Consider the following 70,512-nt stretch of genomic DNA (forward strand, 5'->3'; position numbering starts at 1 on the left):
CAAAAGGGACCACAGTCAGAGAAGAGTGGCTGCAACAGTGTTAGAACTCTCAGTCTTATTCCGGCAAAGACCAGCCGACGTCCTTCCAGATTCTCCCTCCTCACAACTTCAGCCAGCACCACCCCCTGCAGCCCATTCTGCCAGCTGGTCAGTCCTCAACCCATCTGGCTCCAGGGTGGGACACTGCTGCCACCCTGTCCTGTCCAGCCCAGGCTCCAGCTCCTCCTGTGGCCACGTCACTACATTTACCCACCTCTGGACACTGGGTCCCCCACATGGGCCTATTTCAGAATGCCTTGGCACTAGGTTCTTTTCACCACCTTTACCCACCTCTGCCCTGTGCCCAAGACACCCACCTGGACTTTGCTCCTGTCTGCTAGTTCACTTCCAGGAGGCCTCCACTCTCTGCCTTCTGGCCCGGACTCACACCTGGGTCAAGAGCCCTGGTATTGTACCTGCTCCCTTTCCGGTGCCAACTCCAGCAGACCATGCCACCCTCTGGAAAGGTCATGCTTCTTCCAGATGGAATTCCTCCCAGAGCTTCCACTAGCTCTGCTGGTTCCAACAGCACCTGCAGCTCAGTCTCAGCACACAATGTCCTAAAAGCTATGAAGTGAGCTCCTCTCACAAAATGCATCATGCTAGCAATCAAGAAACGAATGCCAAAGCCATGGAGTGCATCATTTTTTAAAGTTTATTCTAAAAGTCTTTTATGATATGCCCATGTTGTTATGACTTCTCCATCCTGCAGAGGAGAGACTGGGGCATCCTTGCCATCCAGGGAGTGCCCAGCAGGTCCAGAGTGCCTCATGAATATTAATAAAGATATGTAAATGAGCACCACTCTTACTGAGGGGCCCAATGGAATACAATTAATAACCACTGGAAAGAATCCATTCATTTGAAATTATTCTAGCAAAACGCTGTATTCCACTTTCATTTGACTGCATTTTCTTGAAATTGGTCATTTGCCATGGCTCCTCTCTAGAGGGAAGTTAGGAATATTTTCCAGTATTTAATAAGGAATCATCCCCTACTTAAGAACATCCTGGGTTTTGAAATCTGGTGCCTCGCCTCAGTTGAGCAGATGGGATTTTCCATTAGATCATCTTGGAGGAAATGTGGACTCTGTGTGTCTGTAATCATCCCTGAAATCCCGCCTCCTGATTACACTGCTATGCGGTTCGTTCATTAGCAAACTCATTTACAGCACGTACGATGTGCCGGGCACGTTTCTAACACTCCAGATATTAGCTCATGTGAGGGACGTTTGCACAAGACACCTGAGGTGCAGAAATCTACCCGGGTCAGAGCCAACTCTGGGAAGCTGGAGGTTCATATACAATTTAAAAGTTCCTCGAAGTAAAAAAAAATTTAATGTTATGCTAACTCCAGCTAAAATAAGATGTGTAAACGTGGTAACTAGAACGTAATAGAGGAGGACTGGGAACAAGAGAAAAAGAGTACAGACACCGAGAGTGGTCACAGAAAAGCACCGCTCCAGGAAGCACTGCAGATGGGTCAGGGGAGGGCTCCCTAAGATGACTCTGAGGGATGCTTCTGAGTGAGACCATAGAGGTGGCTCCGGAGGAGAGGGCCATTCTGCTAAGCGCTCATGGCAACAAAGAAGCTGCTTACAGACCACATTCTGCCCCAGAATCTTCTCCAAACGCATCGAAAAGGCTTCCTGGAGGTGTCTTTTAAGTGTAGGATTTCCTGAAGCTGATAGGGTTTGTGGAGAAAGAATGAACCATGATATGGATGATGTAACCATCACACACACTTACGCACACACACATGCACACATATGCACACATGCGTGCACACACACACCAAAAAAAATACTTTACAATACAATGGTAAAATAATTAAGAATTGAAAATAGTTTTCCCCACCCTAGTGCAAAGGGTCTGCTACCCGTAAACATTACTGAGAGCTGAGCCAGCAAGGTACCCCCAGTAAATGCTGGACAGGGATCTCTAGCCTGTTTCTTGGGGCTCCTCTCCATAAAGCTCAGGCAGGGGGGCAAAGCACTAATTTGGTAGCAGAGTGGAACAAATATAAAGAATCATAATACCAGTCTGGTCCAGGCTCTGAGCTGGATGGGTTGTCTCATTTATCTTCATGCCTTCCCCATGGAGACAGGACAGTGAGCATTAGTGTCCTGTAGCTGCTGTAACAAAGTACCACAAATTAGATGGGTCAAAACAACAGTGATTGTGTTTTCTCCCAGTTTTGGAGGCCAGAAGCCCGAAATCAAGGTGTGATAGGGCCATGCTATTGCTAGAGGCTCTAGGGAGGTCCTGCCTGTGTCTTCCCGGCTTCTGGAGGCAGCCTGTGGCTTGTAGCTGAATCCCTCCAGTCTCTGCCTCGGTCTCCCTATTGCCTTCTCTCTGTGTGTCCTCTCCTCTTTTATGAGGACACTAGTCATTGGATTTAGGGCCCATCCTAATTCAATATAATCTCTCCTCAAGATCCTCAACTAGTTACACACTGCAAAGACTCAACTTCCAGATCAGGCCACACTCACAGGTGTGGGGGTTGGGGTATGGAAATATTTGGGAGGGTCACTGTCCAGTGACTGGTAAGGGACCCAACTGGCAAAAAGCAGAGCACAGAGCTGTGGTGTGAGTGTGAGTGTGGGTTCTAGAGAGAGATGGACAGCTGAGATTTCTGATGATAGCACAGAGCAACGCTGAGCACCCGAAATGGCGCGGCTTCCCACCTCCCAGAAGCAGTGTGCTCGAGTGATTCTGTCTCTCCATAGAACACAGGGCACCACCCGCAGTGTGACCTCCAGCAGGGAGCCACTGGCACAGCAGTGTCTGTGGCACTGACACCAGCAACAGTGACCACAGAACGGGAAGGTGCGCCTCTAACAACACACTCACTGCCTTTCATCCCCAAATAAGCAAGAACACCTCCCGTGTGATGAATAAAGAAGTGCAGGCAACGGCCTCACCTGGCGCTCACGAGGCGGCCCTAATTGATGAGGACCGATCATAAATCCTCATTTAACGTGAGTCATTGATCCACATTTGGGGAATATGTCAGCTGTCACCAGCACCTGGGGCTCCACTTCGCTGCCTCTGGGGAGTTGAGCCTGATGGTTGGAGAGAAGGCCCACCAATCAGCCTCTGGAAAAATTACAGAAACTTGGGAAGAGACGCCTGAGATCTCCAGCCCACTGATCCACAACCAGAGGAATTACAGCAGGAAATGTGACGAGAGCAGGACAGGCACCTCACAGCCACTTAGAAGGAGAGGGAAGACGAAGAGATGAGAAATTCATAAAGTTAATTAACCTGCCAAGCTTATAACCCTTCACCTGCACTTAGGGCTGAGAAGAGAATGCTAGAGAAACAAAGGAGAGCCATTTCTGGGGTGCAGACAGCATGAAGAAGCCATCCCTCTGATCCTAATACCGACATGAGGACGCAAGGCCAGAGACAAGAGAGCAGAAAGCCACCCTGCTCCTCAGCCCAGGCTGCCATTAGATGTGGGTGCTCCTGATCAGCTCCCCCCTTGCCCACACCGCCCCCCAAAAGCCAACTCCCCTCCTGACTTCACTCAACATCAGCCAAGGTCTTTGCTTCTTCTGCAACCAGCAGGAGGTCACTGAGTGTGTTGGTGCGAATCTTGGCATGGTGCGGGGTTAGAGAAGACCGGGCTGAGTGGTGTCCAACAGATCTTAGGGTTCTGTTAAAGTGGTACAGCTTCTTCTGCAAAGACAAGCATGAAAGAGCAAAGAGCGCAGAAAGTGGTTTCAAAGGACTGGAGTCACGTGGCTCACTGGCCTTCTCAGTCCCATCTCCAGACTGTGTCTGATCTTAATAGAGGGCCTCCGAAAGTTGCTTGTCCCCCTAAAACTGCCCAGCGCCCCTCCCTGCCCTTGGGAAGGAATCCTGAGTGCTCACCTGGTCTACAACCCCCTGCAAGCTGGTGCTGCCCATCTTCAGCTGTCTTTTGCTCCTCCCTGTTCTCACAGACCCCTTATCCCCAAACTCTACCTCTGTTGTCTACCCATCCCCCACCCACACACACCAGCTCCTTCTGCCCCATCACATCCCTCTCACGGTCCCTCCTCAGAGCCAATGCATGGCCACTGGGGCTAGCGGATGCCCTTGGTGTGGATTCTGTCGCAGCCCTGACCACAGTCACTTGCAATTTTTTGCTCTGATCACCCCCGACCTGTGAGCCTGTGCGAGCAGGATCACACATGCACTGTGCACAGCAGTAGGTCCGGGCTCAGGATCACGCACTGGACAGATGAAAGTGGCACAGGCGGAGTTACAATCAGGGAAAAACTGGACAGACTGGTGCCTGAGAGACAGGATCCCAATGAACTTTCAGAAAGTGCTAGACGTCCCTGGAAACTGCAGATAAAGGCCCCATGTCATCGGGCCTCGGGATTAAATGAGATAGCGTGTTTGAAGGGCCAAGCGCCGCGTCTGGCACGGAGCAGATGCTCATTATCCCCTGGTGCTTCGCAGATAGGGTTAAGCCAACAATGCAGGCCATTTAAACCCAAACCAACTCGCAGCTATCACTCCTGTGTGCATGCAAAAACATGGCCTGTTTTATCTCGGCCATACGTCAAACAGAACAGCCCATTTACAAAAATGTTAACTTTTTACCTTTCCCACATATCTTAAGTTCCAAAAAGATTATCAGAATGTGCTTTGAAGCAAAATTCCCTTTGGGGGTGGTAAAGCCTAAAAGGTGACTTTTTAAAACTCCACTCAGAGGTGAAAGACCCCAAACCCATTGCATTTGCCTATATACGCTGTGATCCAGAGAGAACTCCAAAGAGAAGAAGAATTTGAACAGAAAACTACAGGAAGAAAAATAAGTCAATGGCACTCAGCCCTCAGTTCAGACTGTGCTTATAAATTCTCCCTGGCTACACTTTAAAAAGAAAAGAAAACCTTTTCTTGGTGACAATTGCAACACTTAGCAAACAAAGAAATAAAATAATGGGAAAAGCGTAATTTATTGTGGTCAAGACCAATGTCTGTCAATGGAAACAATACACAAAAAGGGGAAGAGAGACAAAACCCGGGAGACAATGGGGTGCAGGGAGGGCTTGAATGGGGACGCAGCCTGTCCAGTAAAGCAAGTGGAGTCACATAGCTATTTGCCCCCAAAAGGAGCACATGACAGTGGTGAGACCGTGGCCCACACTGAAGAGCAGCGTCTCGGCTGATGTTGGGGTGCTGGGAGTCCGTGATGGATCGTTGCCATGTCAAGGGCCATTGTGCACAGAATAAAGGGACATCTGGTGGACTCCCTCTGCCTCCCAGTAACACGCCCACAGGCCTGTCCACGGAGGCCCTGTGAGGCAGCTGGTCCATCGCCCTGGCCGGCCACTTTCTATGTAAGTCCTGAGCCGTGTTTTCTGAGCAGAGTCTGGGTGCAGACTGCGGGAACAAAAGAAACATTGGGGTCCTTACTCCTAACCCTTCAAGCTGCTGGTGAACACTGAGAGCTCCTCACTGAAGCCTGGGACATGCTAGGCTGCCTGACCTCTGACCTCAGAGGTTCAAAGACTCGTTCCCCTCGCCCAGCAATGCTGGCGAGGAAAGTACCTAAGATAATGCTATCTCCAGACAACCCACCCCAGATCTCAGCAAAACAGCCTCTCTGTGTTGGCCTCTGAGTCACCAGAAAATGCACCCTTGCTAGGCCGAGGTCCATCGGAGGTGGGGGAACCCAGCAGGCTGGACTCAGGGGCAGGCAGGCAGGTCCCCGCCAGGCATGGGCTGCAGCCACTCCCCTGGGAGGGGAGGGCAGGTTGTAAGTCAGGCAGGCTCAGTAGAGCAGGCCACAGTTCTAGCCAAAAGCATCCAACTTCTGCTAGGCTGAGTGTTGTGGAGTGAATGGTGGCTCCACAACCTGGAGCATGGGAATGGGACCTGATTTCGAAAGTCTTTGGGAGATAATCAAGTTAGATCACACTGGATTATCTGGGTGGGCCCGAAGTCCAATGACAAGTGTTCTTGCAAGAGGGAAGGCACGGGGGAAGGAGGCGAAGGCCGTGTGGAGACAGAGGAGAGACTGGAGTGATGTGGCCACAAGCCAAGGTTCACCTGATCCACCAGACGCTGGAGGGTGAGGAACAGGATCTCCCCTAGGACCTCAGGAGGGAGCACAGCCCTGCTGAGACCTGGGTTTCGGACTTCTGCCTCCAGAGGTGTGGGAGAACACATTTCTGTTGTTGTAAGCTGCCCCATTTGTGGAATTTATTGTGGCCTTCTCCAGGAAATAACACACTCAGTGTCTTTAAGTCAAACCAGACTCAAAAAGGTATCAATTGCTGGGAGTTGGTACACTGGGCACCCAGCCCCTCCTGCAGCTCCTCCACAGCAGCAGCCAGGGACCCTCTCCTAGAGCTGAGCGAGCTTGTGCACAGGCCAGGGAAGTACACACCGGCCTGCACAGAGATCAGAGTGAGACAGAGGCAGAGGCTGGTGAGATATCCAAATGCTGTCTCCCCGCCCCACCCACCCATGTCTATCAGCATGCATAGGTCAGAAGGGGACCCAGGAGGAGGACCTCAGGATCTGATCTTATCTGGAAATAGGTATTTCTGGATGTAATTAGCTAAATTAAGATGTGGTCATATTAGGTTATGGTGGAGACAGACACACAGGAAGAGGCCCCACGACCACAGAGACAGAGATTAGGATTATGCAGGCTTTCTCTTCTGAACCTGCCATCTGGGATGAGACCAGCTCCACCCTGTGCAGCCCTGCCCCCACCCCACACAGGGAAGGGGAAGATCGCCATGCACATGGACAGGTGCACGCCCGCCTGAAGGAGGTACAGCTTTTGGGCGGGGGGGAGGTGATGGCCATACCTGGAAGGAGCAGAGGCCACTGAACGTCCCTGCCACCCCTCCCAGCATTGTGATATGGTCCTGGGGCAGCTCCTCCAGGGCCCACCGCACCCCCCAGCTGTCATAGAAATGGGGAAGCCCGATGGAGATGGAGGCAATGTGTCCAGGGACAGACTTGAGCTCAGCAAATAGGAAAGAACATAAAAACCAAAGAGGAAAGTTCACACCAAATGGTCCAATCTTCTTGCAAACGTGCCACCCCGTGGAGGGCCATCCTAAGATCCAAGGAGTTTGTGAATCCCAAAGTCAAGTTCCAACTAGTCTACACAGGAGGAGTTTTCTACCCATTCGCTGAATTGCCCACCCGACCTCAGAGGGGGAGCTGGTGGCCGAGGGCTGGCTCGGCTGGCAGCTGAACTGACCTCCAGGGCTGTGGCCCCTGCACGGCATAGCTCCCGCCCAGCTCACCAGGCAGTGACCTGCAGGGACAGGCTTGCTTTTTGGAAACATGGGGACCGGGAGACACTTACCGGCCTCTCTCCTGGGCCTCTGCTGGGTTGATTAACCAGCTAAATGGCTTCTTATCTATGACTTCAGACTAAACACCAGAGAGAAAACCCACAGCAGGGCATTTGGGGATTCCATTACACCTGGTCACAAGATGGGGCCAGCTTCACACCTGGGTCTCCTGGGTCCTGATATATCAGTCAGTCATCTAACACATATTCATCAGAGGCCTACGTGAGCCAGGCACAGCTTTCCATGGGGGACCCCACAGTGTGCGGAGGACACCTTGTGAGGGGCCGGCACGGAGGACACAGGTATGAGGTTACAGGCACAAGGTCACATGGAGGTGAGGAGGCGTGGCAGGGGCGGGGCATCCAGGACAGCCTTCAAGCTCTGTCAGCCACACGGAGGGTCTCAAACACTTGTTAAGCTGTAGGAAACCTTTCTCTGACCCCCAAAAAGCCCACATCAAATTTCAATAAATAAAGCTGAGCCAAGGACAGGTCTCTGGTTGAGTTGGGAAAAGGGAGGGTCCGCCCAGTGGCCTGTCCTTGTACCCCTGCCCATCCCTCCCCCTGCCCTTGAGGCTCATTGTGAAACATGGGAGCTTCATGGGCCCCTGAGGGAAATCAGTCTGTTGGCCGGGACCCTGGGCCCAAGGACATCAGGACACTTGCCTCTGATGGGCCGTCTTGCCTCCATGGCCCGCCCTGAGATCAACTGCCCATGGAGAGCCCAGCCAAGCTGCGTTGGAGGCTAGCGGTGCCCAGGACCTGCCACCTTGCAGCTTCCGCCCTTGGGAGCCGGCCAGGTTCCCTAAGTGACCCCACGGGGCTGCCCCCCATTTCCGCCCATTTCTGAGGTGCTTTCTTTTTGAAAGGGAGGCGCTGGGAACCTGGCACCTCGAAGGCGCTCTCCTGGAAACCGATGACGGAGACAAATGGCCCTCTTGTCTCAAAGGCTCAGCCGTCCCCAGCAGCGAGCACCCAGGCCATGGCACATTAGTGGGGTCCTGAGAAAAGGGGGCTACTGGGGCACCCCTCCAACAGGCCTTTATTCACCCGTCCACACTCTGTCCTCTGAGGAGACGGATCCAGTCAAGTGCCAACGAGATGGTTTCTGAGCCGTGGACAGGGTTCCCTTGGAACTTAAGAGAAGTTTTGATTCAGTGCATGCTGGGGCTGAGCGTGGGGTGGAATGCTACAATGAGGGGTGCCAGCTAAGGGCCCCCCCAGGAACTGACAGTACCTCCCTAGACCTGCCGTCTCCAGGGAGAGGCCCACACTCTCCAAGGCTCCTCCACCTGCTCTGCTCCCTCGTGGTGTTTAACCGCTCTAATCCTCGCTCTGCCTTCGCTGCTTTCTTCCCGCTCTCCTCCCTCCGACTTTGATTATGGTCAGCAGCTCCCTTCCTGACGGCCCTAAGTACTCATTCCAGAATGCTGGGGAATTGGATTAAAAACCTGGAAATTATTAAAGGGAAATCAGAGTCAGGAAGCCTGTCTGCGATCGGTTCCCTGAGTATTAACAAATGGTCAGGATGCTGTTGACAGCCCCAGTCACAGACTCAGCAACACAGAGGAAAGGTGTCTGTCCCACTGCCAGCACAGTGGACACTTGTACTGAGCCCCGGCCACCTGGACAGCCTTGTCCCCACCTGAAGGACACAGGTGTCCCTTCTCGCTGTGATCCCCCCTCACTCACTGCCCCTCATCTGGACCCCTAGCTCTTTGAGCCACACCCCTGATCCTGACCACCGGGACTCTGTGTGGCACAGTTCTGGTCCCGCCTCACATCCGGTGTGAGTGGCTCCTGGTGTGGCACCTCTTGGTTCCCTGATTATGCACTGGCCTCCCTCAGTGCCACAGCCGCTCCACCTGGGCTCCTTAAGCATAGGAATACCTACCTGCGTGTGGCACACAGCGAGCTTGTCTCGGACCCCTGCCCCACCCAACATTTCTAGTGAGGAACTCCTCATCACTATGTTCCCCCATCCCAGGCTGCCTCCCCTGGGCCCTGGGACCTCCCTGCAGACAGGGGGCTCTGACTGCCTTAGCTTTGCACTCTGGCAGCTGCACTGACCTCTGACGCTGATCCTGGAATGTCCCCGTGACATCCTGGGAGGCATAGCAAGCTTCAGAGTCCCACTCCGGACATCAGCACCATAAATCCACCACGTCCCTCCCACCTCCTAAACACAAGAAGGCCAGGCACTGGAATAGGGCAGGACATTGTCAGCGTAAGAACCTGTCCGAGGCCAAAACCACCCAGAGACATTCAGAGTAAAGCTGGAGAGCCACCCAGGTCCTATATCCAGCAGGCTCACCTGCCACGGATCGGAAAGGCTCAACCTGAGAGACGAGAAGCTGACCAGCTCCCCTTGTCCGCACACCTCCTCCCCCCAAACATCTCCCATCTCCCAGGAAGGTTTCTGGGTCTTGAATGCCCTATTCCTCCCCAGAACCAGCTCCCACCTGCACCAATCAGAGGGACAGTGGTCTATGAAGTGAAGTGAAATGGTAAATCCCAAAAATGGAGAACAGGGCCCATGCTCAGGTGCCAGGAAGGTCCACGTGGGGCAGGAACCTCTGTGGGTCAGGGCTGACCTGTGGAGTTTGAAATAACTGAGTCTCAGAGCTAGTTGCTGAGCACCCCTCTACGTATAAAACTCCTCCACGCTACTCTCTTGGGTGCCTCTGTGGGGACCTCATCACCACTGACTCACATTATGTGCTGTGACCTCTGGCTCCTTGCCGGGGACCTCTGGTCTGGAAGCCACAGAACCTGTCCGGCCCACGTCATATGGACCACTGCCAGTCAGTCCTCATTCCCTAACACTGCCCGTCAGCTTGAACACTCCCAGCCTGTCCCCACTCCTCTCCAATCCAGCCTGGGGCCCAGGGCCACACTGCTGACGTCATCTGACCAGGGCACCGCTCCAAGGAGCCAGAACCTTCTCTAGCCTTGATGTGATGGGTTATTTCCGCCTCAGAGCCCCAGGCGTCTGTGCAAACACTGGTGTCCTGACTCACTTTGTATTCACAGCCGCTGACTGTCGAAGGTCATTTCCAGATGAACTGTTGCTTCACCAATCCCTTCCCAACTGTCCTTCACCATTGGGCTTCTCTGTACGTTAGTGCAAGACTTTAAAATAACCACTGTCATCAGTCTATGAAGATATTTGAGCATCTTATAATAAACAGACATAGGAGAAACAACACACAGTACAGGCAAAATGGAGAAGCCGAAAGTTTATTGAAGGAAGGCAGAGATCATTCCTCCAGGCCCCTGAGATGTGGTGGTGGTTCTTTTTGAACAAGCTTTGCACAGAGCTTCCTGGAAGGCAATGCAAAAAGGGGAACATGATGTATTTCCCCTATGAGACATTCAGAATAAAGCTGGATGGGTGAAAGGAAGCGCACTGGGCCTTGAGTCAAGACCAGCGTTTTTCCCAGCAGCAATTCAAACAGGTATTCCTGTCAGTGTTTTCTCAGGTGAGTGCCATTAGATAGTGCAATAGGAAAAACTGGCCCCGCGGAGCTCTTCAGGTTGGCATGACCAGGCACTGAGAGAAGCCGCCCGGCACTCACTCTGGGAGGCAGAAGCAGCCGCGTCTCAACCACATGTCAGCACCTTCGGTTCGGCACACAATCCAGCCCATGGGGTCTTTCTGGATCCGAAGTTGGTTCTGGCAAAGTACTTGTCTCACACACAGCCAGGGAGCGTTTAATCCACGGGTCACCCAGTGACTGATGCCAGGGTGGAGCAGAGGGGAATAAGGTGGGTTCAGAAGGCATCACCCTGCATGACTTTGAGCAGAAGACGTGGCCTCTGTGTCCAGCCAGAGCAGTCTCACACTGGCCAGCATGTCTGCAGTCAAGAATAAAGCAGGCCCAGACAGGAACAGCCACCAGGGAGAAGGAGGGGCAACGGGGGGCCGAGAACAGAGGCCATGGCACAAGTGACCCCTCCACCCTCAGCGCCAAGAAGTGGCTGATCACGTGACAGGCTGAGCTCCCAGCAAGCCTGGGCACTCGGCTGAGGCCTCAGGCTCGAGTCCCCCACCCAAGGCTGCCCTCGGATCTTCTTGGATCCTTGAAGGTTATCCTTTTTAATTATTTCTTTCTAACTTTCACTCAGCCTCAATAAGAATGAGGCGAGAGGCCCTTTGCCCAAGGCCTCTCTTGTCCAGGTGGCCCCTGGACAGCCCTCCCACCCCCACGGCCCAGCATAAAGCTGCCGGTAGCTTCAGGGGTGACTCCCTGGAGAGGAACGGCCCTTCTAGACAAATGATGGCCCTGCTGGGACAGGGGTGCCTCCCCCATCCTGAGCCCTTCGGACTCTAAGTAGGAACCTGCTTTCTGCTGAGGAGCTCAGGGACAGCAGGCGCCCCTGCCAGCCCCCTTGTGTGCTGCTGGCAGCTCCCACTTGTCCCTGTCCTCCAGTCTTGTCCATGTCTGAGCACCTACTGGATGCTGGGTATCAGAGTCCCTGAGGCTGCCCAATGTGGCAGAAAGAGCACGGGTTCTGATCTGGGTTCCCATCACATGTGCCCCCTATCCAACCTGTGCCTTGTGCCCACCCCCAGCCCTCTACACTCCGCTCACGTTTGCAGGATGGGGTGTTGTGCTTCCCCCTCACGGCAACTGTGTGGTGAGGTCCCACTGGGACTGTCCTGCCACAATCCTATCATGCATTCGATGCAAGAGGTGGCCGCTAGCGTTTCAGTTATGGATATAAATCGGGCTGCTTCCAGAGGAGAAGCACTCCACTCACTAATCTCTTCAACATGTGGATTATGGGGGTCACAACTCCAGAGCATACCCCTATAAATAAGGGCCTCAAAGGTCATTCTCTTCTTCTGTGCCCTCTGCTTGGCAATGGTCCCTGCAATACTGCGGCGCAACTGGACACACACACCCCGTGTCCTCCCAGCCTCCAGCCTCTCACAGTCACCCACCTGTCACCCTGCCCCATGCTGCTCTTTGTTCAAATGTCCTTGCTGTCATCCTGTGAATTGCAGCAGGAGAAAAAGTTGTAGCTCTTCACCACCTGCCCGCCTCCGACGCCCTCACACACACACACACACACACACACACACACACACACACACACACCTTTGCCCAGTCCACCAGGGGCCCTGAACTGACAGCTGAACAAACCTTCAGGCTGGGCTGAGCGGCTGTCTCCCTCCCACGGGCCCTGTGCTTCACTCACCCCTTCTCCACCTGGGAAACCAAACTGCTCGGCCTCCGTCAAGCTGCCCCGGACGCCCACCCGTGGAAGGCTTCCTGGGTGGATGTGCGCCCATCTGGGTGCTGTGTGCAGACCTTGTCAGTCTCACGGAGCCCGAGGAAGGCTGCTTGCATGCTTGTCACCCACCAATTCCAGCTGACAGAGTCATCTTTGAATTCACAGTGCCTGGCACACAGCAGACACCCAAGGAACTGGACACATGCATGAATGATCCATTCAGTGAACGAACTTACAGCCTGGGGTCTCTTCTGCTGAGAGGAAACGGTCTTACAGAGATCTCATATTGCACTAACTTGCAGGCTCTGAAAAATAAATAACTTTCTCAGAATTCTAAGAAACCTGATCTCAAAGTGCTTAACAGGAGGCCGACGTGGGCATGTGCCTGACCAGGCAGAAAAATCTATGGAGCTCTGAGACCTGGAGCATCCGGGGGTCTGTGCCCCTGCAAAGCCCTGGATACCTCTGAGGAAGCCAGCACGCTCACTCTCCCAGGCCCGCCCCAGCAGCATTCCCAGCAGCAACTAAGGAAAATGCCAAACATTTCACTCCCCGTCTGTTTTGCAAGCAGAGACAATGAAATGTGAAGGGCTCACAGCTCCTGTGAACAAACCGTGAGGAAGTCCGCTGGGCAGAGCAGGTGGGAAAGATGGCCAGGAATGGAGCTCATCCCGAGTTTCCAGGCCTACCCTTGGCCTTGGGTCACAGCTGGAAAGTGGAGGCATTTTTTGGTTCTGCCTCAGAAACAGGAAAGATTTCTGGATAATAGTACTTTGCTTGTTGGCATGGATTCTGTTCCTTGGCTTATAGAAACGACTGCTCAGTGCTTTTAAGTCTCCCATCTTCTCCTTCAGAAAGTGGGACAAAACCCCAAGCCTCAGATCTCTCGGCGTTCTCACTTCTGGCTGCCAAACCCCGATCAGTATGCTGGTCCATGTGCCTTCACCTTTTCTCTGGGTTCAATGCAACCTTACACAAAGCTCCCACTCTGACCGAGGCCAGAGCTTCGGAAACAGAGCAGGTGGCGGGCCGGCCTGCGGGGCCAGTCTCATTCCTGGTATAGGTCACGCCCAGCCCGTATCTCAGCTTCCCACGGGGATTTGCCAAGCCTGGCCTTGGGAAGATGCTGACCCAGGACTACCAGCACCGTCCTTTCCCCAGTCGGTAGCGATACCCTCATTCATTCATTCATTCATTCATCCAATAAATCCTTATTGAGCCTCCACCATATGCCAGTCACGGAGGACGCTACAGAAGCCTGAGCTTCCTCCATCCTGGCCACCACCTTCTCCTTCCAACATCCCTGACACCCCTGCCCTCTCAGGCTGCTGGTCACCAGATGGTCATAGATCCTCTGAATGTGATAACTTGTTTCTTCTCCCTCTTTCTCTACCTCCACTTTCTTCCCTTCCCAAAACATGTGTTGCCTTCAATAAAATGTGCCACCACCTCCAGTCCCTGTGACCTGAGAATGTTTTCTTATAGCAAAGGGAACTTTGCAAATGGGATTAAGATAGAGAAATTGAAGGAGGGAGATTGGAGCACAGAAGGGAGAATTCGATGTCTGAGAGGGAGGCAGAGATTGAGTGATGTGCTTGAAGATGGAAGAAGGGGCCACAAGCCAAGGAATGTGGGCACCTCTAGATGCTGAAAAGGCTAGGAAACAGGTGATCTAAAGCTTCCACAAAGAGCCAGCTCTGCCCACCTGGACTTCAGCCAGGGAAACTGAGTTTGACCTCCAGAACTTTAAAAAAAAATGTCTTTTAATCCATTAAATTTGTAGGAACTTGTTATAGTAGCCATAGAAAACTGTACTTGAGGGAAAGAAGCACGTACAGTTTGGCGCTGCAGTATCCAGGCCTGAGTGAACATCCCAGACCATCTAATATTTCTCCGGATTTGCAATGGTCACCAGTTCACTAACTGGGCAAACAATTCACCAATTCACAAACTGGTGCCCCTGTTAGGAACAGAGAGGACACAAACAGCTCGGCTGCCTCCCTGCCAGAGGCTGTGTGCACACATCCAGCGACAGGGAGCTCACTCTCTTCCGAGGATGCCCCCTCTATCCTGGGACAGCTCTTGCTGTTAAGCAGTTCTTTCTTTGAATAGCACAGGGTGCCTTGGAAATGACTTCTTCCAAATAGTTCTCAGAAAGTGAGCTGCCCAGAGATGAATGAGATGATCAGGTCTTTTTCTGCATCTTTGTCCCCCATTCTACACATTTGTGAATGTAGCCTGGAGCTGAGTAAGTCCCCTTTAAGCCCATTACATCACCTTCCAGGATCCTGGTCTCTTATCTGCATCATTCAGGCACCTTTTCCTTGCAATGAGTATTTTTGACAATAAGTCAATTTTGCTTATGAAATTCCGTGTTTTACATGTCACCTCGTATTCCCCTGACTATGTCATCCAGCACACTCATAGCTTCCCAGCTTTATGTCAGCAAAAGAGTCTTCCTTCCATTGTTTTGTGGAAGTAAAAAGTTCAACCATATCTCTATGCAGGTCCCTCTGAGCGCACGTCTCCTGATGCCCAAACCTGCCCAGCTATGGGCCCCTGGACACACATTCAAATGTCAGGCAATACAGCACCTGCCACCACCCTCCTCATCTGTGCTCTCCAGGCAGCACCAGCTCATTGCCAAGCAAGAAGTGGTTAACACAATCCCTCGCCCTGCTCTTCCTGCAGACCCAGACCTCAGGCCTCTGCTGTGTGCATTCCATGAGCTTTACGGTACCAGGCAAAACCCTCCCAGAGGGATTTCATGGACGATGCAAGGAGGCAAAGAGCATGCTAATCAGGACGCCGGCCCGCAGCAAAGATCGGAGAAGCCTCCCTTATCAGTCTGGGAACTGCAGCTGCCGCCTAACACCCACACTAATCCAGCGACAGAGAACAGATCTCAGTAATGAGGGCACGCCATGGATTAGAGACAAAGAGCAGGGTAACTGGGGAGCCACGTTTGGGGGGAATGAAAGAGGGCACTCCAAATGTAAGAGGGGGTGGCTTGCACTCACAAGCCCTCTGAGCATCTTTCCCAACCCCCAGTGAGGCTCGCTCTTGAGCTTTGGGCTGTGCAGCATTTGCTCACACCCCGGCCCCAGCATGGGAATAGAGAGCTGAATACAAACTGTGTGTGAGAAATAGGGGAAGTTTCCCGTCATCCCCACCGCAATCCTCCCACTGCTCAGAAATAACCATCAATAATAATTTGTGGTTTCTTTTTCAAGCCTTTTGCTAAGCTGGACACAGGTAAAGCTATTGACACATGGGAGTGCATTAGAAACCTATATTTGGGTGTGTGTTTTTTTCTTTGCACACGTGTATCTCCCAGAAGACGCGCTGTTTTGTAGTTTGATTTATCCCATCAACAGCAGGGCTTGGGTTTCCTGTTGCCTCTGATGTAAACTAACTTCACTGTTTTTCATGGCAGCCAGGCACTTCGCTGTGGAGACTCACTGTCCCTTTTCTGGTGAATGACGCGGTTGTTTCCACCTACTTATCACACTAACGGTGCGTCCCTGAATCTTTGTTAACCAGCCACTTCTGTCATCGCTTGTGGAGGCTGGTCTCCACTCCTTTCCCTGTTTCAGATCCCAACCTTCACCCATGAGCAGCTCAGGGACCTGCGTGCCATTCCCTGAACAGGTGCTGAGGCTCCCCCGCCTTGACATGGCCCCAGTGGCCCCATGGGATACACTCTGCACGGCCCCTCAGTCACTCACAGACCTCCCCCTCCCCTTACGGAAGCCTTCCTGCATCTTCCCGGGCAGAGTGTGCAGCTCACTGCCTTGAGAGCCCTCCTCATGTTGTCACCCTCATTCTGCATCCCAGCATCTGGCATGTGCCAGAATATAGTGCAAATCCAATAAACAGTTGTTGTTTGAGTGCAAGAACAAAAGGCATTCATGTAAAATGTGGCAAATGCGGGTGCCTCTTGTGGTTCACGCCCACCCACAGGTAGCACCCGACTCATTGCAATAGACCTCAAGGCCGATGTGTTTGCGTTTCCTGAGTGATTATCAGCCACCTCTGGATGCCAAGCATCCATCTGTCTATATGCCATCCAGGTGAAGCTCTCAGTGGTTAGGGAGGAAAAAAAGAGCCCTCTCTGTGCCAGGCACCGGGCAGAGCCTTGGGGACATTATCTCACGCATCCTCCATCAGTAATTACCTGAGATCCTGAACTGCCATGTGCGCCCACACTGGGTTGAATGTAGCACCTCTCAAAGTTTGAGTCCACCTAGAACCTGTGAATGTGACTTTATCTGGAAATAGCCTTTTCCAACGTGATCAAGTTAAGCTTAGGTCATGCTGGATTAGGGTGGGTCCTAAGTCCAATATGGTCAGTGTTATGGATTGAATGATTGTGTCCCCCCAAATTCACATATTGAAGCCATAATACCCGTGAGATAATGTTTGGAGGTAGGGCCTTTGGGAGTTAAATAGGTCATGAGGGTGGAGCCCTCATGAATTTTATTAGTGCCCTTTTAAGAAGAGCTGGAGAGAGAGCAACAGAGCCCTTTCTGCCCCATGAGGCTAAAACGAGAAGTAGGCAGTCTGCGACCTGACCGCAGAGGGACCTGATCTCAGACTTCCAGCCTCCAGACGGTGAGAAATAAATTCCTGCTGTGTGTAAACACCCTGCCTATGGTGCTATGTTGTAGCAGCTCATGCTAGAACAGCCAGTGTCCTTACAAGAAAAGAGGAGATGCACTCACGGGAGAGGCCTTGTGTCCAGAGGCAGAGGTTGCAATGCAGCCTCAGACAAGGACACCAGGGTTGCCAGATACCCCCTGAAGCTGGGAGAGGGCACGCTTACCAGTCTCAGAGGGCACATGGCCTGTGACACTGTAGCAGACAGTTAGAGGGGCATGAGCAGAGCAGGAAGGATGAACCAGGAGCAGAAGGTCACCAGGGAGGGAAGCCCCAGGTGCCTAGCAAGGGGCAAAACTACAGGCCCTTGCACAACCGCTCCCTTAAGTATTCACCCCTGCAGACAACATCTAGGCCTCAGCTCTGTTTCAGCTCCAGGCCCAGAAAAGCAGCAAAACCACGTGGCTGACTGGGGACCATCTGCGATGACTAATGACCTTCACCCCTGGGGCTGACCAATAAGTGGAGACCATGACCCTGAGGAGACACATGGGAAAGCTGATGAATATTCTGTTGAGACCCTCCCCTGAGGCCTCAGGTAAAAGCTCTTAGCCTGGAGGACCCAGCTTCCCTAGTGCGCTCCAATGCTTTTCCCCACCCACTTCTTTTCTGGGGCTCTTTCTCCTCCCCTCTCTCCTCCCCTCTTTCTTCTCTCAAGGCATATGTACCCCCTCTCACATCCCTCTTTCCCTCTCCCCTCCCTCCTTCCCCTAAGCTCCAAGGGCTCTTCCTTTGTTGTAACTTGTTTCCTGAGCCCATTTCTTCCACGGCTCACTTCTCCCACCTCTGTGACTTTCTAAATAAACTTTCTCTTGAAGTTTGAGTCTTGGCTCTGAATTCTCTCAGCCAGAACGCAGGGACTGGGTGCTGCATCAAGGCTAACACCTGGCACCTTGCTCCTCTGCCAACAGCACCTGGACTCCAGACGCCCAGCCTCCAGAGTGTGGATCCTTCATTGTGTTTAAAGCCATCCAGCATGGGGCACTTGGTCACAGCCATCTCAGGACACGAATCCGCCCTCCTTCCTCCTTTCCATCCTTAGGAAATGAAGTGAGGGAGCCCAGTTACACACAATCCTCCTCTCCTGAGGCTGACACTGCACACCTCGGAGAGGCCATGGGACCAGAGCCACCTCCGAGCCCAGGGCCCAGCGCACGAGGAGCACCGGCTCCCTGGTTCAGAGGCTGTGTCTTTCCTTCCACAGGCTCTCTCCCCACCGCACAGGCTGGCTTTTATTTGTTGTGCAGGTCACTCTCACTTGGACACAGGGATGTTTGCAGATGCGGCTGACCTTACTGTGCTCAGCTCCACCCTGGGCCCACCCGGGCCTCCACCAGCCGGAGTTGGAGGGCAGCAAAGGCTGCTGAGCAGGGTGCACGGGGGAGGGGCCCTCATCACAGTGCCAGCAGAGTTCACTTACAAACCACAAGTTCAGGGATAAAATGACTATTAAGGATTTCAAGGTGGAGGCCCTTCTGAGCACAGGTCCTGTGATGACTGCCACACCCAGGAGGCCAGTCCTGATCAGAACAACCCAAGGCCACACGGAAAACGGACGTAAGCATTTATTGAGTCTGCTGTGTGCCAGGCTCCGCAACTTAAAAACCTCGGTCCTGTTTCCACAGGCCCTGGACTAGGCAAATGGTGTGATAATTTTTTTATTAATTTAAATTCTTTATTGTTGAAGATGATTTTTTTTCCCAGGTGAGGAAACGGACGCTCCCAGGGACGAAGGAAGGGGAGCCCACATCTGACTCCAGAGTGCTTTGCTGGGCAATCCTGGCATAGTCTTTCTTCAATGTTGGACTCTCCCCCCACCCCCACCCCGCCAGCCCACTCAGCAGACAAAGAAGAAAGTGGCCTATTTCCAGAGAAGGTTTGGGGCAATTTACACAAAGATGCAATAAATCCAAAAACTACTGAAGCATGAACAAAAACACAAGAGTCAAGGAGTAAGGTGGGGAGGCAAATATTTTACCAGAAACACTCTGCTGAGATAAACGGCCTCCACACAACTCGCTCCAAGCGTTCTGGCAGCTGCAATGGAGGACGGGGTAATTGCACAGCCCTGGTTCTCACACAGGAGGGAGAGAAAACATTCTCCGTCAGACGGAGAGCTGCGGAGAGAACGCGCTGCCTGTGTCTCCATGAGGTACACACAGCACAGCATGACAGACTTTTAGAATTTGGGGATCACAGTTTGACAAAACACAGATGCTCGGAAGCTGGCCATTTCGTGAAATGATGCTTCCCCAGGTACATGAACACCACGGGTGTCCCGTGCAGGTGGTCGTGAGGTAGAGGAAGAGACACTCAGCGGGGCTCAATTTCAACCAGCCTAGGAGCTCACACCCCAAGCCCTGGGAACCTAGGTGAGCTTTGGGAAGAGAGTTGCCACTGCTCCCCACCCCTCATGTTCCAGGGTGTTCCCCAGGGTCAGTAGAAAGGACACCCAGACGCAGGAGCCTGCTAACTGGGCAGTGTGCTGAGGGACGCCGCCCTGAGGCCTGTAAGCGCCCCTCCTCCCCTCTGCTCCAGAAGGCACACCTGCGCACACTACCTCCCTACACAAAAATCTCTAAGTAAAACAAATGGTTTTAACAACGTAATCAAAATAATCTCCTCTTCTTCAAAAGGATGATGTTTTTGTTTTAGTTGAGATAAGAGTATGTTGCTAACAGCATTGCTCTTTTTTTTTTGCATGCAAAACATGACCTTGGCAAAGGCCTACCTTGGAGGAAAACATGACCTTGGCAAAGGCCTTCCTTGGAGGAAAACTTGACCTTGGCAAAGGCCTACCTGGAGAAAAACAACCCGGCAGATGGTGCGCTGGACTCAGCTCCAGGCTGGAGAGGTGGACCAGCGGCCGCAGTCAGGCTGGGGACCTGGTGGGTGTCCAGTGGCTGCTGCCTGGCTTGAAGAGCTCCCGGGGTGAGACACCTGATGAGGCAGCACCTGCAGCCAGGCCAGGGCTCCTTCCAGCCCACAGGGACCAGCTGCACCTGCAGGGCAGCCCGCCCTCCTCATCTGTAGACGCTGATGACAATGGTGAGAAGGACTCAATGAACAAACCGTAGAAGCCAGCCCAGGGCTGGAAACAAGTCCTCGAGGCATCACTTCCCTCCTTCACCCCTGTGTGGCCTGCCCACCCCCAGCACGCCCACATACTCACACCCACAATACAGACAGAGTGCTGGGTCCCTTGGGAGAAGACAATGTGGCAATAAAAAGCTGTTGAGGGACTTCACCTGACTCCTTCACAGGAATCTCTGTGCTCCCCGCAGGGAGCAGCCACTGTCCTCCGGGCTTTTGTAACCTTAGCTCAAGCAAGGACCATGACTATGGGCCTTGCTGGTTTTCCTCAAGTCCCACTGTTCTGTGGGTGCCAGTGAAGACAGCACAGAGGGGCTGGCCCACTGGAACCACAAAGGGTGCCAGTGAGCAAGGCTGGCAAGGCTTCCCAGGAGGGTGAGGCTGCCCTGGGCCAGACCAGAATGGACAGGCAGCCCAAGTTCAATGTCCAACATCCTTCCAGGGAGGACGGCGCAGCACTAGAAGCTGCCCCTTGGGAGAGCAGAGCAATCAGAGAGCAGGGAGGTGGCAAGCAAAAGCTGGCCAGCCTTTGAATGTCACACTGAGGTCAGGTAGGACACACAGGGTGATTGACAGGGAGGCTTCAGGCCACCCTAGGACCCTGGGTGTGAGCCACAGCGAGGCCCAGCACTAGCCCTCCCTTAAGGGGAAGTGGAGGCAGCAATTAGGGTGTGTTTTCAATCTGTGTGACTGATCCCTGAGCCTGGGGACCTCAGGGGATGCCAATGAGAGCTGGGTGTTTCCAGGAGTCACACAAAGCTTAGCTCAGACTTCCCCTTGCTGTTCAGCCCCCGGCAGGAAGGTGGCTTCAGAAAGGTGGCAGGTGAGCAGTCCCTTAGCGTCTGTGCACAAGGCCATTCACAGCAGAAACCAACCATTTTCCCCAACTATCCCTCTGGAGGCTACAAAAGGAGACAAACTTTAGTAAATAAAGATTCATCACTTCTTTGCATGCCATGAGTAGACTGCTCACTGCACCTCCTCCAGGTGCTTCAGCGCCAGCGTAGTTGCTGGGGATGATGGAGGTAGGTGACGTACAGTCCTGCCCTCGGGGAGCATGCAGTCTAATCCAAAAGGGGGACCACAGTAAGTGCTCCCCATGGTCAGATGCATGATTAAGGAGCAATGAACTTTTACCCCATAATTTCCAAGATCTGACTCTAAACGCTCAGCAGGCAATGTCTGCTTTGTCTGGTCCCCAGCCCCCACCCCACATTTGACCCAACAGGAGAGCCCCAATTTCCAGCTTCTTTAGTGCTGGTCCCCTAGAGTCAAGATGGCAAGTGAGTGTCTCCCTTTCGGCCAACCTAAGCTGACTGAGGTGGCTTCTGTGAACACTGTGTTAAAAGGACTTTGAGCCACACCAGCCAGACTCAGTGTAGAACCAGGATGATGAGCCGTACCTGCCCCTGACATCCAAAGGTGCCCCCAACACTCATCCCTGATATTTCTGTCCAACTTGTATTGTCCCCCAGCCTGAGCCAACTTCTAAAGAGCTCCTCTAACTCAATGTCACAGTGCCTGTCAGTCATCACTGCTCAGTGCAGCCTCCGCCCCTCCTGACTCACCCACTGTCGGAGCGTGCAGTAGGAGGCATGCCTGGCCCCGGGGCACAGCCCGCCTGAGATTGTTAGCAAAATAAATTTGGACCTAATTAGTTCACTCAAACCATCCACCAAGGAGCAAGCTCGAAGGTTGGGACTGATTAATAATTGTTACTGAAGCCAGAGGTAATTAGTTATATAATTTTGGGCACTTGACCTGTAATTCCACTGAGCTTACGTCACAAGACCAGAGCATGAGCATGGCTTGCTTTCAAAGGGCTAAAGGAATAACTGAACTTTCATGTTCTCTGCACTTGCATTTGAGCCAAGTCCAGGGCCAAAGGCTCATAATCAACTTGACATTGTTCTAATAAAATGTTTGTGGAGCCAAAACGCATGAGGATTTCTTTATTGACACAACCCGATGCCCACCCCAGGATAGAAAGCCCCCACTCTGGGTGGTACAGGGTGCCCTGCTGGTCCCCTGACCTCCTCCCAGTGAGTCACTGGCGGCAGCTGTCCCTGTCCCTCTCTGTGCGAAGCATGGCTTTCTCCTCGTCTCTACTGTCACCACAGACACGCCATGAGCTTTGTCTGCCACAGGCTTTTGCAGCTGCTGGTAGCTTTCGTCATGGTGAACTGAGAAAGCCCCGTGACCCGTATTCCTAATTCTACCCCTTTAAGACCACAGGGGGTCAGTAGGCTCTACTTGTGTACCTTTGGGCATGTTTTGTTTGTAAGAATGTGAAATCTGGGCCTGGGCACTAATTTCTAAGCTAAGTGTACATATACAGTGTAAGGTTAACCCTTAAATTCCTGAACAGTCCTGCAGGCATCTCTCTCCCCTTTCCTAAATGAAGCCTCATGGTGCTTGGGATGCACTTGGTGCCATCATGCTGGAGGGAGCAGCTCTCCTGTTCTTTTGTCATATCGCTCATATTAGTACTAAGAGTATATGAAGTCAGCCTTGGTCTCCATCAGACACGCACAAACTCCCTCTTTTTAATCCATCCCAGATGACGTTGAAAGGAAAGCCCATCCTTCTGTGCCCTGAGGAATCAGGCCTCGGACCCGAGCAAGCCCGCACTCCAGCGCCAGCAGCACCCAGGCGTATTACATGGGAGGTCACAGGAGCACAGTCTGGAAGATGGCCGAAAGCCTGAGAGGTGACAAGCCCTCCTCACAGGTGGGAATCTGACGAGTTAGGGCCATCATCATAGGGACTGGGCACAAAGGAGCCAAGAGCTCCTTCTTCCATACCTCCCAACTCTAGCCCATGGCCTCAGAGTGTAGGTCTTCCCTACCTGCCTCAGGGCTCTTCTCTCATTTGGTGATGTCTCACCTGAAAACTTACAGGAGTTTTATATTGAAAATCTAGGCCTACACAAGTAAATGGAGACAATGTTGATTTATTTATCTTTTTATTAATTTCCCTTGTCAAATCCAAAGTTGGTTACAAACACAATAGCTTGATTTTTTTTTTTAATGTAGGACACAGAGTGAGGGGTCCATGGACCCACAGATAACACTTGGGGCCAACATCTGATCATGTTACAGGTGAACCGTGCCCAATCCCTCCATGTGTGTATACAGAGGTCCTCACCCCAGCACCTCAGGGTGGAACCATATTTGGAGGTAGTCTTTGAAGAGGTGATTCAGTTAAAATAAAGCCATTTGAGTGGAATCCAACCTGACCATTGTCCTTATGAGAGAGGTATGTGCACAGGCATAGGGACACCAGGTGTGGCACAGTGTGAGGACACAGTGGGAAGTCAAGGAGAGCAGCCTCAGAAGAGCCAGCCCTGCCAGCACCGTGATTGGACTTCCAGCCTCCAGAGCTGTGAGGAGATGAATGTCTATTGTTTAAGGCCTTAGCCTGTAGTACTGTTCTATGGTGGCCTGAGCAGGGTAACCAAAGAATTTTGAAGGAACATGGGATAAAGTAGGGAGGAAAGAAATGATAATCAAAGCGATAGAGAAGGACGGAGGAGAGCAACAAAGCAGAAGACAGCCTGCAGGGAAGCACTGTGACAAGTAGACTAGCCCAGGGAGGTAGCATTCAGTGTGGCCATTCACCAGCGAAAAGCCACAGGACAAAGTAGACTGGGTGGCTGGACAGAGCCGATGCAAGGCAGCTCACACAGCAAGAGGAAACAGCCTTTGGGGGGCTGGGGTAAGGGAAAAATAGGAGGTGCAGCTGTGTGAAGGAGACCGTGCATCCAGTGAAGTTTTAGATGTCTTTTTGTTTTGGTTTTGATAGAGTGTATATTGAAGAGTTTAGAGAGAAGCCCAAGGCAGTGTCTGTGGACGAGGGGATGCAGCGCACAGCTGAAAGATGGGACATCCTGCAAGGTGCAGCAGAAAATGCACACTCAATGGGGACGGTGGAGTCCACATGCAGGGAACTAATGGGGTGCTGAGACTCTGAGGTCAAAATCATTAACATCCAGACCTGAACAGAAGAGAGAAAGAACAGTGATGCCTATGGCAGGCAACAATGGGAACTATGGAAGGGAAGGTGCCCAACAGGAATTGTGCCTGAGGGGCCACATGCTGCTAAGTATGTGTCATTGTAGGAGGGATGGAAAGACAGGCCTGGTGCCTCTCTTCTCCCAGGGATCCAACAAGAAGGCAGCGACAGGGACAGGCCTAGGGGTCATGCCCAGGGGCACAGAGCAGAGGGAATCATGAATTTGGAGGATGTTCTGGGTGAATTGTGTCTTCTCCAAAAAGGTATATTGACGCCCTAGTCCTGGAACCTCAGAATGTGACCTTTGAGCAGGATGGTTGCAGTATTGAGTGCAGGTGAGATTGAGCTGGAGCAGAGTGAGCCCTGGTCCATGTGACAGGAGTCCTTATAAGACAGCTGTGTGAAACCAGACATGGGGAGAGCGCCATGTAGAGGAGGACAGGGAAGCAGCTGCCGGCCAGAATGCCTGGGTTTGAGTCCAAGGATTGAAGCCAAGAGAAAGACATGGGACCAAGTCTCCCCGGAGCTTCCAGGGAGAGTGTGGCCTCTCGGGCACCTTGATTTCAGACCTTTAGCCTCCAGAACTTTGAGATGATAAATGTCTGTGGATATGCAGGACCAGTGTGCACCACTCTACTGTGGCCTCCTAGGAAACCAATCCAGGGTACACGGACTAACCCCACATCTAGAAAGAAAGAGACCAAGTCCCCGAGCTGCTTCAGGGTCAGGAGCCAGAGGAAGGGAGGAAGGTTTCCAGGGTGTGTGGTGTGGATACTGGAAAGGAAATGGAGGCTGTGTCCTCCTTCCACCGATTTCTCCAGGTGTGACAGGCAAGGAAGGACCTCTGCCTCAAGTCAGGGGGAGGAAGTGGAGGAGGAGTTTCCGGAGCCAGAGGAGAGCCATTCACATTGGCAGGAAAGGGAGAGGGGGGTTCTAAAGCAGAACGTGGTTGCCGAGTGCCTGGAGACCACTGAGATGGAAAGCCACGGAAAGACTTGATGGCACCAGTCTATGTGGTCCTATGACTTCTCCAGGGGCAAGCAGCCTGGTGTGGGATGGGATGGGGCTCTTTGTCAGGTCCCTGGCTGGGGAGAGTCCGTGTGGATGCTGTGAGCAGTGCTGCCCATTGGATCCTCTGCGGTGAAGAACCTACCCCGTCCTGTGGGAAAGCCACCAGCCCCACATGGCTGCTGAACACTGCAAATGAGGTGCCACTGACAAACTGGATTTTATTTTCTTTTAGTTAAATTCAAGTAACCACAGGTGCTCTTGGCTACCCCATTGATCTACCTTGCAGTGCTGATGATGAGGGATGGCAAGGTCAGAGAGAACCAAGGTGCATCCGGAGAGCTGGCCATCAGATCGGAGACCAAGCTGGAGACACACCCAGGGAAAGAAGCGGTCAAAATCACTGGACTCTCTCCACCACCCTACAGTCCTCCCGGGGGAAATTGGCCCCTGGCCAGAGGCAGATGGGCAGCGCCTGGATGTAGTTAGAGATACAAGTTGTGCAAAGTTGTGACCCCTGCAGGTCCCTAACATTTGACAGAGGTCACCGTGCTCTTCCAGGATCATGTGCTCCTGTTGTGTGCACCCAGCCTGCTGAAATCTTTAAAGCCCAGACGTGCCTAAGAGAAGCACAAGAGAGAAGTTGCAGGCGTGGCGTTCATGGCGCGTTATCTCATCATCGGGCCCTGATCCCAACATTTTAAAGAAATGCCTCCAGGGGCAGACGATGCCTGTTGATTAATTAAATTCTGTAACCAGCCATTTGCCGCCTCCTGGGCCTTATTAAGCCACAGATATTCCATAAAGGAGCCCCTAAAGGAGTTGCTGTGTCTGGAGACAGATATTTAACCACCCTCGCTCCGTCTGCTAAATTTCTCGCTGGTTTTCTTGATGACAAATGCATTTTTGGAAACTTGGCAGTTTCCCTCCATGCCCGTGCTCACCCCCCACTCCCCCACCCCCAAAACATTCTTCAGATCTTTAGATGGCGTAGCTGTTTCCTCCATGCATACGACAGAAAATGAAGCGGGAAGCGGTCCCCAGGCTGACAGAGGCCCAGCCCCGACCTCTGAACTCCCCATTCAACCCTTGGCCACTACGCAATGTTGCCCCCTGAACACCCCTGACCCAGAGCAAAGGAAAATCATCGAAACTCCCCCTTCTTCTCCAAGTTCTGGAAAATGTTTGCCATGGTGAATGTTTAAGTCAAGAGGAAAAAGGAATTGTCTTGGAAAGAGGCACACAGAAGCACTGTACGTGTAGAAGGAAAACAGTGTTGGAAAGATGCCCCCTGAAAGGACTGCTGGGTGGTGGTGTGACACAGCAGGCAGCTCAGCCAGGGCTCGAGCATCAGGGCTCCCACTCAAGGGCCTGTTTCCCAGACGCCGGGGACCAGGCATCATCAAGCTTCGGTTATAAGGAGGAGACGGGCTGTGGCTCTTCAAATGCTCAAGCTCACAGAATTAATGAAAACCTGCCTTACACCGCATGTCTCCTGGACTGAGAAGAGCTATGTGCTCACCCTACATCCAGGCCGGCTGAGGTCTCTGCTGGTGGCAGCTCCGCTGCCCATGTAGGGGCCATGTGTCTCCCCGTCTCCAGTCTCCATCCCAGGCAGCTGTGGCACGGGAGAGAAGGGTTTTTGTGGTCTGTGCATTTTTCATATCTAATCCCTAGAGCTCTCGGGGTTTTTCCATCTATTCATACCTAATTGGTGAGAGAGTCATTCAGGGAACCTTTATTAAATACTGCCATCTCAGAAAGGAGTGCTTATATTAATGTAATCTTTTGGATGTGTCTTTTGGGGTTTTGAAAAAACAACTTTTTCTTTTTTCTTTTTTTTCAAAATCTGTGAAGTTGGCCTTACCTCTTGAAGTTTGGGTGTTGCATTAGTAAGATGAGTGTCCCCAGGCAACATTTTCTGTCAGGGAACACGGGTGACCGAAACAGCAATATTTCTCTCTCGCCAAACAGCCCGTGGGGTTTCTCTTACTATAGCAACACCCAACGCCCGCCTCTGGCTCCCGCCGGTAAAAATCAATTCTTGCGCCCACGTGGAGGGCAGGGCTGATTAATGGAGTCATTGGAGACGCAGTGTTTGGTTGCACAGCCCAAGTCTTTCAAGAGTTGCAGAGCTAGACAAAAGTAAGTACCTCTAGGTTGTGAGTTTTTCTCTCTGTAGGAGAAGGAAACCTTTCTAAATAATGTTTCATGGTGACCTCTTCTGAGAGTGAATGCCAGGTGCTGGGGTGGAGGTGGGGGCAAGGAGGCCGGTCTGAGGTTGGTTGAGAGCCTCTGCATCACCCCCCTTGGAGCCACATCCCTGTCATGGAGCTGCCAGGATGAGGGCAGGCACGGAGGGCAGGCATGGCATTGACAGCTAGCATTGGCATGCTAACTGGTGTTCCTTACAGGTCTGTCCAGGCTTGGCCCCCAGCAGCTGCTGCTCCCCACAGACGCACTGCAGGTAATTACAGAGGAGTCTGCTCCCCGGGCTGTCGCTGGTGAGTCCTGGCTCCATTTCTGTTGTTTGGTTTTCATTAAGGAACCCACAGATAGTTGCTCTCTAAACCCAGCCTGCCCTGAGGGTCCATGTGGTGAGTCTTGGCCACATTTACGAGTTTCATGTAAGCACATAAATCAATCAGCTGGGGATAAGTGAGTGAAGTCTCCGTGTTCCCTCAAGGGAGTGGTTCTCGTTCCTTCCCGCCTTCACTGAGCAAGTATTTATGGCTGCTCCTGTGTTCTGGACATTGTGTGAGGATCCGAACACCCTGGGACAGCGGGATGGTCTCCTGTTTAACGGTTCCACTTCCCTACTCCTCTCAGGTGAAATGCACAGTTGTGGTTGGAGAACACACAAGTGAAGCAAACCCAAGCCCGTTCTCATGTTAGGTGCTCCCAGGTGGACGTGTCTCCTAATCTTTGTGGTCCCTTCTCTGTCACACCAGAGATTACAACACAAACAGGGCAGCATCGAGGGGCTGGGTGCTCAGGGACAGTGTGGATAGTTGCCCCAATGGAGCTTGCTCAGTAAATTCTAATTAAGGTACCAAGAAGAATCCCACTTCTTCCAGGAAGCCTCTGGGCCCTTAAGACAAGCTGGAGCCCCAAACCTTTGCTTCCGTGATGGCCCACAAATCCATTGGCCTTATGGAATGCTGCCTTGTCATTCCTTACTCAGGCCCTGGCTAAGACAGAGGGTTACGTGAATTGACTCATCATAGCTGGGGCCAAATATTTGTTTTTTTGTTTTCCCCACCGTTACCAAGTTTTTAGAACTATGTAAATTCCTCAAATATTATGCATGCAACCACAGGGTGGGGTTTTAGAAATTAACCTCAGAGGGCTATAGACATGGAAAGGACATTTGCATTTGCAATGTTAAGAATGAACAACCCCCGTAAATCTTTATAAGAAGAATGATGACATGGAAGGAATTTTTTTAAGAGCACCAAGAAGACTGCAGAGCAATGGGCAGCATCCAAGCGAGTTACATCTGCCAAGCTCACCATCGGGAAAACTGAACTCATTCATCGCTTCATCTGATAACCATCCTCAGAGCCCCTCTTGGGTTTGGGGTCCTCTGTGGATGCAGGGCATTGCTGGCTTTGTCCAAACCTGCTGTCACACATCCTCTCAATTGTCCCTTCACTATAAGGTCAAACACTGGACAGCTGAAAGCACACTAGCTCCCTGATGTCGGCTGCCCAGACTGATTTCTTTCTGGGGGCATGTCCAGGGGGTGGCCTCAGGGCTAAGTGGTCTTAGATTCAAATTCAGGCCTCCTCCCCTTATTTTCCAAGTGCCAGTCCTTTTATGCATGAGACAGAAGTGACAAAAACACCGCCCTCCAGAGCCCAGGGCAGGCTTAAAGAGATGGTGTTTGTGAGAGGCCGGGCCCAGCCCTGAGCACCTGAGCTGGTGTTTCCCCCTCTCACTTGCTCAGACCTCAGGTCACAGTTGGGCTTTGCTTGAGGACCTGGTGGCCACCCACACCATGGTCTTCAGAGGCTGTGTGTGGCAATCACAGCTGGAGCTGCCAACATGCCCACTGCCAGCGCCCCCTGCTTTCGCGCACCAAGAACTCAGGAGCTTTCTCGCGCTCTGTTTTTCATTGGGTGGCCTGCTGCAGCGCTACAAGTCAAAGCACACGGAGATATTTCTTCTTCTTCCTTCGCACACAGGAAAAAAAATCCTCACGCTATTCAGTATGTTTGTTTTCAGGTCCCTAAGCAGAGAAGCATTTGACATCATGGGAAGACCAGGTCCAAAGGCACCTCCAGCCCCCGGTCTGTTACCGTTTCTGAATGCACTTATGTTCCTTCTAAATGCAGCATAATGTAGTGTGATGAGCTTGGGCTTGGAGTTAAAAGCTCTGGCTCTTGCCTGTTTATTTATTCGGTAGCTACATGCAGAGCCTGGCACCGTGCAGGGCACCGGGGTACAGAGACATGTTGGTCCCTGGTTCAGGGCTCACGTCTATTTGTGGGACAGGACGTGAAGGGAGTCAGGGCACAGTGCTGCAAAGGCCCAGAGGGACAAATAACGTCTGCTGACTGACCCCACCCTACAGGTCTATATCCACGTATCCGGCATTTTGCAGTACCCTTTGTACAGCTTGTACCCTTTCTGGGATATAATTCTCAAAACCAGTCTGAGGAAGATACCAGCAGTATTCCCACAGTGTAGTCGTGGGAACCAAAGCACTGAGATCTTGTATAACTTTCCCCAAATCAACCTGAGATCAATGGAGAGTAAAAGCCAGACTAGAACCCAAACCACAAGGTTTTCGGTACTTTGTTTGCGTGCTCTGTCTCACCTATGACCTCAGAGTTACCAACCACACCCCCTTCTCAGTTGTCTGCTATTTAACCCCCCCCCCCCCCAGGCACAGTGAAATCAGGGTGGGAGGTAAAAATAATTTTTATATACAAAGTATCATTAGTAAACCCCTGAGTTTTCTCTACAAGGAAGTATGCAGTGAGCTAAGCAAGGTTTGAATGCATTTTAACAACCCTGAAACTTAATTTGACGATGAGATAAGGTCAGTCAGTTATGAAACATAATTTATTCACCTGATTTTTGGATTCCTCTGTGCAGCCAAGCTTAACCCCATGGCAGTCGCAGGAAGCCTGCCCAGCCTGGCGCCCACCCACAGGGTGGTCTGGGCGGGTTTGTGCCACCTTTGGCCTCTCTCTTCCATTTGCCTTGGGGATGCTCAGACTTAAAAGGCCACAAAAAAAAAAAAAATGCTTCTGTGGGCACATCAGTCCACATTCCAACCCGAGGGATAATCAGAATCACCTGAGAAGTTTTCAGAGTTCACCCTAGAGCTCCTAAACCAAGACATGCACAGGTGGATCCCAGGAATGTGTGTATCAACCCCCTCCCCCTTCATACCATCCCTCCCCCCCACCCCCAGTGCCTCCTCATGGCCAGGCTTGGAAACCCTGCCCTGTTCGGTGTTAGCCCTGCAGGCTGAACCAGCTCAGCAGGCCAGAAATTCATGTTCTAGAATAAAGGGCTCCGCAGACAGCAAAGCTAAAGGGCATCTCTGCCCAGCACGCTGGGGCCTCAGATGCACTCTGTGCCGTGAAGCTCCCGGAAGGTGAGGCAGCTGGTCTCACACCTGTGACACAGAGGCCCTTTCTCGAGAGCTCACCAGGGTGATGGCTGGGCGGGCCCCAGAGAGGTGGAGAGATGCTGCCAGGACACAGAGGGCGGGCTTCCCTCCATCCTCCATCCTCCATCCTACTGCAGGTATTTGGGTGCCTGCAGCTCAGAGCTTAACTCGGCCAAAACCCATCTCCTCAGCACTCTCCCGCCAACCTCAGCCAAGACACTGCCCTCGTTATATCTGTTCTTCCCCAGAAAGCAAATGCTGCACCCGCAGCCCCAGAGTTGATCACCTCACAACCCCGCAGAACTCTGTAACCTTTGAACAGCCAGCTGGGGCTCCTAGGTTTGGTCATCCCCAGGGTGAGGATAAAGTTTTGTTTTACCCAACAGGGACTCAAACTATTGACCAATGGGCAGGGTCTGCACAGAGTTGAGCAGAAAGTCCAAAACGATGACTTAAGTTAGGCCCGGGACAGGCGAGAGTGACCACACCTAATTACTCACTGACCACTGGAGCCTGTCCTGTGGACTCCTCCTCCCTGGGTGACCCACCCTCCCGGGTCTGTCTCCTTCCCCGGCGTGTGGGCAGCCTGGAGAGCAGGGGCCTTCTGTCTGTGCCGCTGCTTTCTGTCCCCATCGAGCAGGACATGAGCCCTGAGGGCTAGTGAAGAGGCATTGTGTCCACAGGATTCAGCATGGGGAATAATGTGGACCTTTACGCATGTCGGTGACAAGTACTGGAATTTATTAAAAAGAAAAAATACCAAGCGTAAAGCAGTGGGAGTGATGGGTGGGACTGTCAAGTTCAAGGAAAGTGCTGAGTTCAGCCAGGAACAAGGAGCCCACCAGTGATTATGTAGAGAGAAAGCAGTCTGGGCCCTTGATAAAAGGTGCTGAAATGCCATCGGGGACAACGAGGGGGCCCAGGGACCAGCACCAGGGAGGGAGCAGCCACCTCCATGGCCTGTGGAACTCCGAAGAGGGTGGCTGACCTGAGGCCAGAGACCAAGGCTACCTGGTAGGACAGGCTCTATGGCCAGGCACCACCAGTGGGAAGAAGGGTCTTAGACCCCATAGCCCAGCCCTACTTCACAGTCAGGACCACCTCCCCCTCCAGATAGAAAACTAAGCATGGCCTGTGGGGAAATGGAAGCAGAGGCTCATGGGTGCTGGGCTCCCTCTGCCATCCCTGACAGGGTCTGGCTTGAGTTTGCATGGAGTAGACGATGATAGACTCCTGCATGTGGAGGGAGGAGAGAACGTGATGGAAGCGCTGGGTCATGGCCGGAGGGCTGAGACTGGAGAGCCCAGCATTTCACAGTCTCTCCTGTTATCGAACAGAACGAGCCCGTCCAGCCGGCGCTGCAGAGCCAAACACCTGACACTGAGAACCGCAGCAGAGAAATATTGGCCACTTTATCATGAAAGCCACCAACCAGGAGAGTGGAAGCTGATGCGCCAAAGCCCGAGCTCCAATGGCATGTAGGGCACAGATTATGTGAACAAAGGCACCAGATTCCAGGATGAGGAGTCCAGGGGGTGCTGGGAGCTGACCGTGGGAGGTGAGGGGGTGATGAGTCATTTCTTCAGGTCTGAGGATGCTCTGAGATCTGCTCCCTGGCCCCTCTGTCTGGTTTTGTGGGAAAGTAGCCAGTGGGTCATTCCACCTGAGGGCTCAGGAGCTAGAATGGAACACAGGAGAAGATGTGATCCTTAGCCTGCAGAGGCCTGACCTAGGACATCAGTCAGGTCTGGTGCTGTCCTCTGCTGCCTCGGTGGTTGCTGGTTATCCCAGGAAAGGCTAGGTCTCTGAGAGGTAGAGTGAGTTATGATTTCTAGAGCTAGAATTTAAAGCTAAATTTAATCAAAGTTGTAAGATCCCTCAGTTTCTCTCTGCCGCCTCTGTGAACCGCTGCACACACCTGCCAGGTCAGCCCGCAGCGGGTGCCACAGAGCAGAACAAGGAGAGATGGTCAGAACTGCCCAATCCTGGGCAGGAGCACAGGTCCAGCAGAACCTTCTACGGCCTGTGAGGGCAGAGTGCCAATGCCCCACAGTCTCCCTGTCCACTCCTCCGTACTTGCCCTCAAGCCTCATAGCTGCCCTCGGGATAGAGGTCACCATTATGACCTTGGAGTCCCACCTAGAATTAAGCTCCCATCACACGATGATTAATGGCCTCTTTATTCGTTAATGGACACCTCTCAGGTGCCTCCACGTTTCCTTAAAGCCTTCACTTATGAGAGACAGCAATCCAGAAGCTGTCCGGAGGCATCACCCACGCCCTGTCCCCTGGGCCTGCCCTCAGGCCAGATGGACACCCTCTTGGTAAGCCTCCCCTGACCCCTCCTGCCTCTCTGCTCTGGGCATTTCCAGTAAAAGCTGGAGAGATGCTTCTCGCCATGCTGCCCCGTAACAATTTTCCTATGACTCACTGTCCATCTCCCCTCTAGGCTGGGAACCATCTCTGACATTTCAGAGAGACAAGTGTGGTGCCTGGCACACAGTGGGTGCTCAATACAGCTTGCCCACTCCGTGACCGAATGAACAAAGGCCTGGATGGGTGAATGAATGAGCGGGCACACATGCAGAAGAAAAGAAAAGAAAAAACGCAGAAAAGACATTCATCGGCTGCACAGCTGGGCAAATGACGATTTTTCATCGACACTTCAGGCCCCACACAAAATTCAAATGCTCTTTACTTCACTGCACAAAACATAGTCTGCACTCTTCACACCGACCCTGCGAAATGCAGCCGTGGGGAGACCCGGGCGCGGCCCTCCTATTGGCCACACCTCTGCTAAAGGAATGAAAAGCTCAGCCTCGCACACTTGCCTGTGAAAGGCTAACAGGAAGCACATCCAGCGGGGGCAGAGCAGCCTCAGGCCCTTTCACACAGGCCGGGCCGCCACCACCATGCTCTCCGCTCGTCCCGTGACATGTTGCCGTGCCAACATACATTCGGAGTCATCCAAGCAGATTTAATGTCATCGCCACCATGACGCGCTCCGGCTGAAAGGGAAGATTCCAACCTACCTAGGGAATTATTTTAATCAGTTTAGTTCCAGAAATCACTATGGAAATTCAGATTTTTTCCCATTCTGCTGCTTCTGAGCATTACATTGTCACAAGTGGCTGACGAAGCCGCTGCTGCCCCCACCCCCAACCCTGAGAAATGACATGATTGGCAGCCGTTCTGAATCCCACATGGCAAGGTCTAAGGTTATAAGCATATGAAAAGCCAACAAAAAGGAAGCTTTTGAAAATAAAAAAATAAAATAAAAAAACACCAAAATTACCCATCACTCCCCCCATACCAGACAGATAACCAGGCCTCTTTCATGAGGACAAGCGTTCCCTCCACAGCCAAGTAGCTCAGTGCCTGGGAAGCAGGATCTGAGCATCTAGAATTTATGATCTATGGGAGGCACAGTTCTAGATTCTAGATGGAGATCATGTATGCGGTGACCCACAGCAACACACAGGTGAGCATACCCATTGGTGGACTTCAGACAAGCCCGAACACACCAGGTGTGATGTGTGCTGATGCTGCGTCCTCCCACACGGCCTGTCAGGGAAGCACTGGGCAGGATGGAGTGAAACATGCAAAAGCATGGGAAGTTCTCAGGGTCTTCAGTGTGGCCCGCCCACTGCGGGTTTCTAAGCACTCACTCATCCCTTTATCCGTCCATTCAACAGTGTTTATTGGCATACACGCTCCCTTTGACCTCTGCAGCTGCCTTTCCATGGAGGTGGGGAAGTCATTGTGAGGGTGAACTGAAATTCACAGCGAAACACTGCCCACGCCGTGGAGCTATTGAGAAGCAGAATTGAAACAGTCACCCGGGCGTCTGGTGCAGCCGGACCACGAACCATGATGCTCTTGGTTCAAACCACACTTAAAGTTTGACCAACGTTTAATCTGCACGTACCTTTTTCATGAGCACGTCTTTTATGTAAACTGTTGATGAACCAAACTAATTCTTGTCATTAAAATGTTCAGGCACAATGAGAATATTGGTGTAGATCTCATCCATATACTCTTGCAGAGGTTAGGGGCAAAAAACTGTGAAACTGATGCTCTAGGGACCCCGGGATGGACCCCAGTTCTGAGATTGTAGAAGTTCCTACTCAGAGCACATCACAGAGGTGATGAATACCATCCAGAATTCTGTCTAAATGGTTGGCTTTATCCGAGAACTGGGTCTCCCAACCTCAACTCTGGTGTCCTTTGGGGCTAAGGAAGCCTTTTGTGGGCCCATCCTGTGCAGCGTGTCTTCTCCTCACTAGATGCCAACAGCACCCCTCCTTGAGTGGAGACAACCACAAATGTCCCCAGACATTCCCACGTGTCCCCTGGGAGACAGTCACCCCCATTGAGAACCACTGTCTGAGGCAGATGGTTCTTACTCTTCTAGTCACTTCCCACAGGCAGATGGCGGTCACTTTATTTCTCTGAAAAACACTGTTTTTTGCAAAGCAAATGCATTCTGTGCTGAGAGACTGCAGATGGGCGGGTGCAGCCTGAGCACACAGTGGTGTGTCCCAGTCACTGGCTAGGACCATCCTGGACGTGACCAGGAATATCATGTCCAGGACACATGTGTTGGTCACATGGAGGATAACAAATCCGCATGTGCGTGTGTGAGAGTGCAGCATCGGGTTAGGAAAGTAGGCTCTGCTGGCACTGTGTGAGGTTGAGCCTTCATCAGCCACCTAGACAGAGAAAGCAAAACAGCTCTGCAAATGCAAGTTGGCTGCAATGAGTCCATTTCCTCTCACGCCTTACCCAACCCAGTAACTGCGTAGCAGAGGTTGCTGGAATGAAGACCTGGGATCCTAGCGGGCCCTGCGTGTGCCTGTGCCATCCAGGTTGTGGAGGAGACTCCTCAGGAGTCCAGGGCAGGGGACAGGGTGGGAAGTATTCCTTAAATCTGGATAGGGCCTTTCTAGCTCTTAACCGTCGCCTCGGAGAACTGAAATCTCAGCACCTGTGTCCACCCAGAGACATCACTGAGCTAGGAGCAAAGCCTGTACCTCCGGGAGGGAGCTGTGGGGATCTCCCTGCACCCAGCAGCCATCCCCTCATCCCATTCAGTGCGCATTCACAGTTCCTGGTCCAGGCCACCTCTGTGTGGGCAGATAGCTGCTCTCCGTGCAAATCAGTCCTGTTACTCTGGTTGTGATGAGGGAGCATTGGCAAGCCAGGCCTTCTCGGAGCTCCTGCCCAGATGGACCTGCGGCTGATGTCTGCCACTGCTGTGGCCCATGTCCAGTTGGTGAGGGCTCAGCTGAATCGGCCGTTCTGTGCATGCTCTTTCTAACTAGCAATGTGCGTTGATTTGGTAACTCACTCATTGCATGTCCTCAAGAACAAGGTCATTGATGGGCTAGTTTTTAAATGAAGAGATTTTCCTGAACAGAGGAATAAAAATAAGGCTTTAAGTCACAGAACCCTAGCAAGGAAGATTCAAGAGCTATGATGTGTAGCCCTGGGGACCCGTGAGTCCAGGGCCCTGAACCCTTCAGGCTGAGAGTAGTCGGGAACTTTCAGGAACTCCCAGCCACCTCCCCGCCTTCAAACATGTTATGTGAAATGTAAATAAACTTTAAGAAAAAAACCTCAATGCATTTAAATGTTTTTTCTATATACCACTTCATCCAAGTCGGCATCATTTGGTGTTTTGCCTTTATGGTAGTACGTAAAAAAAAGTATTCATTATATGTTGACCTGTATATGCTGTGTGTATTTGTATGGTATTATCATACATGCCACCTAAATGCCAAACATGCTTTTAAAACTGAGACTCAGGTGCCTTTTTAGGAAAAACAAAACGATCTTTATTTTTAAAACAATAACTTACAGGTTGAGCGAACTCTCTGACCTACGCTGTTTGCTTTATGCACAGCGTTGCAGCCTGGAACAGTTTTGCTTTTTTTGTTTGTTTGTTTGTTTTTCAATATAAGTTTACAGATATTATTAATGTCAGAAACTGCGTTACAGGGCAGTTCTCGTCGCACACCCCATGCCAGTACAAAGAACACCCAGATAGAAAACTGTCGTAAATAAAACATTTCTGCCGAGGCTGGCATAGAAGTATATATTTATATATTTATATATAATCTCACAACAGCTAAACAGTCAACATCATCCTTAGTCAAAACCGAAGTCAAGCTAATCTTAAAACTACAACACGATTACATGTCAGCGTTACACTTCCCATACAGCATTTAAAATATTTAAACTTTCTGATACATTTATAAGGTATGCCAAGAGTGAGAAAATAAAGTCTTAGCATTTAAATACAAATCACCATAGAAAACCTTCAGGAAACACAGAGAGTCCTATTGTACAGAAGTGCAGGCAAGGCCCCTCCGTCCACCAGCTTTGACAAGTGGCATCGGCTGGTGGCACGGCCCTGTGTGACACATGATCAGGGTCACAGCCACGCAATGGCCACGTAGACATGAGGGAGTCAGGGAGGAAGCACTGTGGCCCGCCTCCCCCTCTGCACACTGCTCCAGTCTCAAGCCTCCAGGCAGCCTAGAGCCCTGCTGAAAGCAAGCACACGTGTCCGGAGCCTGGGCCTCACTTGGTGTTTTGCTCCAAAGCGGAGTACTCTGTTTCCGACACCCGGGAGGCATCGATGAGCTTGGTGAGGCCCGTTTTGGCCGAGTACTTGAAGATGAAGGCCTTCATCAGCTCGTACCTGTAGTTGCGGTTGATGAAGCTGTAGAGCACGGGGTTGACACAGCAGTGCACCAGGGACAGGCACTGCGTGACGTGCAGGGCCGAGAAGAGGAAGTTCTCCAGCTGGCAAGTGAAGGGGATGTAGTGCAGTATGGAGACAACGTCCAGGAGCACCACGACATGGTAGGGCAGCCAGCAGACCAGGAAGACCACCACGTAGGAGAAGATGATCTTCCGACTGCTGTGCGTCTCCTGGTCTCCGGAGGCCGAGAGGGCTCGGGCCAGCAAGAAGTAGAAGATGGCGATGATGCAGAAAGGAATGACAAAGCCCAAGACCACAGACAGCAGCTCCATGCTGATCAGCCACTCCCTGACACTGTGCTCCGGGTAGAAGGACCGGCAGTAGGTCTCGTTGTTGGATGCGGATGTGACAGTCTTCAGGTAGTAGGTGTCGGGCAGGGACACGCAAAAGGCCAGCAGCCACACCAGGACGCAGACGACACGGCGAACCACCTTCTTCCTGTGGCTCGAGGTGTTGGTGAAGTAGGTGATGGACAAGTAGCGGTCCACGCTCATGCAGGTGAGGAAGAAGATGCTGCCAAAGAGGTTGATGGAGAAGATGAGATGAGAGACCTTACAAGTGAGCTCACCCATGGGCCACTGGTTATGCTGCACAAGGCTGACCACCCAGACTGGGATGGTGACTACCACCCACAGGTCGGCGATGGCCAGGTTTAAGATGTAGCAGTGCGTGTCGTAGCCAGTGGTCTTGGCCTGGATGTTCACCCAGACCACCACGGAGTTGGCAATCATGCCGATCACGAAGATGAAGATGTAGATGAAGGATAGGGTGTAGAGCAGAACGCTCTTGTTGGCCATGTTGGGGCATGTCATGGTGTCAACCATGATGCAGTCGCTGCTGTTACATGGCCAGCTGATGTCAGAGAAGTTCCCTGGTTCCGAGTAGTCAAACAGATGCAAATCCATGGTGTCTAGGGCAGCGATCAAGTGGTCTGCACAAAAAATCAAACCTAAAAGATGAAAGAGAAAAATCGTTTTGTTAGGAAACATTCAAGTTTTAGTCAAAATGCTTTTTCAGCACCCATACACTCAACTGTTTCACTTCAGTTCTGTAGAATTTTTGCAAAGAAAATAACCAAAGCAGAACCCCGCAAAACAAAATCAAACACACCCAGAATCTAAAGCCACATGGTGCTCAAAGACACAGTGCTTGCTTTCTCTATCTTTCCATGGCTGTGTTTGCAAGACATCACCAGCCTGGCTATGCCGAATTCAGGAGCCAGAGAACTGTCAGGAAGCTGATGCGGATGGCCAGCTAGCTCTCAGTGGACAGTAGAGGTGTTTCCTCTACATCCCCCCAAAATGGCAGAATTTATCTGTTCCTTACCAGTGTCCTGCTCTGGTATCTCAATGAAATTGATTCAGATTCTCTTCCAAATTTGAATTAAAAAATGGGACTAGTGCATTTTACCCCTCTGCAAAATCAGCACATAATTTTCTGTGTCTTCTGCCGCCCTGTCGGCAGACGCGTAGACTACTGGAAACGTGGTCAGCATGCAGAGCACCCTGAAGCTTGACCGAGCTCCAGGCCCACAGACTTTGGTTTTGCTGTGTGATTCCCAACCCAGGGCGCCCAAGCAGCTGCCTCAAGCAGTGCCCAATTGCTTTAAGAACAATGTGTGACAAGACCTGAAGCACAAAAATCATGGCCGGCTGCCTTCCTGGAGAAGCCGACGAGTTTCTCAACTGTCTTTCCCGCATACCTGATGTGAGGCCAACTCTGAATTGTCCCCATTTAGCAGCCACGAAGATCCAGCCCAAGATACCACTGTGCTTGGCAATGATTTCACCACAAATTCACCAGCTATGGGAACTGCCAGAGCCTGTCTTCTACTGCTGCCCTGTCCACCCCAGGGCCCTGAAATCCTTCCTGGTATAGCTCTGGGTCTACGTGACTATGAGAGATGTAAAATGAAAATAAGCATAAACCCTGATGAGGGTTGGGTGTTGGTGCTTCCTTCTCACCTGTCCCAGGTAATAGCTGACCAAGTCAAGTTTATTTGCCAAGTTAATGTCAAGTGAACTCCAGGTCACACATGAGAACTCCCCCGGAAGGAGGTCAATGGTACGTCCGTGGGTCAGTGCCCAGGTGGCCACACTAACGGTATGAAGAGATAGCTGGGAAAAGGTCCTCCTGAGAGCAGATGGGATTCTGGCTCCTCACTAGTTAATATTAACTTGAGACAAGTTAACCTGTTTTCCCACTACTTCTCAGAACACGGACCTCAGAACTAAAGACCCTAATGCAGACTCCAACACATAGCATATGCTCACTGAAACTTCACCCTGCCCACCCCCTCCCTTTAGTGAACAGTATACCCTTGCTTAATTCTTGTTGCATATTTGAAGCTGACTCTTCCAGGCAGTTGGTTCACCTTTGGGATAAATGGACAGAGTCCCCAAGAAATGAGACTTTCTGCTGCCTCCCGGACCAGCTGGCTTCTCAGCCTCAAAACCCAGGACAGGCAACCTACCCTTGAATTCCAGTCATCAGAGGCTGCCTGGAGGCTTCTGGGGGTTCTCCCCTATTGGATTGTAAGAGGCAATTGGTTCCCCTCCAGGTACTACCCAGGCCCCTCCAGGTGACCTCCCACTGCTGATGGAGAAGCTCTGAGGACAAGCCACAGCCGGGCAGCCAGACAGAGGTGGGTCGAGTCCTGGGACCGGAAAGCCACTCGGCTGGTGCCTGGCTGGGGCTCCTTCTCCGCCCGCATTGGCACAGCCCACAAGGTCTCGGCCACAGCCATAAATCCTGGGGTTTGGGCCGATCACAGGGGCCTTTGTTAGCCTGAGTGGATGCCAAGTTCCCCCATATCTTTCTTCACCCGAGGAGACACCCAGCTCGTTCAGACATGGACAGACAAATCTACTCAGGGGTACAAATCAAGGGACACTTGCCTCTTGTGTGTGGTCCCCAAGAAATTAGCAGGCAAATGCGTCTTTCTAGTTCCCTCCAGTCCCCTGCACCTCTCACTGCTGCCAGCCTTCATACCCCCAGAGCCTTGCCTGGTGGGACAGGGTTTCCTGCCTCTGCCGGCTGGGCAGTGAAAGGCTGATGCAGTGACCACGGTCACTCATGACCAGGCACACCTCCCCGCAGCCATCCTCTCCCGGGTGGCACAGTAGGGATTGTCCAGCAGTGGGTGGACTGTGAAGGTCAGCTGCCCTGCTGATCATTAATTACTGATCACTGATTACTGATCACCAATCAACCCAGGAGGTGAAGCCAGAGGCCCACGTGTCCTCTTTTGGGAACCGCCGTGCCCCCACCTCTGCTGCAGAAGGCTCTGGTGGTCAGAGCAGGAAGGGAAACACCGAGAAAGGAGATGGGAAACAGCACAGCCATCGAATCCTGCGCAGACTCCAATGGGAAACCAGGAAAGGAAAATGCTACACAATCGCTTAGCCTCTTGCCATCTCAGTATTTTTCATGCATTAAGTTTGGGGAAGCAGAGGTGTTTCCAAGAAAAGACTATGATTTGGTCCCATTTTGTGGTGTGCACTCTGCAGCAAAGGCCTGGCTGCTGAGCGTGTGTCTGAGAGACCTGGGGTGGGCAGGGCAGGCTCATTTCATGCCATTACACTGACGGTGTGTGTGGACCCCACCAGAGAACAGAATCTGCCTAAATCATCGTCTTAAGTTCTAACAAGGGAGGCTCCCAGAGCCTAATATGAACAGAGGCATGAAACGCAGACGATGAACTGTCTACCCAGATGCCTATTTAAGGCCTGACCACGAAGTGCCCAGCAAAGTCGAGAGTGGAAGAAGGGCGGGAGCATCTACTGAACCCCCTTTGGCCACGTGAGCTCCCTGACCACCTGCACGGGCATCCCCTCCAGCCACAGCAGGGGGCCCCAGAACACAGAACTGAGAGCGCCGTGCACACATGTGAGCGCCTCTGCACTGGCCGGTGCAGCTGGTCTGCTCTGCTAAGAGGCAGTGGCAGGGCTGGTAACCACCAGGACGTGGCGGTGACGCCCTCACCAGCCTCGAAGTAAACCAGCCATTCTTGGGGCTGACATTTAGGAGCAACTTCATGGGGTAGGTCAAAGCTACCCATCGCCTGCCACCCTGTGGCTCTGAGCCCTCACAGAGAGGGGTCATGGCATGAACCCCACTGCAACAACTTAGGTTGTCAGGCATCTGCACAAAGAGTTCGTGAAAGGAGGGGGAAATGGGCATAGAATAAAAGATGTTTCCACGTCCATGACTTCATGGCACACACATTCCTCCTCTCGAAAGGTTCGCATGTTCCCAAGTGTATACACAAGAATGTTTATTGACATGCAGATTACATGCTAGTAAAATCTAAAGACAAAAATGCCAATCAATAGAGAAATGGTTCAATAAATCCGGCATATCCACTGTGGAATATAATTTAGCTGTGAAAACAAAGAGGAGATCAACTCCTCTGAATGTGGAAAGTTATTATGCTGTTCAGATCTGCACACATACACAGAGCATGATTTCTTTCACGTGAAAAGGGTCAGACATTATGGGTATTTTTAATATTTAAATGTCCATGCTTAAAGGCACAAGAGCAATCACATTACGTATAAAACTTTGGGCCAGGAGGATGGGGCGAGAGCACAAAGTGGGGGTTGCACTTTTGACACTCTAAACCTCTGTATTATTTGAAACCTGACATTAAGAATTATGTAAATTTTAATTAAAAACTGTGAATTGGCAGTTACAAAACAGTCATGAGGATATAAAGTACAGCACAGGGAATACAGTCAATAATATTGTAATAACTGTGGACGGTGCCAGGTGGTTATTAGACTTATCAGGGGGATCACTTCATATGTTATATAAATGTCTAACCACCATGCTGTACACCTGGAACTCATATAATATTGGATATCAACGGTAATTGAAAAAAGAAAATAATTATGTAAATTTTTATAGAGGCAGGAATGCTTCAGAAAACAATAAAGGCTCACATTCCACGTTTCTGGACCACAGACACCCAAGTGAGAACAGAAAGCAGTAAGGTCGCCGTCCCTTCCCTCTTTCCTGACACATCCTATGTTTATCTGACGAGTCTCCTAGGGTCCACGGAGTCCACGTCCCACACCTGCACTTGGACGCATGGCGCGTCTGCCCCAAGGGACAGTGGCTCGTCCTGGGCCTGCAGAGGGCCAGCGTCTGCCGCCCTCCCTGTCTGGGCTCTGCCAGGGCCTCGTCTACTACTGACGTCCCACATGGAGGAAGGGCTCCTCTTTGTCCCACAAGGACATCCCTGGGGACCTGCCTCTCACTTCTCAGGCTCATTATTCTCCCACCAAGTATCCTTGGCAACCAGTGAGCAGCAGCCAGTGGCCTGAGGTATTCAGCTGCATCCAAATGCTTTGCCTAAGCTCACCCGGGAGGCTGGAGGCAAGCCAGAATCTGAGGCCTCCAAGCTTAGCATCCCCACGGGGTGGCGATTTGTCCTGCAGTAAACTGTCCCTTCTCTGGCCAACAGTCACTCCCTCCGGGATGGACTGCCAAGTGTTCAGGTGTCTGGCTAGTGTTCACCTAAATCACCTTCAGTGTGTTTGTAATTTCCCATCACAGACCAGAAGACCCTTCCTGACTAACCCCGCAGCCCCTCCTATCCCAAATAACGTGTCCCTTGCTTCTCTGGCCTTCTCCCACCCGGGCCGGCATCTCCATGCTGTGTCCTGGCCTGATTTACATTTCTCCTGCCATGACATCATTCATCCTCAGACACACCTGCAAAGTCGCCTGGCCCAAAGTAGATGTTCAATGAATCAATAGTCAATGAATCAGTAGTTCACCAGGCCCCACGGAGACCAGAGATCTGAGGCCATCACTGGAGATGGGTATCCAGAAATGATTGTTCTGAAATCCCCCTAAGCGGAGATACCATCTCCCTTTTCATGCTCCCAAATGTCTGTGGGGCCTCCTTTGGGGGAGGAGGGGGGGGTTGTACTCTGGGGCTCAGTGAGCCAGTATGGTCACCGCCCTGCCCCCAAGAGCTCACCAGGTCGCCGAGGGGGTCAGGAAGCAGAGGTGGGGGCCGCCCTGGTACAGGAGATGAGGGATTTCCACTCACGTGGCCTGTGGAGCCTTCAAGGAGAAAGGAGAGGGTCAGCGAACCTGGCTGAAGAGCTGGAGGCATGAATCAGAACTTGGTGGGGGTGAGGGGTCAGGCTGGGCCTGGCCCTGCGGAAGACACAACAGTTTTGAGCAAGTGAGTGGCTTGGTGCAGAGAAGGCTTCTGCGGTGGCAGGGTGCAGAGCAGGCTGGAGGCAGGACACCTGGGAGCGGAAGGCATGCTCCCTCCCAGTCTCCAGTGGGGCAAGTAAGAGAAGGCAGGCCAGGCAGGGCCTCGGGCACCTCTGTCACAAGGGGCCCCAGGCCCTCTGGCCCTTTCAGGACCTCTGCCTGTGGGGAGCTCCTTTAACAGCTTTCTACGATTTGGGAAGGTGTCCTCCCAAACTGAACTTTGGGGAGCAACTCAGTGCTGTCCCCAGACAAGATCACCCGGAGGCTGAGGCAGGACAGGAGAAGGGGCCAGCTCCCTCTCTCCCAACTCCTCCAGGGGCTGTATCCGGGGGCCCGTGCTCGGGCCTGCTGTAAACCCCCCCCCCCCACACACACACACACATACACGAGAGACCATAGTCTACACAAGTAAAGAATTGCCCTGAAACCCTTGAGGAATGGAAAAATAATAGAGAGTGAAAAAGAAGGAAAGAAAAAGCCATGCCCTCATTCAGGTATAGACCACCTATTCCGGGGTCCCTCAGACATACATCATGTTAACTCTGGGGGCACCCTCATCCACTTCAGTATTCGGGGATAAAATGAACCCCACACCCAGAAACCCGATCTGGCCTGTGTGCTCAGCTGCCCCACAGGGAAGAGGAGCTGCACCCAGCAGGGCAGACCCAGAGGGCCCACGTCACAAAGGCTGCCGCCTGCAGTGGCAGAGTGTAACCAGAGCCCTAATTCCCACCCAGCTTAGGACTAGGACTGGGCAGCAGGAGGTCAGCCAGGCTGAGCCACTCACGGCGCCCAGCACACACAATGGGGCTCCCAGGAGAATGCTACACAATCTTAGACTCTTCTATTCAAACCGAGAATGATCCCCACAAAAGGTCCCCACACCGCCCGCTGCCCCTTAGCCAATAGCAGGTCAAGGCCACCTGAGACAGTCACAGCCTCTCCACCCTCTGGGCACTTGGAAAACACAGGGCAGCTTCCAAACCTACTCCTGGCTCAGCAAAAGTTTGGCTATGAAACTATGCAATTCCCCATCACTTTAATAATGAAGCAATAATGGGCTACACACACACACACACACACACACACACACACACAGTTCTAAATTAGTAGATTCTTACATAAAAAAGCATGTAATTCCCCTGCAGAGAGCATTCGGGTAGTTCAGATTAGAGAACCATCCCTGTTTCTTTTTTCTTCCCTTTTTTTTTCTTTTCTTTTCTTCTCTTTTTTTTTTCTTTTTGCTTGTCATTATTTTAACAGCGAATGTGTGTCCTGGAGCTATAATTTTCTGGACTTAAGTACAGTTTCTAAATCGTACCTGCCCACTTTGAAGGCATGCTAGTACCATTTTTGTTCCCAAGAGTGAAATTAAGTTTCTCAGTTGCCTGGCTTAGAAGTGCAAATACTTTTCAGCTCCCAGTCCCGCTCATGTTCTGCGAAATCACTGGGGAAAGTCTCCTCCTGAAATCTTTAAGGTTTTTTTTCCTTTTCACGGGTTACTCTCAGGGTTTAGGGTGACTCTCGGCCTCAGGTTTGAGAAACTGCCACCAACTTCCCTGGAGCTGCCTGGAAAACAGGAACCTCCATAACTACAACAATCACACAAAAAGCCACTGTTCCTGCGTAAATAGTTTTTTTTTGTTGTTTGGTGGTTTGTGTGTGGGGGTTTTTTGTGTGTGTTTTTTCCCCCTTCAATTCAGAAAGTCTATACTTGGCCTGTTCTGGGCCTGACTAGGAACCATAATACCTTCTCCATTCTCTCAGGACTTGCTGTTAACAGGGCATGACCTCACCTCCAGAGTCCCAACTCCCTTGAAAGCACAGGCATGCTGCCTCGGCTATACTTTCCAGAACTTTCTTTACTCTGTGATAGTGATGCACTGCCCTTAAAAAAAAAAAAATCACACGGGCAGCAGCAAAATAGGCACTTTCCAATTTTATTTTGCCGTTCCACCTGCATTTTTTTTTCTCAATTTTTCTTTTGCTTTTCCACTCCCCACCCCTCCCACCCCCAGGAGGTTGTGGCCTCAAGCTTAGCAGTTGTGTTACACTGGAGTGTTTATGGCAGAGACAGTGGGGCGGGAAAGAGTAAATTGTTTCCAAGCTAGAGCTCCCGTGCGCAACTCTGCCTCAGCGCTTTATCCATTTAAAATCTATAGGCAGTTCAGCACAGACACCAGCAGCCTCCACTTTCTTTTCTAAGCAAGCCTGTTTGATCTGGCATTTTCCTGGCATAAATAAAGGCACACAAAGGCAGCATCTGCGTTTAAAAAGAGAAGGAAGCAGTATCGCATTGAGGCTTTGCAGAGTGACGTTTCAGGGGGTGTCCCAGCACCAAATGCCTTCAAAAGGCTGAAAGCCATTGGGGGGGGGGGGGGGGGGGCTTCACTTCTGGAAAATGTAATCATTCTGTTGTGAGCAAATGAATCATGAGAAAGAAGGGAAGCAAAGGAAGGAAGAAAAGGGAAGGAAAGGACGAGGGAGACAGCCAGTCTGACTTTTACAACTTCTCATTCCGTCTGGAAATTACAAGTCAGAGTGAACCACCCCTCTTTGCCCTCTCTCCAAAGTTCTTACTCTCAGATATCCCCTCAGTAGTTGAGCGTACCAACAAAACGGAACAAAATTTACCTTTTACCTGAAGAGTATGTTTAAATGGCAAAATCCTAGACTTGTGACTCTTTTCCCCAACTGAAGCTGGACTAACCTCCGGAGAGAACAAGCAATGCTCAGATTAGAGGAGCGAGGATGCCGTCGGGAGGCCAGAGGCAGAGCCTGGTTCACACTCAGCCTCAGAGCAGAGCGCCCTGGCTCCCGGCACGGGGATCCCCCGCGGCACGGAATGCAGATGCACTCAGGGCCATCCGAGAGTCTCCGCAGTTTCCTGCTCCACTTAAGGATGCCTCTGCACAAAGTGCACATCTTTCTGGAATTGCACATGGACTGCCGATTCTGATACGCCAGAAGGAAGCAGGGTGCCACGCTGACTCTTGCGCCAACTTTGAGAAGCAGAGTGAACAGTCTGCAGTCTCCCCAAGTCCCCAGCCTCCGGGAGGGAGCTCAAGTCCCCACAGCAACAGATAAACACCAGATTCCCAAACCCCACCAACACACGAAAGTTCCTTCCACAAGTGACCTAAGAAAACTGCCTTTTTCACTCTCCGCAGGGAGAGGTGCCCCCCGCCCCCCTCCCCGCGGTAGCAGGCACACGGAGCGGGAGCGACGCAGCCAAGCGACAAGCAGCGGGGCTCTCAGAAGGCAGACCTGCAGGATCGCGAGCACCCATCACAGCCCCGAGGAAGAAGCGTCTGACAAACCACTCAGCTTAAGAGCAGAAACCCTGCCCTCCGCCTCCCCTCCTTCCCACCAGGGCTGAAGAGGGAGCCGTTTCCTTACCTCTGCTGTCTCTCCCTTAGGGCTGGCTTTCCTGGCTCCTACCCTGGCTCCTACGCTCCCTGCCTGCCTGCCTTCGGGGCTGAGCAGTTTGGAGGAACTGTGAGCTCCAGGGCTGCAGACTGGCGTTATATACACTGCAGGAAGGCGCCTCTAGATGGCAGCTTTGTAACCCACATCTTCCTCCCTCCCTCCCCCGTGCCACCCCCACTCCCAACCCCCATCACAAATGCAGACACACATGCATGCATGCACGCACACACACCCTCTTTGTAAACCCCGGTCCGCTGCTTCCAGCAAAGCTCCTCCACACCAGCGCACTCTTGGAAAACCCCCGCCTTCCCTCATTTGCAAAGTGTAATGAAGCCACAAGGTCCAGACCCCATGGGGGGAAATGTGTCAGCAGAAAAAAAAAAAAAAAAGGAAAAAAAAAACTGCAAAGATGCAAAGAAACCTTAATGCTTTGTGAAATTATCAAATGTTTATCTGGTCTCAGGTATATCTTTAACATTCCCATTAGCACTGAGAGCTCCCTGTGAATGCCTCTCAGCTCTGGGGAAGACTTTGTTCCCAGACAAATGCTCTGAACTTCTGAACCTAGGTGTTGATTTATTCAGCCTGGGTTTTCTTTGTTAATTCCTTCACAACAGAAGTCACAGCTTTTGTAGGAGCAATCAGTTGGTATCATATATACCCCCAAAAGCGGGGGTGGAGGGTGGGGAGGGAAGAACCTCTAGAATAGATTTCAATCAATTTTATTTTAATTTTTTTCTTTTTTCTTTCTTTCTTTCTTCCTTTTTTTTTTTTTTTTATGTGTGTGTGTGTGTGTGTGTGTAAATTACCTTAGGCCTAAATGCCTTGAAAACCTAAGTAAAATGGTATTCTGAAGCTCCTACACAGTACCAGGCACACATTAAGGGTAGAAAGAATTGTCTTTTTGATGATGTCTTTTCCTCAGTTAAGTTTAACCAACACTTTATTACTATTATTGTTATTAAAACCTACTTATCTAGAAGTGTATGGCTAAAGTTCTGTCCGTGGGGGAACTAAACCTAAAAGTGTGTTCCACAGAGCACTCACCTCTCAATGCCCTATTTAGAGAAAGAACCACAAAGCAACGACCTCAACTTTCACTTTTAAAACCATGCATGAGCTGTGTTTGCTTTTTGGGGGTTTCTGCTTGGAACGGGGTTCTTTGTGAGCAGCCCTGACACTTGCCTATTTCCACTTCTCTCCATTGAAGCTAAAACGTCTGATTCTTTTTACACTTTTACTAAAAATCAGAGCAGACAGCCAGCTTCGGGACTGGGGGGTGGGCAGGTAGGGGGAGAACCGAGGAGGTCAAACTCCCCTGCGGCTGAAGAACTCCGTGTGGAGAAAGCCCTTAGCAAAGGCAATATTTTGTTTAGAGAGATCCTCAGGGAGCGGAGGGCACACCTGCTCTCCGGAGGCTCTCCCAGTCCCTGCCGGATCCAGGGGCACCAGAGGGTCCCCCTTCAGGCTCCCAGAGAAAGCTCTGTCCAGGAAAACTGCAGGAGGCTCCCTCCGCACACCCTGCTTGCAGGAGAGGCGGTAAGGATGCCCATTCATCATTTTTTTGGTCCTGATTTCCTCGCGGTGACCCTGCCTCCGGAGCCTGCTGGCACCGGACTCACTCCCCCACGTCAAGCAGCGGGCTCCTCTGTGACACGGACCACAGGCTTGCCTATCTATGACTGTGAACTTGACAATCCGTTCCTGGACTGAAGTGCAGGATGGGTTTGAATCTGCTCGAATCAAGGGTGCTCTCCTGAAAAGGAAACTAGCCTTGAGAGAAACCTGCGACAGGATGCGGTTGCTAACCGTGGAGGAAGGGAAATGCAAAGTAGCTGTAAAAAAAGAGCCCAGTTCAGTCCCTACTCTGTGGGGCGGCGGGCGGCGGGCGGCGGGCCGGGCAGCAGCTGGACTTGGATCTGGGACTCGCAGCAGAGGGAGCAGCCACTGCGCCCGGCACCCTGGGAGGGGGCCTGCACCCTCTCAGGGGGTCTGCACCCTCTCGCGTCTGCATTGCCTGAGTGTCCCTACCCCCACCCGTCCCAGAACAGGGTCCGGGGCAAATGTGAGGGTAAGTAAGCGGTGCTTTCTAAGGGAACAAGATTGCATCACCCCAGAACCTGAAATGCCTCTTGGACGGCTGGGAAGTCTCCCCAGCTTTTGGAGGGCTCACAGTTGTGAGGGAGGGTCTCAGGTGGTTAGCTTAGGAGAAGTGCGTCTGGTTACCCTCATAGGAAACTCTGAGGAGGCAGGAGGGCGGCTGCCCCGGCTGACTCAGAACTCGGTTTCCTTGCCAGTTGCTAGCGCTACACTTAGAGTGAGATGTGTGAGAGAGGGGCGGGTTCCAGCCTGGCTCCCAGGCCGTCCTGGCTCTGTAATCTGCACCTGGGATTTGAGGCTCCAGGAGCAGGCGAGCCCCACCCCACTCCCTTCAGATTTGCATGTGGGTGTGGCAGCCTGACTCAGCCTCCTGCCCCAAACCTGCCTCACGTTAACAGCGCTGGGACCCTGGAGGGCCAGGCGGGTCCTCAGAGGGGAGGGGGACCCTAGTGAGCAGTTAGGAATCAGCATGGATACTGGTGACTGCAGAGTGACCCCAGACGCTCAGCTGCAGGCTGGCTTGGGGACTGAAGATGGACTTCGCCCAGGAACAACCTCAGAATATCACACAAGGCTGGCGGACCACTGGAGCCCCACCCCTGGCAAGAAGTGTCCTCATTAGAGGCTGGGGCTAGCACCCCACCTCCCTCTGAAAGACAGCCACCACGCTGCTGCTTCCGGGGAGGGACCTAGGCGTAGACAGATTCCCAAGAGCTTGGGCTCTGTCCAGACAACTTCCACACCATGTCTCCAAAGCAATTTAGCCTTTTTTTTTTTTTTTAATATTAAGTCCTTTTTTAAAATATATATATATGATAGAACCTTCTATTCTTGCCAGGTTCTTCTCAGAATTAAATGAGAAAGGTTTCCCCTTAGAGGCATCTGGCAGGTCCCGGCAAAGCCCCGCCCCTGGCCCCAGCCAAATCCCAGTGATACAGAGCATTTTTTCAGGATTACACAAGATACATAACTCAGGGCTTGTGACCTTTGATGGACACTAATAACGCTTGGAAGGTTTCATTAGCAAAGCTAAATGTGAGCGTTAACTCAGTCGGTCTCTCTGTCTCTCCACTAAGTGTTTTGCCTACATTCTTTCATGGAATCCTCACAGCACCGGTAGAAGGCGCACTCGTCTTCCCCACATCACATTTGTAACAGGAAATAAGGCCCCGAGGGAGTGGGCACCCTGCCCAAGGGTAATGCTGGTGGAGAGGCGGAAGGCACACCCGGGTGTGCCTGACTTGGCAGCATATGCTGTCACACAAAGAGATAGCAAGTCATGTAACGTCACCTGTGTGCACCAATAAGATCTAACAGATGTGACCATTTTGCCTGAAGAAATAAAAATAGTACAGAGATGGTGTAGATGCCCCCGTGTATTCCATTCTACCCCATTTCTCTCCCCTCAGAGGTAACTGTAAGTTGGTGGATAGTCTTTCTCACATCTCCATAGGCAGTCATTTTTAAGAGAGACATGCTCTTAAAAGAAAAGCCAGTGTAACAACATATCAGGCTGTATTAGGTTGGGTTCCCTAAAAACACACCCTTGGATGAGAATTCAAGGGCAACAGATTCATGAAGGCCTTGCTCCCAGAAGAGACATACAATGAATGGGGGAAAGATAGCCAGTGGTACAATTCTGGCTGAACCTCAGCTGCAGCCTGACCCTTCTCGACTTTCTGAAGCCTAAACACACCCTGAATCTGCCCAAACTCTAGGCACAGGAGCTGGATCCTCAACCACTGCACCAGGGCTGCTGGGCAGGGGGGGTAAACCCCAGATACTTCCTGTTGCCAACCAGAGTGGGTGGAGGTGCTCCTAATCCCAGGTCAGTCTTTCGAACTCATTCCTGTCACAAGTCTGGGCAGTAAACCCACAATAAATGTGGGGGAGGGACACAGAAATATGAGGGGGTCAGGGGATCTGAAAACAGAAAGACACTGAATTAGGCATTCATGGCATTCTATCTAATAAAAGGATAATATGCAAATTAACCATCACTCCGTCACATAGCCACAAGATGGTGGCACCCATAGCCACAAAATGGCGGCCCCCAGTCCTCTCCGCCCTGCTGGAGTCTCCCAGTCCCAGGGTGGGGGCAGCCTCTGAGAGTGGGCAGTGTGAGCAGCCTGGTGGAATTCTTGCTTTGTCACCCTGGCCTCGGATGAGCCTCTGGTCTGCAGAGAACCTCTGGGCAGCGGGCACGGAGCAGCCAGGCCCTGCAGAGAGCTACTGGTGCACGGATTCATGTGCAGGGCTACTAGTCTGTTATAATAGTTTTGGTCCAAATAAGATAATGCATACTCACTTAGCAATATTCAGAGCAACTTGTTTCTACCTCAGGACCTTTGCACCTAACACTTTCTCTTCCTGGAATACATTTCCCAATGATGGTCATATGGCTACTCTTTCTCTTATTCTGATGTATGATTTAATATAATTTCTTTAAAAAAAAAAAAAAAAAAAAAAAAAACAACACCTTATTTCACTGGTCTAGCCAAAGTTTCCCCCATCCCAGTTACACCCTTGTTATCCGATATTCTTCATAGCACTGGTCACCATCCAAAGTCACCCATTTATTGTTCGTCTTCTCCCACTCAAGAATAAGTCCTCGAGGGCAAGAATGCCGGACCCGGTAACACACGGTGTTTGGCCATAGTGGATTCTCATCAATATTAACTGAATGAATAAACTCAGATGAACCTCATGTTTGAATCAGGTGTTTGCCCTCCTCATATTTCTCTCCCCTCTGCCTCATAGAATTGGGGGGTGGAAGGGAGTTAGGAAAGGGCCAATGTTAAATATTTTAGGAAAATGGAAAACTGTACACCTTAAAAGTGGGCAAAGGGCTTGAATAGGTATTTCATACAATGGGCTATCCAGATGGTCAATAAACATGGAACGTGGACGACTTCCTAAGTCATTGGAAAAAATAAAATTAGAATCACAATGCCCTACCGCTGGATACCCACCAGAAAGGCTAAAGTGAAAATCCCTGCCTGCGTAGGTGTGAGAAAGGCCATCCACCAACTTGAAGACAATGGTTACTAGTACCTCTGAGGAGAGAGAGAAACGGGATACAGTGGGGTACACGGGGGCATCTACACCATCTCTGTACTATTTTTATTTCTTCAGGCAAAATGTCCACATCTGTTAGATCGTATTGGTGGCACACGGGTAGACTTTACAGGACTTGCTCTCCTCTATGTTTGAAATTTTTCATTTTAGCCTTCACATTTAAGAAGAGGAAAATAAACTTGAATAGAGAGTTCTGGGTGAAGCGTTGCTTTCTCTACTTTCACTCCATTGTCAAGTTTGACACAGAAAAGGATGTTTTCTGATCTCTGAGCGGGTCCAGGAAACTTCTTCCACAAGAGCGTATCAAAGCATGGAAGCCTAATGGGATACCAAGGACATTGGGTCAAACCGCAGCCTCATTTTTCTAAAACTTTGACAGCATTCTACGGTATTGTCGTTTTACACTCCTCCAGCTTCAATATATAGATTTTAGCTTCAAAACCTAACACCGATTTAGTTGAAAAAGATCTAAACCTGAAGACAAAGAAGAAACATTTGAGTATATGTTATACAATTATTTCAGTGGATATAGATTTCAAGATTACAAATTTTATATATGCCAATAGTTAGACATTTTCATTTCCACCTGTGTTCATAAAGACCTCTAAAAAAGCCTAAAAATGTGAGTTCAAATTAAACACCCTTTTTTCCTTCTCTCCTTCCTTCCTGCCTTTTTTCCTGTTCAGAAAGGAAAAGGTAGAAATGGGGCAGACCAAGATCTCACTTTCAAAATTATACACTTTTCTTAAAAATCATTAACAACAGATTTCCAGAGTTTCTCCTTAAAGTTATATTCGCTTCTACAGAAAGCCTGTCCCAAAGAAGCAAGCCAATGATGCTCTTACCTCATTTTCCCTTTAAAGTTAGCATGTTCCTTATTAGTAATTGCCAGAAATACAACTTGAACTAGTTTAAGCAAAAAAGGAGAGGTTTACTGGCTTAACTAACCCAACCGAGGCAAAGAGGGCTCAGAGCTGGCCTCAGGGTTGATAGGAACCAGGGACTGTGATGGCATCAGGACTTCCTCTTGGTTTCCATCTCCACCTCTCTTCCCAGATGTGTTCTCTCTGGCTGGAATCAGGATGGAAGACAGCTTCTTGGGCTCATCACCAAGATTGATGAATAGAGACTCCTCTTTCTTAGCACCAGTTTGAAAAGTCCTATTTCTGACATAGATCAGGAGTGACTCCTTAGGTCAACCAATGTGGCCAACAAGGCAGGGGCAATTAGGCGTGACCAGCTCCTGCTCCACTGTGACCACTTGGGACAGGTTTGGAGAGAGACCTAGGCTTACAGAGGTGCACTCATGCCCGTGCTTGGTAGAGTGAAGGCTTCTGAATTGCCAGGGAGGTCATAAGGATGTGTCATTTACAAGAGGCAGAAGAGGCAGGGGAGAAGCAGAGCTGAAGGACCCAGTTCAAGTATTTGAAGAACTGTCAGGTGGGAGACGTAGATAAGTTTGTCCAGAAAAAGAACCAGTGGTGGAAGCTGCCTCCATGTGTGGAGGGACCGTCTCAAACTGTACTCAGCTCCCTTGCCACAGATGTCTCATAGCCTGGAAACCACTTGATGGGATGTGAGGATCTGGGATTCAATAGGACCTTTGTGCCCCTTCCAAACTTCCAAACTTGACATTCTGTAGTCCTCATGTATGCATTGCTTCTCAGCCACTAATTCACACTTTTTGCCTGTTCTGTAAAAATGGACATGAACCCTTTAAATATGTTTACTTTACCAATTGGCATGATGCTCAGCTTTGTCAGTGGAGGGGACCAGAGGGACATGGCAGGAGAAACTTCCAAGTTTCCTTAGCTCATGGTACCCAGCAGCAGCTAACCACTTCCCCCAGCACCTCTGGGTGGGATTTTTGTACAAAACCTCGGTGCCCTCTGACGAGACATTTCTCCATGAACAGCTTTCCCTGGTGCCCTAAGACCTGAGTGTGTCACCATGGCAACATCTCTGCCCCGGATATCCCTGGCTGTGTCCTCAGTGAAGACTGGGTCTCAGCCCTAGGCTCTTGGCTACTCCTTTTGTCTGCCAATCCTGTCTTCTTTAGATTCTCTTTATTTCTTACTCACCATCCCGCCTTCTCCAACCCTCTGTTATAATTAATAATCCTTTATATGATCAAGTTATTATGCAGTTTCTCTCTCTGGTCTGGACCCTGACCCTCACCTTGTTCCTCAGGAAACTTCTGCTCCCTCCCATTCAGAACCCACCACTCCCTCATGGTTGCAGAGGCCCTATGCTATCTTTTAAGTGGAAAATTATAACCCATCCCACATTTTTTGACATTGCTTCTATAAATGTTGACTCTGACTAATATGTACTTTATAAACAGCATCCTATATAATAAAAGCCTAATTTGCTAAGTGCCCAGGTGGTCAGTTGGCCATTCAACCAATCAAAGCATAATATGCTAGTGATATGCTAAGGACACTCAACCGCTTGCTATGACATGCACTGACCACCAGGTGGCAGACATTCCAACCAGTAGGTTAGTTTGCTGCTGGAGTCTGGCCACTTGGGACTGAGCAAGAAGGGTTGGACATGCCATGAAGCCCTCCTGTGGTTCCTCCACAGCTGGCTAACCTCCCATGTCCCTCCCCTATACCAATTGTGCAGCAGAGGGGTCCCTCTGCCTGGCCTGCACCTCACACAGTCCGGGAACCCTTGGGGGATGCCAGAGAGCTGGTTTCAGCCCAATTCCGCAGTTCAGGGCGAGAGACCCCACTGGTGCACAAATTCGTGAACTGGGCCTCTACTGTTCGTATAAGAATCTAGGAACAAACCTCCCCTGTGCCGTGGGCTGGCCACAGAAGGCTCTCAACCACATCCGAAGGACAAGGATTTGCCTTTCTGTCTCAGCTTGTCACTGGATGCTTCCCTATCTGAACTTTAACTGAATCTGGAATTCTGTGCCAAACTGCAGCTCATTTTTCAGTCCAGCCACTCTCCTTGACCATGGCCCTCAGAAATCTGTTTTCTCGATGTCCTGGCTTTCATTATTGGCTGCTCTATGCCTGGGTCTTTTCTGCCTCCTTTAAAGATGCCCCTACAAACATAAAGATGCCCTGTCACCGGTGCTGTCTTTAGGTGGGAGATGTATGGGTGCTCGGACCTATGGTTCTCTACTTCAGGCCCACACTCTGCCCTCCTCCACCTGTCCTCTGCCTGAGGAGGACCCAGTGGGCTCCCAGGAACTCTGGCTTCTGTGGGATTCGGCAGCAGACAAGAGGAGGGAAATATTACCCTGATGTTCACCCTCATCCAGGCAACTGGTGACACCAGAGCCACTGGTACCAGGCAACTCTCTCTTCTCCATGAGGTGGGCTGACTCAGTTCGGGTGGTCCCCTTTAAGAAAAGAATAAAACAGTATAAAGAGATAACACCTGTGCCACTCAAAACCCCCAAGCATGTGCCAAAGGGGAACTTGAAATCAGAACAGGAAGAGAAAGGTATTTACCTGGTGTGTCACTTCCTAGATGTTTCAAACCATTCATGCCTGCTCCAGGGCCACTGGGCACTGCAGGCCTGTCTGTCACCCTCTCTGCCAGGTTCCCACACACATGCCTTGTACATGTGCCCTTTGTGGACAAGCACCCCTCTACTCTATTTTTCCAAATAAAATTACCTTCTCCCCTCCACCCCCCAAAGAAGCTGTTTGGGGTCACTGCAGCCTTTCACAGTCGGCAGGATGCACACAATGGAACGGGAAACAGTACCCAAAGGAAACAGCGAAACCTCCCAGGCGGTTTTCCAAGGGGCTATGTTCCCTTGGTCTGATGTTACTAGTTTCTCTCCTCTGATCACCCTGCAAATTAGAAACACCTTGAATGAACTACATGCAGATCAAGGACAGGTAGGTGGAAACAGATCCACCTTCTCTCCCAGCATTTGTCCCCTCCTGTCGCCCTCGCCCACCTTCAGGACACATTCACAAATCCCTGCCCAAAGCCGCCCACCAGGAAGGTCTCCCCTCCTTCTCCCACTGCTTTTCACATATTTCCATTGTGAAATAGCATCACCATTTTTCTTTGGAGAGTTCCCCGGGCTGCCCAGCCGAGATGTACATCCTGTGAGTCAGGGTATGGGACCGGAAATAACAGAAAGTCCCACCAGGGGGAGAAACTGAGGTTAGTGGATCGAAGGGAAAGTTTGATCATGAGGAGCAAGGCCAGAGTCCAGATACTGGCCCCCGAGTCCCAAGGCAGATGGGACAGATGCTGGACCTCAGAGCCCCAGCCTGAGCTCTTGCCTGGAGCCAGTCTGGGCGCATCTCGCCTGAAACAAAGCAAAGCCCCAAACGGCAGGACTTGTCTCAAGTGGCGATGCCATCAGTCAGCACGCGCTGACTGCCCGGTGACAGGAGGAATGTTGACACGCCTGACCTGCCTGCACGGCTAGGAGCCGAGACCTTGTCTTTAACCCGATGCTGTGGGTCAGCACGCTGGCCCTGCAGACATGTGGGCAGGGGGGTGCCTGCCTGACCCCAGCATATTCTGCCGGGACCTCATCTGGCAAAGGAGGGCTCGGCGTTCCAGGCCCATGGGACCTGGTGTGGGCACAGGAAATGCATTACTGACCTCTCCCTTACAGCCCCCTCTCGTGAGCACAGGCATGGGACAGGATGGGACAGGACTGAGCTTCGACTGCCTGCTGGAGAGCTGGCGCCTTGATTGTCCACTTTCAAGGTACACTTGTTAGGAGGCCAGTGGGCATCCCTGATGGCCAAACCTTGCCAGCCATCACACCACGCATCATCACGTAAGGAACATGGAGAGGCAGAAATTTCCTTGGCTGCATGGAAGGAAGTGATTATGAGCAATCACTATGAACCCGTCTGTGCTTCATTTGATCTTTAAAATTCTTTTCAATGACATTTCCCAAAGAGCATTTTGACAATAAAGTATTATGCATTTATACAGTAAAAAATAAATCTTTGGACTATCAGAAATTGAATTTTTAAAGCAACAAACTTTCCTTAAAGGAACTTCTTTAAGGGCTCTATTTCTGGAAGAAATTTTAAAAATTAAGAAGAAAAAAAGATTTGATATGCAAAAAAAAAAAAAAAAAAGGATGAGCAATTAAATAACGAACTTGTGGCCAAATCTAAACCAGTTCTGATCATATATTTGTGGGGCTTAATCTTAAGTTTTGTTTTTGCAGATAATTGGGAACAAATTGTGACTCTTTGGAGAATCTCTTAGGACTTAAACTTTAGTAACTATGCTTACATTTTTATAGCATATGATTTGAATTATGTTAAAAAGAAAAAATAAGTATACTATTTTAAACAGTCATTATCAGTGTGAGATGCTGTGGACAACTTTTGTTTTCTTTGTACTGTGCTATGCTTTCTGCATTTTGAAACTCATCATTGCTGAAGTCTGAAATAATAAGACACATCCACAGTCAATTAGGAGGGTGGCCAAGCTGGCAGCCTGAGCGCCCTCCCCAAGGTCAAGGGACAGCTCATCTTTGAACTCCATAGCCGACCTCAGAGGACACTCATGCTCCCTTAAATCTAACTCTCACTGGAACCCCCGAGAACTGACAACACGTCTTATTAAATCTGTAGAGAAATAGTAGCTGTGTGTTACCATAACATGGAATAGCCCCACCCTTGCACAGAGAAAGACCAGGAAGACTGCACCAGCTGGTGAAGCCTAGTGGCCTCAGTGGGTGCCTGGAGAGGCCAGCCTGCCAGAATGAGCCAGAAAGAGGCCCGTTTTTCTTGTGGGCATGCCAGTCATCAATGTCACCATTTTATCTCCAACTCAATAAGAAGCAATCTTCAGCCCAGCCGCGGTGGCTCAGTGGTTGAGCATCACCCTATGAACCAGGAAGTCATGGCTCGATTCCCGATTGATTCCCAGTCAGGGCACATGCCTGGGTTTCGGGCTCGATCCCCCTAGGAGGCATGCAGGCGGCAGCCAATCGATGATTCTCTCTCATCATTGATGTTTCTATTTCTCCCTCTCCCTTCCTCTCTGAAATCAATTTAAACTATATATTTTTTAGAAAGAAGAAGAAGAAGCAATCTTCATATCAGAAATCCAGCAAACTCAGCCAGGTACCCAGTTTCTCACGAGACCAAGAAAAATCCACGTGGCACTAAAATGCTTGGTGCTTCACAATCCACAAGGCACCGCGGCGTGCTTTCCCCGATCACACATGGAACGAATATCTGAAAAGGAAGCAAAACTCCTGTGGTCAAAATGCGGCTCCCTGCTTTGTAGCGGGGCTGAAAAAGACCTGAGAGCAGCTGTTTCGTAATAACTTCATTTCCTTTCTCACGTGCAGGCACTTGGGGGTTTTCAGTTCTCATCTCGCCGTGAGCTTTAAGTCTGTGAAGTTCAACAAGGATACACTAAACCATGCAAATAATTTAATAAACAAACACGACTCCTCTTTCTAGTAATAGAAGAGTATTTGGCTTGAAAAACCCGATGAACTCCCCCCTATAACAGCTATAAAGGATTCCCATGGGTCTTATCTTACACCCCTGGAGAGAAGAAACCCGTATTACATGCCATGAAATCCTCCTGTTTTATAACCAAGTTGTAAAGCAGAGCATTAAAAAGCTGTTGTACTGAGACTCAGGTCCAACCAGAATTCCCCAGCCCCTGCTCGCTGCTGAAGACAAAAGTCTCCATGAGGGGAAGCGAGGGGCCACCAGGCCCAGCTGAACTTCCTGACCTTGGCTGGCTGGAAGTGCACTCAAGAGACAGTGATTGTGTCGGCTTGCCAGCCTCTCTTCCTGACCATTTGCCTGCACTCCTGCCTTCCTGGAATCCTGATGTTTTGTCCATCCTCGCTGCCAGATCATGAACGTCCTCCCGAAGGATTTATTATAGGATGGCTCCGCGACCAGAGAGGTAAGATGTGTAAAGTAGCCACTCTCCCTCTTTAAGCACAGCACTGCGGGAGGGATCCGGGGACCGGCAGGCGGGTGCACAAACGCTAACGAAATATCAGATGGAGCGCTGAGTGTTGGTGTGACCTGAGGCGGTGAATAGAGCAGGAAGCATGGACGTATTCTTAGGCAGAGTGACAAGAGGAGGGGCCGTGGGTACCCAGCAGTGTGGGCACGTTAGAGCTGTGAGTGATACCATCAGCCACAGGTTCCCAGTTCTTGGGGTGCCAGAGCCCCTGAAGGTCAGTGTGTCTATCTTCTACCCTTCAAAAGCCTTAAAGTAGAAGCCCTCTCACCCTCACTTAGGCTGCCATTAAAGAAGAATGAATAGAAAGAACAGGTGTCCCATGAAACCAGGAGGAAGCAAAGACTGGCATCCTGAGGGACTGCAGTGAACAAGAAACGCCAGCCCCCTGAGATGCCAGCTTCTCGGGGGTCACATCTCCCCCCACCCTCTGCTCCATCCGGCTCTGATTTTCCACCACTCTCTGTAGCCACCTTTGTCATCTTTGGGATGAAAATCAGTGGTCTCATTCCCGTCACTATTCTGGTCACTTTCAACCAATAAACATGCCCAGGCCAGTCAGTAATTAAAATGTTAGTGTAAGCGTAATGACTTAATCAGTATATGCAATTTCACTTAAAAGCACTCCTCCTCTCCAGCCCATGCCTACTACAGGCTGGGCACCCACTTGGAGGGAGGGGCTTCATCACTGGCCCTGCACCGTGTAGACTTAGCCATCCACGCCCTGGGAAGGGCTTGGAATGCACAGCACACCCATATCTCTCCCTCCGCAGCCTCTCTTCGGTAGCCCCATGCGAGGGCTGAGACAGGAGTAATGAAACGGCTTTGTCTTCCCCACCTTTGGCACAGTGGCCTCAGTCTCCACTTTGGACTGTGACATCCATTTCTTGGGGTCTCCGTTGGAACTGAAACAAGACGCTTCTGCTTTCACACCCCATTGTATATCATTCCCGAGTGTCCTCAACACAGCAGCCCGGTCCCTGGGCCTGCCACTGCTCCAGCTCTGCCCCCCGGAAACCCCCATGAGACTCCTCCCACCGTCTGAGTAGTCTCCCTCTCCTATTCGCTAAGGCGGCTCCCACTCAGAGTTTCACACTCCAAATAGCACTCCTCCAGGAAGAATCCCTGGTTTCTTTCCAGGTTGAGTGAAGCATTTATCAGACTGTTCTGTAATCATTTATTCTCTCTGTCTCCCACAATGTGTACCCCTGAAGGGCAAGAACTATATTCTTGGTGACGGTGTTTCAGACCTGCATGTTGTAGGCATTGGACAAATAGTCCCTGGTGGATAACGAAATGTCCCCCAAAGGGAACAGAAACCATGACAGGGAGTACTAGAATCGTAGCATGCTCTGAGCACATACAAGACACCCCCACTCGCGGTGGGAAATTCCCCACTGGATTCTCCTGCAGGAGGGGGGTGTCCCCGATCAATACTGCTTTCCTGTGAGGTTTACACTGTGGATAAGAAATGTCACAGACCTTTTCACTTACATGCAAACTTAATTCCAACTGAAATGCAACTCTTCTTGCAATACCACAATGCTGCTCCGAACAAAACCCGTACCACTCCTCCCTAACCCGAAACACATGTAAGCGGGATTACAAACTTCTTGGTGCCAATTTGCTCTGATGGCATAAAAGACCCAAGAGATAGCCCAAAGGCTCTGGAGCAATTATTGAACCACAGCTAGTGGGGAACTGCTCCAGCCCTTCGAGGCACTGTGCCTCCGCATAATCAGTGCTGGGATTTTGGAAAAGGGACCCTTGGCTTTGGCAAGGGCTGGAGCAAACGAGTGGCATGCAGGCCGACGCCAGTGAGGATGCACAGCTCCAGGGCGGCTCTCAGGCTGGGGCTAGATCCATCATGGCCTGTCTGGGCCTCCTTTGCCCCGAGCTAGGGTTGTCAGGTTCACAGAATAAAAATACAGGACACTCAGTTAAGTTTCAGGTAAACCACAGGGAAATGTTTCATGTCCCATACAATATTTGAGTCATGCATGGCACATACGTGCATGGAGCATACTTATATGCCAGAAGGTATGCATTGTTCATTTGACATGGGAACTTCACTCGGCACCCTGTATTTCCTCTGGCAGCCCCACACAGTGGTTTCCTGTCACCTATGGGAGAAGGACGTCTATGGACCGAGAGATGCACTAGGCCTGGTCTTAGCGCACAGCCATTTCCCAGAGAAGAGACAGGGAGGACTGCCCCTCACCCCTGCTTCAGCGCTCGGTTCCAGTGTTCCCTTTGATTTCTCAAAGTGGGGAGGGTGCAGGTCTTGTCCTTCTAAGTTGGGGGAAAAAGTAACCCCATGGAAGGCCCTTTGCTTCCCTAGGACCCTGGAAGGAGCCAGTCCCTGGCTTGAATGGGTCCTTTTGACCATATGGTCATTATTTCCAATTGGGAAAATACGTCATTACTATGTTCTGGTCATTTGTGTCTGCTTTTCTGTCGGGGGACATGGAAAGCTCTATTACTGTGCAGACACGCTCAGTCACAGCTCATCAAGGAGAGGATTACGGCCACGCCGGCTAGCAGCAGGCTGCTCAAAGTCGAGCCCAGGTGTGCGGGCCCCGTGTGAGCCCCATGCAAGGAAAGGGGAGTGGGTCTGCCTGTGTTGCTTTTTGCACTAGTAACAAAAAGAGCCTTTTAATCAGAACCTGTTAAGAGTTGTCTGGGGAATTATTTTTTAAAGAAGCATTTTTTTTTAATTTTTTTTTTTTTTAGAATACCTGCTTTGAACATAAATAATTTCTTAATAGGTTTTTTTCCCCTAGCCTGACAAGGGAAAGAGGTATAATTTGCAAGTTCTTGTTTCCTAAAAGAGGCACATTCACTTGCTTGAAAGAGCATGAATGTGTGTCAGTGAAAGAAAGTAAATTTGATAAGGAAATTATACCTTTTGGGGAAAGTGCAGGGAGCAATGGAGGTGGAGGGGGAAACAGTTTGATCATTGAATTACTCTGCATTTCCCTCCCTATAGCTTTCCATGGAAAATAACTACTGTTGGCTCATAAATACTAGTAGCAAAGAGACAAAATGTAAAAATTAAAAGCAGACCACATAAAAAATAAAAAAATAAATAAAAAATAAAAAACTTGAGGAGTCCAGCCATTCTGAAGGGCTGGGTCTCACTGCTTCCAGAGCAGCCATAGGGGCCCTGCCCTGGTGTGTTTACCTGGGATGGCCCCGCTGACGTGGTTGGAAAACATTTGTGTCATGGATCATTAAGACTCTAATACAAATTATGAGCCTGTTCCCAGAAAAGACACAACTTTTACAGACCATCTCAGGAGGTTCAGACACAGGCCCTTTCCCCCCAGATCTGTTCATGGAGCCCAGGCTAAGAATCCTTGCTGGAAGCAAAACCAAAGTCTTCCAGGTGCCTGCTTCCTCCTGACAGAGTTCAGTTAGAACTGAGGCCGGCTGCCGTGGGGTGGGCCTTCCATCCTCCATTCTCCTAATCGCAGCCGGCAGTGTGGGTATCCTACTTCTAGTGTTTCTAGAATCTGGTCACAAGCCCTAGAATGCTTGCCAGCTGACACCCGCTTTACCCCAGGGCCCTGGAGAGTGTTTGGGGCAGGATCGCTAAGCTCCTCCATTGTAGAGAGATGGGCGGGGAAGCAGTGATGAAGCCCCTCCCTCCCACCGCTGCACCCCTTCCCGCTGACCCAGGGGAGGGCCCTGGTCTCTGAGTGTCTGTCTCCCCAACAGTCCACGGGGAAAATGAATGGTGCCACCGCGGGGCTGCAGTGAGAGCCTCTGATGTTATGTGTGTCAAAGTTCCTGGCATGCAGTGCAGAGCATCTCTTCCAGGTCTCACTTCCCATGCCTCGTCACTACTTTCTGGGATCGCCTGACAAGCAACTTACTGACACGAATTTCTTGTCTGAGGATCTACCTCGCAAACCCAGTCTGAGACAGAGCACAAGGAGAACGTTCACTGAAATGGGCGCTAGGCCACAATTCTTGAGAGGCAAAGGTAGAAGTGATAAAACAAGGCAGGCCAGCTCAGGTGCCGCCCCAGGTGCTAGCAGTGGAAGACAAGTGGAAGGATAAATATTCAAAAGGACATCAGACATTGGCTTGCAGACCAGCAGGCCAAATATAGGGACCGCATCACCTGGTGTGAGACCCCTTCACTGGAGTTGCCTCATGGCACCATCTACTTTTGCGGAGCCCTACCTGTTGACACAGGTGCGGCCATCTGCTCAGCTTTGATGCAGCACCTGGGGCCCTGGGCCTGGGAAGGTGCTGATTAGTGACAGTGAGGAAAACACTCGTCAACAGACCCTCGGAAGGTGACTTACCATGAGATCAAGGTAGTGTTTACTTTGACGTCTCCTTTCCATTCATATTTAGGACTTAAGCTCCTTTGGTCAGAAGAATGTGGTCCTAGCTGGCACAGTCCTTTTCCGTAAATGGTATCTGGGCGACTGGACAGAGCTTTGAAGGGTTTAGGAAGGGGCAGAAGGAGGAGGGAAGAAGAGCTCTCAACTTCAAAGAAGGGAGACAGTGACTGTGAGGAGGCTCAGTAAGAGGCTGGATGTGATTTGGGAGTGCTGACAGGTGACTTCTGACCTCTGCCTGGGGCAGCAGCTGGCCCTGCCCACGGTTAACCCTCCTATGGCAGACACAGGTTCCTGCCTGGAGCAGACACATCAAATGGCCCAAGGAAGGCTTTTCTCCCGGTCCTATTATCTTTAAAAATGTACCTACATGGGGAAAGAATGCACATGAGTGACTACAAAGGTTTCAGGTTTCAGGTGCCACTATCTATGCCTAAGATGTTCAGTTTATTCTCACGCAAAGTCGACAAGCTGGTCACTAACCCCTGGCTCTCCTTCCACAGGGGATCCTGTGCCCTTTACAGTTCTCCTGGATCGCCGGATAGTTGTCCTGTCTTCTCAATGGAGTTCCCATGGCCCCTTTCCGCTGATGTGCCCACACCCATGTCATCCTCAGGCCTGTGCCAGGGCTGGTTCCAGGAAAACTGGCCAGATTTCACTCGCTGTCCTCTCTTCTACGGGGGAGGTTTGGGGAAGGCCTGGTACCTAGAAACCTGGTCAGTTCTGAGCTTCTCATTGACTTTTGTACTTTCCCTTGAAATCCTGATAGAAATATCTTCATGTTGTCAATAATCTGCAAAAGTGACTGTGCGGTGGCTGCATTAGGGCCGACAGGGCATGTTTCTCACTGTCTCCTGACCCTGGATGTTGCTTCATTACAGAAAATAATTGGAAGATGGAATCTGTCCTCCTAGGAATTTCCCAAGAGTCAGGAAACACATCCTAATAGCCTAAATCACTTCCTGTAGGAGATGGAGCATCTAATTATGTACTTCGATTACTCGTGGAAGTGAACATTTTTCCACCTTATTTACTAATAGCAGTTATTCTTGTGAAAATGTTTACTCATCATTCTGCCCAGTTATTCGCCAACTATGTGGCATGTTTCTTATCCATGTGTGTGGATGTCAATATAATATGGATATATTCTGTCATTTTTCATGTCATCCTTCCCCTAATGTGAGCTGGGATTACTAGGCCTTCCAGACTCTCGCCTTTCAGCTCCTTAGGGATTCATCTGCCTGCTGTGCATTGCTTAAAGCAGCTATTGAAGGCCCGAAGCAAGTCAAGCACATCATTTCTCAATTGAGTTCAAATGTCCTGGTCCATAGAATAGAGACATTTGGGAACTTTCTAAATAATATCAATACTCTTCTATAGCATTGTTTATATTTACTAATTATATTTCCTATTAGAAAAAAAAACCACATACACACCCATAATCCACCCATTTTTCATGTGTGGGTTCAATTTAATATTCAGCATTGAGGATCAGTAATTATTCTATATACTAGTAGAAAGCCTATACTGAGAAGATTATATTAGAAAAACAAATGCAGTGAGGCTTTTGAATAAAACTCATGGCAATCTATATATGAAATTTGGTGTGAAAAATAATGTCACCTTGTTGAAAAACGATTAGGAATTGGAACTTCACGCATAATAATCTCCCTTCTGTCCAGCCTCGTGTTTTTCTTCAGTGAATAATATACTCCCATGTGAGCTGTGTTTTATCTAGGATGTGTTTAGTACTTGTGAAAAGCAGTGGATTGAGAGGCCAAGGTGAAGATTTGAAGTCTGATCAAAGAGGAGTGAGTGGAGGACAGAACAGACCTGCGGAGGGAATGGCCTCACACACCGTGAGCTGAGGCAAGAGGGCAGCTTTGTTCGCAAGGTTTTTCTGGAACTCTGGCCCTTCTGAGGTCTAGGTAACCTGGGATTCTGGGTATATCCTGGAATCTTCTTAAGAAATCCCTCTTTTGGGGTAAATTAGTTTGTGGGCAATTCTTTTCCTCTTACCTCATGCTTTATGACTTTCTTTCTTGTCATGTGAGGCACTAGAGTATGAAAGTCTCAAGGTAGGTCCTAGCCCTCTGACCTTGAGAACATTATATGACCTTCATTTACACAATGACAATTATAAAAAAAAAAAAAAAAAAAAAGCTTCCTTCATTGGTGTGAGGACTATATGGGCTATATATGAAAAGTTCTTATCTATACTAATAAAAACCTAGGTGACCCTTGGGCTCTCACACCTTCCCATAATGCCCTCATGTCATCACAAGATGGCCACCACAAGATGGCCTGGAGGTAGGACAGTTAGGGGTGACCAGGCTGGAAGGGGATAGCAGTTGGGGGTAAGCAAACATCAATCAGGCCAGCAAGGGAGCAGTTAGAAGCCAGCAATCCCAGATTGTGAGAGGGATGTCCGAGGGGTCCCAGATTGGAGAGGGTGCAGGCCAGGTTGAGGGACACCCCCCACTCCCTCCCTTGCATGAATTTCATGCACCGGGCTCTAGTGAAGTATAAAATGCTATATAAACCATTTTATATTATTTTGTCCTGAAAATGGCCCTGAGTGTTTTGTAAGGAAAATACTCCCCACCTAGCTATTTTCTGGATGAGGACTCAGGCACAGAGGCAAGGCCCAGCCCTGGTGGGGTCCAGAGGGCAATGTAGGCAGTGAGCATGGCTGAAGGAATCGGGGACTTTCTTTCTTGAGAGAACACAAAGCTAAAGAGTAAGTTATAGATGGGGTGCCCAAGGCCCCCATCAGATCGCTATAAGCTGAGGCTAAGACCCAGGGTGTTTCAAAAATATTCCAGTGGACAACCTGGCCAGGGGTTCCGACTGTGTGCATTTAGTGCATTTACTGACAAGGTTTGAGTGTGCCATCTTGTTCTTTGATTTCTATTTCCTCTCTGTTGCTCTTTCCTGTCTTCTTGGAGGGATCTGAAGGCCAAGAGCAGACAATGCACGGAGCTGCCACCTGCAGGAAGCCCGACCGAACATGAGTCAGTGTGAAGGTTGGACGCACCCTCAGATTTTTATGTTTCAAAGTAAAAACAGAATGCCAACTTTTCCTTCCTTTCCCTCTCCAGCTAAATTCATTGGCTAATGTGGAAGGGTCTTCTTCACTGTAGTAAAAGAATGATTTTAGTTGAGTTGGTGCTGTCAGTTCTAGTTTTCCGCTTGTGTGGAAAATGTTATTTGGGCAAATTCTTTGAACTCATTTCATCAAATTAAATATTCCTAGAAATTCCACAAAATGAATCATTTCCTCTGGCGTCCTCACCACAGATCAGATGCTGTACTGAAAACACCATAACCTCTTAGGCTTGGAATGCAGCCAACACAGAGGGTTTAAAGCTGAAGCCCAGGTTTTGCTTGTGCCTTTTAGGTTGTTGGTGCCCTTTTGCCCAGTTTGTTGCTGTGCGGTCACCACACTAACGTGTGTTAGGGGCACGAGGCACGTATGCATCGGTGGTGTGGGGGAGGCAGGGGTAGAAGGTGAGCTTTCTCCTTCCTTCCTTTGAGTCAGCTCAATAAGAGATCAGAACCTTCTCCAAAAGTGCAGCAATAATGTTCAATAACACGGGTTCATCTGTCCGAGTTGACCACCAGTTAACATTACTTTCGGTCATTCATAATGTAAGTGGTCAGTGCACTTCCCGGGGCCCAGGAAAAATACTCGAGGGGTCAGACCTTCTGATCACATGGGGCAAGAGCTGTTCGTTTATAGACCGACTAAAAAGATAAAGTAATTCAGAGGAAAATGCTGCAGGTCTATCACTCAAACTATTTACTTTGGCGGGTCGTGGCCTACTTGAGCTAGGCCAGAAGGCCACCAGGCCGGGACTGAGACTGGCCTGGGAGAATGAGATGCTGGTGCGCTGTAGAGAACAAAGTCTGATTGAGTTTACGGAGACAGTGTTAACCCCCAGGTTTCCCGGTTTAGAAGCCAATAAACATCCCTTTTCCCTAAGCCAATCTGAGGTGGTTTCTCTGCCATTTACAATCCAATAAAATAAACAACAGCCCTGCAGGAGGTAAGAGGAGGAGAGATTGCTTGGGGAGCTGCTAGGAAAGACTGTGGAAAGGTGGGCTCTTCTGGTCTGTGCAGGTCACAGAAGAATGAGGGATGTGGACAGAGAGGTGTGCAGGGGGAGAGCGTGCGCTCTTGGAAGCAAAACCAGAGGGACCGTGTATGACCCTCGTCCATAAGGTCTCCGCTTGGTGAAGAGGAAACAGAACTACAATTTGGCTCTCTAGGAAAGAGACTTCGAGACTGAGCAAGAAAACGGGGCCGTGCTGGTGCCTGTTTTGGTTAAGCTTTCACGAAGGATATAAGAAACAGCCCAGAGCTGATAATAGCCAAGTTTCCCATACCCAGCGTGCTGAGAACTCGTGGTATACATTTACTCCTAAGCAGGGCATCAAAACCCAACCAAGCGGGAACGTCTCTGAGCTGAGAGATGGTTGAAGGCTGTTATTGAAAGAATGCCAGGTGTGTTTACATTTCAGTGCAAGGTAGCCCTCTCTGAGCCCGGAGACTGGGAAAGCGATCAATAATGCCCCTTAACTTACTACAGGTTCACACCAGGTCACCGTGTCACTAATAATTCCCTCATCGGGAGGATTTATGGTGCCCGCCACTACCATTTGTTTTATGCCAAGAGCAATAAGCCTCCTCTCGGCCTTTGCTGTGCTGATGGTATCTTCACCCCACACCCAGTGATGCGGTCAGAAGACACTGCATGGCTAGGTCTACCTGCAAACCATCTTCCCCTCCTCCATTTGAGGTCAGAAACTCCTGGTGGTACAGGCCACCCTGGAGGCCACTGAGAACTGTCAGTTTGTGTTCGGTTGCTTTTTCATACAGCAAAGCAAATGTAGTCCACAATGGCCTCTGTGCCATTATGAAAGCCTCGTATTAACGGCTATTCGGAGGGTATTGCTTTGTTTTAACACAGAAGCACTCCAAGAGGCAGAGACCTCAGGGAGGAGCCCACTCAGATCTGTTTTTCCTGGTTGAGCGCAGACACTCAATCAACACCTGATAAAGAGACCGGCCAAATCTGCTCCCAGGATCCTCCAGGACAGTGGCGGACCCTCCGCTGAGTGGAGACTGCACTCAGCCCTATCATGTGTTGCATTGATGCCAGAATTATTTTCACTTTTGGGTGACACTGAAGTGGACGCAAACATGATTGAGGTGCTCGCTCTGAATTGGTGGGGAAGGGATGCAAAGAACAAGAGAAGCTGCAGGGTAAGGGGCATAAGCCCCGTTCCTTTAGCAAGCAAAGGTGCATCAGGAGAGGAAAAGGGGAGGGGCTCGCTGTGGGTGGGGAAAAGGAAGCATATGATGTGGGGTATTTTACAGCCCTTGGGGACACACACACACACACACACACACACACACACACAGGCAAACTTGCAGGTGCATTCTCTAATGTTCTTTGATTGCAGAGCAGGCCCATTTTGCAGGAGCTTTACAAATGCATGACCCGGTCAGTCTTGCAACAACCCACAAGGGACAGAGGTTGGGTACAGTTCTCCACTTTATAGAGTCTGGACTTTGAGACCTTTCTCCCCAATAATGTCCACCCATTCTTTTCTTTATTAGCCAAAGTGGTTTCTTTAAACCACCTGATTTTATAGCTGTGGCAGGAAGACTTCTAAGAAGGCCCCTAAGACTCCGACGCCTGGCTGGGTGGGCCCGTATAAACCCCTCTCCTTGAGTGTGGACAGATGGACGGTGCCTGGGACACGTCAGTGGCTCCTTTGATCACGTTATACTCCGTAAGGCTCCGTCATCATGCCCACAGAGAGAGGCACTCCAGCTGGTGCGACAGGGCCATGGGGCTGAGACCTCAGGGCAGCTTCCAGGAGCTGCAGGAAACTGAATCCTATCACCAACCTGGACAAGCGTGCAAAGGACTCGAGCCCAGCAAGGGACCCAGGGCCCAGCAAGGGGACCCAGGGCCCAGCAAGGGACCCACAGCCCCGCAAGGGACCCTGAGCCCAGCAAGGGACCCAGAGCTGAGCAAAAGCCACAGCCCAGCAAGAGGACCTGAGCCCTGCAAGGGACCCACAACCCAGCAAGGGATCCACAGCCCAGCAAGGGACCCACAGCCCTGCAAGGGCACCCAGAACTCAGCAAAGGGACCCACAGCCCATTAAGAGCCACTGCCCAGTAAGGGACCCAGAGCCCAGCAAGAGGACCCTGAGCCCAGCAAGGAACCCTGAGCCCAGCAATGGACCCAGAGCCCAGCAAGAGCCATAGCCCATCCCACCTTAGGTACAGCCTTGGGAGACCCTTAGCAGAGAGCCAGATAAGCCAATCTCTGACCCTCTGACTGAAATGCTAACTGGGTGATGTTTGGAGGCACTGAGCTTGTGATAATTGGTTGCACACAATAGAAAATGAATGATTTTCTATTTTCTACGATTTGGATCCATTTCTCTTGTTTCTTCACATCTAACCATTTGTTTTCAATTCTCCAGGTCAAATCTAGGCATTTCTTGAAATGTGTGCTCATATCTAGTTTCCTTGTGCAGCAGTTTGGGGTCAAAATATCTAAACTTTCATCCTGTGGCTC

At 50.8% G+C, this 70,512-nt stretch overlaps 1 protein-coding gene and 1 long non-coding RNA gene across 4 annotated transcripts; one reads left to right on the forward strand and one right to left on the reverse strand.

The window, feature by feature from the left end:
- The first annotated feature begins 27,171 nt into the window (after positions 1-27,171).
- On the forward strand, positions 27,172-36,045 carry LOC311626308. Its single transcript, XR_014795667.1, has 3 exons — positions 27,172-27,516; positions 27,786-27,875; positions 33,447-36,045. It is a non-coding gene; the product is annotated as an uncharacterized lncRNA (long non-coding RNA).
- Positions 36,046-36,810: 765 nt separating this feature from the next.
- On the reverse strand, positions 36,811-47,548 carry ACKR3 (atypical chemokine receptor 3). Of its 3 annotated transcripts, none has more exons than XM_084892544.1 (3): positions 47,400-47,525; positions 43,756-43,937; positions 36,811-38,715 (listed from the first exon to the last, which is right to left on the reverse strand). In XM_084892544.1, the coding sequence occupies exon 3, from the start codon at positions 38,669-38,671 to the stop codon at positions 37,583-37,585; it is 1,089 nt and encodes a 362-aa protein (XP_084748670.1). In that variant the 5' UTR covers positions 38,672-38,715; positions 43,756-43,937; positions 47,400-47,525; the 3' UTR covers positions 36,811-37,582. The 3 variants fall into 3 exon arrangements, with proteins under 3 accessions (XP_084748670.1, XP_084748668.1, XP_084748669.1); XM_084892542.1 differs by having other exon boundaries at positions 43,828-43,937; positions 47,400-47,524; XM_084892543.1 differs by lacking the exon at positions 43,756-43,937 and having other exon boundaries at positions 47,400-47,548.
- Positions 47,549-70,512: the final 22,964 nt, after the last annotated feature.

Source organism: Pipistrellus hanaki, assembly GCF_964339955.1.
Source record: "Pipistrellus hanaki genome assembly, chromosome: 8".
In the NCBI taxonomy this organism is placed as follows: domain Eukaryota; kingdom Metazoa; phylum Chordata; class Mammalia; order Chiroptera; family Vespertilionidae; genus Pipistrellus; species Pipistrellus hanaki.

Bases quoted from the DNA above. Each gene is read 5' to 3' on its own strand.
- ACKR3 (XM_084892543.1), bottom strand. From the start codon at position 38,671: ATGGATTTGCATCTGTTTGACTACTCGGAACCAGGGAACTTCTCTGAC.